Genomic DNA, 70,293 nt, shown 5'->3' on the forward strand with positions numbered 1-70,293 from the left:
TACCCACGTCGTTCGAACCGGGTGGATTGGATATGGTTTTGGTAGTGTTCATCGTTGCTGTCCGGGTGGCGGAGGATGGCGGCGATGTGGTGGCTGTGATGGTGGTAGCAGCGCCGGCGGTCTTGATGCTGTCGGTGGAGGTTCTGTGCAGGCTAGGGTTTCCCAGGGTTGGTAATTCTGGGCCTCAAGTTGGAGGCTAGGCCTTCCTTGTGTGGGCTTGGGCCTCCTTGGTTCCAATTGTGGAGTCTCTGGAAGCAGAGGGAGTGGTAGAAGGTGAGGCTTCACCTTCTACGGCTATTTTAATTTAATTTATTTTTGGGTCGCAAAAACCAATGCCTCAGTTGTTACCTTTTATGCCTGGAGGATGGTGTGTCATCCTCTGCTTCGAGGTGTCTGGTTTTTGTTAGAATAATGGTGCGTGGACTTCCTAAAAGGTGGGTGTACTCGGGATTATTTGGGATTTTATTCTTCTAGAATAGGGTGTCATGAGGTTCTAAGGAACGATTGCTTTCTATCGACCCCATAAGGGGTGTTTCGTTTTTGTACTGCTCGCTGAATCTAATGAAAGGGCTGACCTATTTTCGTTCAAAAAAAAGTATTCCTTTTAAAGTTTTGTGTATAATTTATAAATACATTTAAATTATTTTTTCTTCATTCAAATAATAATATAAATTAAGAACTATGTAAAATAGAGAGAACAGATGTAGATGTATTTAAAATTAGCTAGCCAAAATGACTATTTTTGCTCAAATGTAACTAAAAAATGGCTAGCATCGCAAAAGATGCTTTAAGGTAGTAGGCATGCCTACTTTCTTTCTATATTTTTTTTTCATTGGTTACTTATTCCAAATGTACGATATTTATTGATATTCATGGTTATGAGGTAAGTTGTTTTATGCTATGAGTTTCTTTGATATCATGTCAAGAGGTATATAATTTTAGACAATGTACTAACAATCACTAAGCGGTAGGAAATGGCCTAGCGCCTAATTACTTATGTGGGGATTAACAGGCGGCTAGGCACCTAGGCATTATATATTTTTTGTTTTAATTTTATTATATAACATAAAATATGGATTTTTTGTTCTAATTAAAACAAAAAATTATAATTAGCAATACTTGATTGAAAATATGGAGAAAAAAGTTGAGTATATAATGAGTACTTACAAATCAAAAGTTAGTTTTTTAAGTATATATATGTGATTCCCATCTTTCTCTCCTCGAGTAACCCTAAAACCCAAAGACCGGTCTTTTTCGATAAAAAATCACGCTCGTTAGGCGGTGCCCCGACGTTTGGGCTGGCCTCTGGTCTCACCGTCGTGTTGGGGTCTGTTGCGAGACGGGTGTTTGATCTGTAATTGTTCGAAGGAGCTCCTTGGGTGGGTGTTTGTGCTTGAGTACCAGACGTCTTTGGCTTCATTTTCTGGCAACATCTCCGATCAAGACTAGCGGCGTGGTCATGCAGATCAAGTTCGGCGACGTGGGTTCTAAATCAACGGTGATGCAGATAGTGAGGCACTGGACTGGTGTGATTCTACGAAGTGAGCTGTGGTAATGATTTGGGTCGAAGCGGCGTGAGGTCGTGGTGACGTGAATCGTTGAGGCACGGGTCGTGGCAGAACGAGTCGGACGGAGGCGCTGGGATTGCTATGTATGACATGGCATCCTGGAGATGTTGGGCTTGGACCAAGCCAGCTTGATGAGCTCTGAGTTGGAACCCTTCCCTTAGAGGCTCTGAGTTGGTTTTAAATACATCATTATAACAAGTGACTTTCAAGTTCTAAAACTTTAATGTGTACTGGTTTTTTAATTTTAACTCTTTTTATGTTGTGAGTTTCATTGGTTACATATTCCAAATGTATGATATTTAGTGATGTTCATGGATATGAGGTAGCTGGGTGGTTATATGTTATGAGTTTTTTTCCGATACCTTGTCAAGAGATGTATAGTCTTAGATACCTCATTGCTATTTATTATGTAATTTATTAGTTACCTATTCAAGAAGTATGTTATATAATGAGGTTATAAGTTATGTTCAATAGTATTTAATGTCATGACTAAGGTACGTATGTGTAATGTCATGGCTATAAGGTATGTTCAATGGTATTTAATGTCATGATTAAGGTATGTTTAACGTCATGACTATAAAGTAGTAGGCGTGATTTTCAAGTTTTTAAAATTTACTGCCTACTTTTATTTATTACTTTTTCTTATGTTATGAGTTTCATTTGTTACCTTTTTTTATATTTTTTTTTTATTTTTTTTTTACGAAAACGAGAGGAGGACTAACTCATCGTTCTCTCTCGGGAATTTATTGATAAACCAATAACAGTACAGGGGATGGAGGACGCTACCAAAGCCAACCCCAAAAAAGTACAAATAAGAGCTCATAAAGCAGGAACATTCTAGAAAGATCCTTGCAAAAGTAATACATGACATACCAAACAAATGCAAACTTTGCTTAAGAAAACCTATAAGATGGACGTGCAGAAAAATCATGTCCAAAGGAAGAGTGCAGAAACTGGGGTATCTCATCCCACCAAGCAAAATCATCATGCGAGGCTCCATAGTTCGCTAGCTTGTCAGCCACCGAGTTCCCCTCACGGAAGATATGAGAAATGTGAACGTTCATTTGACCTGCCATATGCAAACATGTTTTCCACTGTGTGCGAAGTCTCCAAGGGACGCTATTTGGTTCATTGAAGTATTTAAGCAAAATCAAAGAGTCAACTTCAATCCACAAGGACATCCACCCAGTTGATTTCGCAATACGTACTGCATCAATCACCGCCAGCACCTCCGCATCCAACGCACAAGAGACGTCAACTCTTTTAGCAAATGCCCCCAAAAATGAGGACTCACTACAACGGAAGATACCTCCATATCCTGCATGAAGACTATCATGGAAGGATCCATCCGTATTGACCTTTACCCAATGAGCAGGGGGAGGACTCCAAATTACCTGGACAACCTTTGGAGCCGCATGCCTTAATTGAGAGAGACCTAGAAAATCAAATATAGGCACTGACTGCTTGTTGGAGGAAGCACCAAAGACTAAACCTGCTGACTCCTTAATTGACAGAATGACCTTGTGCTTCAATTTGAAAAAGTCAAAGGCCCCTCCCACATGCTTCAATGCATTTCGCTCATTCCACACACACCATAGGATATTGCACACCGAAATGGACCAAAGAATCTGAGAGGAAGAGGACAAGGAAGTAAATAAATTATCATGGAGCAGATCACTAACCCCAAACGTTGGCGTGAATTGCATCTTGAATAAAGGAAAAAGCCAGCTCCAAATTCCAACAGAGGCCGCACAGCTCTAGAGGACGTGCTGGGCTGTTTCAGTTGCAATCCCGCACAGGTAACACCGTGAGCAGAGTGATCTGCCGCGCCGTTGCAAAAAATCCTCAGTTGAAATCCTTTGCAGCCATATTTTCCAGACAACCAGGCTCTTGCGCGGCTGAATTGAGCGATGCCAAATCCTTCTACACCACTGTAGCACAGGCTGCTGCGCAGAGAGAAACTGATACGCTGCCGCAGCATTGAGGGCTCCCGAGCTTTCAGACGCCCAGACCGGAGTGTCACAAACGTCAACAATGGGAAGCGAAACTCTGTGAATGGCGTCAGCTGCGGGTAGAGCTCTACGGAAACTCCAAGGTATTTTCCATTCTCTATTTTCAATGTAGTCACAAACCAAGTCATTAAGGAACGGGTGATATTGTTGATCATAATCTACAGACTTCACAAGCTCCTCACCCACCCATTTATCCTTCCAAAAACGAACCAATTTTCCATCACCAATAACCCACTGTATATTCTCCAGAACCGTAGGCCAAAGCTTCTTTAGGCCAAGCCAAATTGAGGATTTCTTATAGGAGTTGACACAATGCAGCCCCCCAACTAAAAATCTATCATGAAGCAAAGTAGCAGAAGGCGATAGACCCTTAACCACCTCCCAACAACGCTTTAGTAATAAAGATTTGTTAAGTGTGAGCAAATTTTTTAAGCCTAGCCCGCCTTGCAGCTTGGGGGTGCAACATGTTTTCCAGGCCACCAGAGCAGAACCATCCTTCAGAGGGTCCCCATTCCAGAAAAAATTCCTAGTCCAGCGCTGGATTTTCAAGAGAAGCTCTCTTGGCCAATCATAAATCTGGAAACTGTAGATGAGGTTACCTTGAATAACTGAAGCAATGAGCTGGAGCCGACCGACCTGTGATAACTGTTTACCCTTCCAAGTACTCAACTTGCACCTGATCTTATCAGCAATGGGGAGAAAATACTCACTTCTTGCTCTGCCAATAAAAATTAGGACCCCAAGGTAGGTAAAAGGAAAACTACCAATATTAATTCCCAAGATGCATTTGATGCGAATCTGTCTTGGGACCGCAGACTTTCCAAGAAAAAGGCTGCCTATTTCAAAAGTATAATATTTAGTGATATTTATGGTTACGAGGTAGGTTGTATTATGCTATGATGGGGGTAAGGGATGAACAAGTAGTACATCATGCACTGCAATCCCTGCCTAACAGTCATAGTCAGCTGAGAACTAGTTATAATGCTTAGAAATAAAACTGGACCCTAGATGAACTCATAGTCATCTATTTTGATGAAGAAGACAAAATTAATTAAAGAGAGAGAGCCTGCCACCGCCATAAACTTCATTGAGAAACCTAAGAAGAAGAATGCTCATAACAAGCTAAAGCCTGCCAAAACCATCACTAAGGGTTCAACATCTGCAATACCTAAAGAAAACATGTACTTCAGGTTCAAGTGCTACTTTTACAAAAGAGTAGGACACATGAAAAAGGATCGCACTGGTTATAAACACTAGTTGGCCAAAAATGGTAAGATGCTTTCTAATTCAGCTTTTTCTCTAAAAGCTAAACTTATTAATGTTGAACCACAATCTTGGTGGATAGACTCAGGCTCACCAATTCGTATTACTAATTCTTTACAAGGATTCATAAGGAGGAGAATCTCAAAAAGTGATGAAATGAACCTGTGTGTAGGCAATGGCATGAGTGTGGTAATCAAGGCTATTGGCACTTGGCAGCTTAAAGCTTGATCTAGGATTAGAAAAATTGTTAGTTTTGGATAATGTTTTTTATGTGCCTTCCATGAGAAGGAATTTGGTTTTAGTTTATCTTTTAATTAAATCTGGTTGTAGACTCATTATTGATAGTTCCAGAATTCTTATTTCTAAAAATTCTATTCAAATTGGTTCTGGTGTTATATTGAATGATTATTTGCAGCTTAATGGTTCTATGGCTCAACAAGAAATTTTACTTGTTGAAGAAAATAACACAAACAATACTAACATTTTAACAGGTGTTAAAAGAACCAAAAGTAATGAAAAGTCTGCATTTTTGTGGCATAGAAGACTTGGCCACGTTTCAAAAGAGAGATTGAAAATTTTTAGTGAAAAACAAAATTCTAAATCAACTTGATTTTTCTGATTAACAAATTGTGTACGTGGAATGCTTTATGGGAAAAATAACCAACTTAAGAAAGACGATTGCATACAGAAGCCAAAACCTTCTAGAACTCATACATACTGATATATGTGGTCTATTTAGACATCAAACTATTTGTGGGAATGTGTATTCATCATATTCATTGATGACTTTTCTAGATATAGATACATTCATCTATTCTCAGAAAAATCTCAAGCACTTAAAGCTTTGCAAATCTTTAAGACTGACGTAGAAAATCAACTAGAAGAGAAGATCAAAACAGTAAGGTCTGATAGAGGGGTTGAGTTTTATGGAAAATACACAGAATCTGGTCAACAGAAGGGTCCATTTGCCTTTTTTTTTAGGGCAATGGAATTAAAGCTCAATAGTCAATACACAACACCATATAACCCTCAACAAAATGGTGTTGCTGAGAGAAAGAACATAACCCTTCTAAACATGTTTAGATATATGATGTGTACAACAGGTTTGGTAAAATTCTTGTGGGGTGAGGCTTTATATTTGCAACAGAACACCTAGTAAAGCCATAGAAAAGATTTCTTTTGAACTTTGGTGTGGCAAGAAACTCAGTCTTCATCACTGTCATGTTTGGGGATGTCATGCATAAGCTTGAGTTTACAATCCAAACTTGAACAAGCTTGATCCTAAAATTGTAAGCTGTTATTAATAGGATATCCAGATAAGTCTAAAGGCTATAAGCTATACTCTCCTCATCATTCACCTAGAATTTTCGAAACTCATCAAGTTTCTAAGTGAAAAAGTACACAATACAAATTTTGAAGATTAGCCTTCTAAATTTGAAGAAATTGTGTCAACTGAAGACGTAGAAATAACATTGCCCTTAGAAACAGAATCACCAACAGCTATTAGTACTCCCGAAAATCAAATGCACAAGATCAAGTAATTGTTTAGGATATGCATTTTGATCAAGTTGAACCTGCAACTTTACTTGAACCAGCTCCTACTTTAAAACCTCAAACCATCCAGTACCACCACCTAATCTTGTAAACCCTGAGCCAAGAACATCACAGAGAGCAAGAAAACCAACTTAAGGGGGGGGGGGGGGGGAGGGGGGAGAGAGTGATTATATATATTGTCTATCTGCAAGAAGCAGAAATTGAAATGGATTGTGCATAAGATAATGATCCAATTATATTTAGCCAAGCCATTGAAAGTAGTGAATTAAAAGAGTGGCAGCAAGCAATGAAAGCAGAAATTGATTGCATGAGCCAAAATGCAGTTCATGAATTAGTTGAACTTGACCCCAAACAGTAACCTATATGTTGTAAATGGGTTTTCAAAACCAAAACAAATGCAAATGGAAATGTTGAGAGACATAAGGCAAGGCTAGTTGCCAAAGGGTTCGCACAGAAAGAGGGCAATAATTTTACTGAGAATTTTTCTCCAGTTTCTACAAAAGATTTATTTAGAATAATCATAACCTTAGTAACTTATTTTGATATGGAGCTACATCAGATGATGTAAAAACTGCATTCTTGAATGGTGAGCTAGATGAAGTGATTTACATAAGGCAACCAGAAGGGTTCATTGAAGCTGGAAGTAAAAACACAGTCTGCAAGTTAAGAAAATCTATTTATGACTTGAAACAAGCTTCTAGACAATGATACAAGAAATTTGATTCTATGATTTCTACTTTTGGATTTACGGAAAATCTTGTTCATGATTGTGTATATTTGAAAACAGTTGGGAACAAAATGTATTTTCTCATTCTCATTCTTACTGTCAACTCTTTTTTCTAATTAAGATTTCAGACATTAATTTTGATGTTTTTTTTTATCATTAGAAGGGTGATACTAATCTCCATTGTTTGTTCCAACAATAATAATATATTAGAATGAAAGTACAATAAGGCATCCTCCATTGCAGGGTAAAGCCTAAACCCAGCTCAAATTTAAAATACAAATAAAGTGTAAAAAAATCTTTAAAATACCAAATTAAAACCGCGGGAAACCGTACGTATATATAGTCTATAAATACACACTATAAATAGTCCAATACTTAAGCTCTCTCCACAACGGTCACCGGAAACCCACCTTTCATTTTTTTGGTGAGGTAGGCAAGCAACTCCGGCTCCTTTCCGTTCTCCCTCTTCTCTGGCACAACTTTAAACCTCTTCAAAACCTCACCCACCACCCTTTTCATCTGCAAAAACGCCATCTCCTTCCCCAAACAGATCCTCGGCCCAGCCTGAAACACCGGGTAGCTAAAGGAGTCCTTCGCCACGAACCTCCACTTCTCCGTCGCCACGTCACGCTCCAACTACCTCTCGGGGCGGAACTCGGCCCAATCCTTGCCCCATATCTGCTCCATCAGCCCCATCGCGTACACGTGGTACGTCACTGTCGTCCCATTCTTCACTTTAGTCCCGTTCGGAAAAACGTCGTCTTCTACCGCCTCTTTGTTGTCAGTCGGAACAGGCGGGTACAACCTCATGCTCTCACAGAGCGCCGCGTGTGTGTACACCATATCCTTCGCTTCATCATATCTGGCTCCGGTCTCCGTTTTCTCATTGATCTCCTTAAGAATATGGTTTGATATTAGCCAGAAGAACCAGGTCAAAGCCGCCGAGGTCGTGTCCCTTCCGGCAAGAGTGAAGCTGATGACGATGTCAGTGACAAATTTCTCGTCGGAGTGGCCTGAGCTCAAGAACCTAGACAACAGATCGTGAGACTCCAGAGTCTTCTTCTCGTCCATTTCATGCTTCTTTTGCTTGACGATGGTGTTCGCAAACTCTCGGACATCGGAGACCACATGGCGAAGATGGCTTTCTGATCAGATTCCGAGAGCTCGTTTGATCTTCCACACCGGGCGCATGGAACTGAACCTTTCGCTGCTGATCTGGACCGCATTGTCGAACGCCACCGCGAATTTAGTTTGCGGCAGAGAAGGAAGGAGATACTCCGGGTCGTACCCGAACCCGATCCGGCAAATGTTGTCGAAGGCGAACCGCTGGAGAATGTCTTGGAAATCGAGAACGGTTCGGTCGCTGGAAGATTTGGATAGAATGGGGATCAGCCGATCGTAGAGCTCAGTGTCCACCACGTCTTCCACAAATTTCCTGAGGGACTTTGTGTTGAATTCATGGCTGGAGAGTTGCCGCTGGAACTTCCAATTAATTGTCACCGTCGGCGTTAAAAATCCCGTCGCCAAGGAGGTCGTGGAGAGTTGTACGGAAGGACTCGCCCTTTTGGTAGATGTGGAACTTTGTCTTGAGGATGTGTTGGACCACGGCCGGGTTGGCGGTGACGACGAAGTGGCGGCCCAGAGAATGGTGCATAGTAATAGTAGATGTGGGCGAGTCTTGGAGAAGCTCAGTGAACCATGAGAGTCTATTGGCATAGTTCTTGTAGAGGGCTGGGAATGAACCAATTATTGGGTATGATTTGGGGAGCTTGCTGTTGCTGTTGGTTTTCGAGTTGCCGGAAAGCTTGAGGATGAAGAAAAGCAAGGGGAGGAGGCCGGAGAAGGGGGAAGAAGGCTAACAGCTCGAGAAACATGGCTAATCGATCAGTAGGCCGGCTTTCATTTGTTGATGAACATTGGAGAAGCTGAAGTCTGTGTGTTTGACTTGGATAAAGCTCTGTGTTTGTGAATGAGTGGGTGGCAATGGTGGTTCTATTTATAGATGGCCACTGCAATGGTGGTTCTATTCAAACGTCCTTCTCAGGCTGACCAGTGGATCATAATTAAGGACATGATATGGGCCATTATATATTAATCAATGATGTAATATACATCTAACCCCTGCAAACCCACGTCAATTTTCCAAAAACAAACCGGAAAGACTCATAGGATAGGCCACACTTGTAATAGAGAGAAAATTTAGGAGAATCCTCTCCCTGACTCCTACCTAGCTAGTATATCTAGAGCTATTTTATTTGATTGTTTAGTCTGGGTGCCCGGGAAGCACTTGTATTTAGCCTTCTTCTGTACGTTTCTTACTAAAAAAAATAAAAACGGAAAATGCTCATTTTCAATGTAAATTTTTAAAGACAAATAACGGGCTCTCTTTTCATACTTAACTTGGTTTGGCTTAATTTTTACATATGGTCTTAGATTTCGCGTGAATATGAAACATGCACATACTATCACCATAAGTGTAATTAATAAAAGGAGTCTCCCTATTTTACAATTCATACTCCATGTTTCATTTCTTGGTATCTTAAGTTTTGTCTTTTTGTAATATAGATTGTAAAAATGTGATGTTAAGATACTATAAAATGAAACATAGAGTATTGATTGTAAAATCAGAGTGTAAATAATAATTCTCATTAACAATTGAGAATAATATCAATATACATACCTGGTAATTAAAGCGTCTGGTTGTTTTATTTGTTAATTTTACTAAAATCGATTTGACGTCTTTAAACTCTCTAGTCCTCAACAAATAAGTAGCAAAATCATAAAATGATATCCACACCAAAGCAAAGTCGTCAGCAAATTTGGCTTGCTTCTAGTTGTTTTTCAGTTTTTCCAATTTAAATTTGATAGTTCTTCTCACATGATTTTTCCATAAAGATATAGGACCCATTATTCATACAACTACGCAAGCAAAACCGTCACCAAAAAGTTAATGTTGGTTGTTTTCAGCTGGTCAAGTCTTTTCTATATTTTCTCTCAAAAAAAAAAAAAAAAAGTCTTTTCTATATTGGATGAAGTTCATAGTTCCGTTTCTATGATGGGAAGGAGCTAGGAACAGTCTAGCAAACATTGTGCATCTCACTGCAAACGTCATCTCTTGTGCTAAACGTATACATCTCTTAGGAGTTAGGACCTTAATGAACAAGTAATGAATAATAAATAATTAAATATGCAATATTGCATTTCTGTACTAACAACTAGTCAATTTTACAGGATTATGAAGAGAGGGAGGAGTTTGGAAAAAGAAGAAGAAATATTTACTTGACATATAAGTTTCTGAAAAAAAAATCTATGATTAACAAAATATAAAGTTAAATTTTATTTTTCCTAACTAAATTTAAAGTACAACTTAATTCTTAAGCTAGTTTTTTAAATAGTTTTCGGCGCAGTTAATGGTGGAGAGAATTTCAAGAGAGTTTCTTTCCCAAGATCTATCAATGTTTGGGTATTTTTCCTTGCGTGAACGGAATGTGCTCTAACATTTTTTTTTTTTTTTAGCATCATTCTAATATTGGTTCTTCTACCCAATTTGAATTGTTAAGTGGATAAAGAAAGAAGGCTATCAGCTAGTCTCCTTATTATATGAAAGAGAAAACCAACAAGAAAAATGTTTTGCGGCGGAAGGTATTATCGTGGAAGAGATCCAGACTCTGTTAAGAGACCTCCAGATCTCTGTGGTTAAGCATACGCCGCGGGACAATAATAAGGCAGCCCATGCAATTGCAACCTTTGTAGCCCGAGAGAAAGGGCGAGTATTATGGTTAGAGGATGTGCCTTCTTTGCTCATGTCCATCACCGAGGGTGAGAGGCCTTTAACCGAGGTAGAAGAGAGGGAAATGAGTAGTATTTGTATCCCTACAGTGTTGGGTGATACAGAGGCTACACCGGGTCATTCCCGAATTATGTAATCGTGATTTTAGTTATTAAAGTTTTCTTAATTCTCAAAAAAAAAAAAAGAGAGAGAGAGAGAGAGACAGATTTACGTGATATATAAGTTTATAAGAAAAAAAAATTATAATTAACGAAATACATAGTTAAATTTTGTTTTTCCTTTCACTAAATTTAAAGTACAACTTAAAACTCAAAAAAAAAAATTGAAATAATTTTCGTTCCGGTTAATGGTGGAGAGATTTTGAAGAGCATTATTTAGAAAGATCTATCAATGTGTCAGTTTTTTCTCCTTGCGTGAACGGAATGTGCTGTTACATTTGTTCTTACGAAAATTCTACTATCCACCTAGGTGACCCTCACCTGGTGACGTGGCAGAACGACATGGTGACGTGGCAGAATGGCATAGGCTGAATTGATAGTTGTAGGGTCCGGTCTGACCCAATCTGACTCCCCCGTTATTACCGTCTTCTTACAAACCGCTCCCCTTAGTGTTGAGAAAACCTCTCTCTATGTCCGGCTGCGTTCCCTAACGGCGCCGTCGTAAGACAGTTCCTTTTCGACTCGGTTTGGGTCTGATGTGAGGCTTGAGTCTTCGGCGATTAGTGTGATTGGGACATGGCAGTGGCGGTGTGGGAGTTGAGGGAGGAGGAGATTCCGTCTGCCTTTGGTTCTTTCCTCGCTGGCCTGATTGGCGAATTGGTTGGGTGTCGCATGAACGGAGACTGCATGATGGGGACGAGATAGTGCCGGTGCGGCTTGGATCCGATCAATTTGATCTGGTTTGGGCTGGGTCGCATGAGTCTGATATGGGGAAGGGATGGGATGGAAAGGTTGTCGCTGCTCCATGGTTAAATGGTCGACGGCGCGATGGGAATGGCGGTGGGATGAAGGAGGCGATCCGGCGAAGGTGGCTGTGGGGCGCAGCGAGTGGTTCGTCTGAGGTGGTGGGGTACACGCGATGTTAATTGACGGCAGGTGAGGCTCACCTGGTGGATAGCAGAAGCTCCGTCTTATTGGCTTTTCAGTGAAAGCACCCAATTTGAATTAGAGTTTTTCCCATGAGACGGGTCAAAACTTTCATGAATCGGACAAAATGATACCTAACCTTTCAAAGTGACCAAAATGGTACCTAAACTTTCAAAATGTGATCAAATGGATACATCCGTTAATTTTTCGTCACTTTACTGTTATTTTCATACACGTGCCGCGCACATGACTTAAAATTGAGGGCTATTTTGTCTTTTAATTTATCTATCAGTAACCTAAAACGCTCGTCATTGTGATTAATCCCTTTACAACGCATTAGCCGCAAACAGAGAGTGAGATCAAAAAGGGTCCCAAGCCAAGGATTTTTTTATGAAAAAGCTTCAAAACCTGACTAGATTCGTTGTCTTTACTGAAAAGGAAGTAAATTCATCTTCAAAATTGTCAAGGATGGCGAATATGTGGAGGTTCTTTAGGGAATCTGGACCTAAAGAAAGGTATATGTTTGGCTGGAATATTTGGAGGGAAAATTAGAGGTAGACTATGAGAGAGGGTGGAAATATATCAAATCAATGATTTAAGGGTATTATGGTCTTTACCTTAATTTTGAGTCACATGCGCGGCACATGGGTTACACTAACGGTAAAGTGATGAAAATTTAACGGAGGTATCCATTTGATCACATTTTGAAAGTTCATGTACCATTTTGGTCACTTTGAAAGGTTGGGTATCATTCTGTCCGGTTTATGAAAGTTTTGACCCGTCCCATCGGAAAAACTCTTTGAATTATTAAGAGGATAAAGAAAGAAAGCTATCAACTAATCTCCTTATTATATCGTTGATGTGACGTAATACATACTAGTTTCATTGCAGACATGTAAGGGCAACCCTAAGTTTGGTGGCTTATGGCTATCTCTCAAATTATGGAAGTCACATGAGGGCCGTGTTAAAAAAGAGTTGTCAAGAGGCTTTGCTCCTCTTTGGTGAATTTGTTGTGTTTTTTTTTTAGGGTTTCTAAGCTGCTGACTTTACGCCGGCGACAATTGAAATTGGTGTCATCTTACACCTTTATTTGTGAAAGATATTCATGCATGCATTTGCATAAAAAAAAAGTGAAAATATTTTTTCACTTCTTCACCTCAATAGATACACTAGCAGTGGCGGACGCAGAAAAATTTGTCAATGGGGGCAGAAATATTTGGAGTCTTGGGCGATAGTTATTGGAAAAATTTGCATCTTTCTTACTGTAGAAGTGGTATTGAAATGATCGTAACATGTACATAAAGGGGTAGATCAGAAAGAAGAAGATGCAAATAAAAGTTTTGATTTTTCAATTGGGTCTATTTAATAACCCAAGCAACCCAAAACATCTTAGTATCAGGTTATCTGTAAGCATTTTTTTTATTATTTTTATTTTTTATGAATGATGTTCACCTTTATATGGCTTAAAATACAAGTTAAAAACCAACTGTGAAAAGCAAAAACCGACCGGTGTCTACTCAGGACACCCATAAGAGAGCGAAGGGCACCCAAATAGCCACCAAAGCCAGGCGTGCAGCTAGATAGTCTTTGTAACTTTTTGCTTTCACTCCTTGGACCCTTGGCAGAATTAAACAAAAATTGGGCTTTCAGATGCACAAAGACAAACCAAAGAGCAACAAGGACCAAAGCCACGCCCCAAACTCGCAAGCAGCTGCCATCCTTGCCCAACGTCGGAGGCCAGCAACGCAGCGCATCACTACACCTCCCAGGGCATCATGACAGGCTTGACAGCAACCCCTCCCATCTACACCTCACATATGCACCCAACGCAGCCCCCAGGCACCCTTTCGCCTCACTCCCTTGAACCTCAGAGGCCAACTTCACCATCTCCACCAACAAGTGGATATGATAAGGGCACCCACAAGGAAAGAAAGCAAGCTGAAAAGGAAACCATGCCATCCCAAATAAGCAATCCAACCATATGCATAACCCATTACCTGAACCTGTAGGAAGGAGGAGGAAGAAGGAGAACAAGTATTTGGATGTTGATTGTGGGGGCAAAATAGAGACCGGTTCAACAAAAATTAAACTTCACTGAGGGCAGCTGCCCCCACTCGTCCCTATGTGCGTCCGCCACTGTACACTAGTCCTACAAAATATGTTTTCAGCATATAAAAAATGCGCTTTTATTTTCTATATTTCAATGGGATAGATAGTTCATCGATCTTAGCTATCTAATCTTAATATACGTACATGTTCATAAAATTTCATTTTTCATTAAAAAAAAATAAATAAATAAATAAACGTTCAGATTTAATAATCAACTAAATGGCGGGAAGCTCAGATTTGAATAGTCTTAGCTCAACACACACAGAGTCAAATCCTTAAACCCTCTCCACAACGGTGACCGGAAACCCACCCTTCATTTTTGCGGTAAGGTAAGCAACAAACTCCGGCTCTAATCCATTCTCTCTCTTCTTCGGCACCACCTTAAACCTCTTCAAAACCCCAACAACCACCCTCTTCATCTGCAAGAACGCCATCTCCTTCCCCAAACAGATCCTCGGCCCCGCCTGAAACACCGGGTAGCTAAACGAGTCCTTCGCCACGAACCTCCACTTGTCCGCCGCCACGTCACGCTCCAACCATCTCTCTGGTCGGAACTCTGCCCAGTCCTTGCCCCATATCTGCTCCATCCTCCCCATCGCGTAAACATGGTACGACACTGCCATCCCCTTCTTCACTTTAGTCCCGTCCGGCAAAACGTCGTCGTTCACCGCCTCTTTGCTGTCGATCGGAACCGGCGGGTACAGCCTCATGCTCTCGCAGAGAGCCGCGTGTGTGTACACCATCTCCTTCGCTTCATCATATCCGGCTCCGTTCTCCGATTTCTCTTCTATCTCCTTGAGAATTTCGCTCTCGACGTTTGGGTGGTTTGAGATTAGCCAGAAGAACCAGGTCAGAGCCGCTGAGGTCGTGTCTCTTCCGGCGAGGGTGAAGCTGATGACGATGTCGGTGACGAACTTCTCGTCGGAGTGGCCGGAGCTCAAGAACCGAGACAGCAGATCGTGAGACTCCTGGGTCTTCATCTCGTCCATCTCTCTCTTCTTTTGCTTGACAATGGTGTTGGCGAACTCACGCACATCGGAGACCACTCTGCTGATACGGCTTTCCGAGCCGATTCCAAGAGCTCTTTTGATTTTCCACACCGGTCTCAGGAAGCCGAACCTCTCGCTGCTGATCTGCACCGCATCGTCAAATGCCACCGCGAATTTAGCTTGCGGCAGAGAAGGAAGGAGATACTCAGGGTCGTAGCCGAACCCGATTCGGCAAATGTTGTCGAAGGCAAACCTTTGGAGAATGTCTTGGAAATCAAGAATGGTTCGCTCGCTAGAAGATTTGGATAGAATGGGTATGAGCCGGTCGTAGAGTTCAATGTCAACCACGTCTTCAACGAATTTTCTCAGCGACTTGGTGTTGAATTCGTGGCTGGAGAGTTGCCTCTGGAACTTCCAGTTGTCACCGTCGGCGTTGAAAATGCCGTCGCCGAGGAGCTCCTGGAGAATTTGACGGGATGACTCGCCTTTTTGGTAGGTGGGGAAGTTTGTCTTGAGGATGTGCTGAACCACAGCGGGGTTGGCGGTGATGACGGAGTGTTGGCCGAAAGAGTGGTGAATAGAGATAGTGGCCGAGGGAGAGTTCTGGAGAATCTCAGTGAACCATGCGAGTCTGTTGGCATGGTTCTTGTAGAGGGCTGGGAATGAACCGATTATTGGGTATGATTTTGGGAGCTTGCTGTTGCCGGTTTCCGGGTTGCCGGAAAACTTGAGAATGAGGAAAAGCAAGGGGAGCAAGAAAAGGGCTAAGGCTAGTAGCTCGAGAAACATGGTTAATCACTAGGCCGGCTGTGGTGGAATTTGGGAAAGGTGAAGTTTTTGTGGCTCTATTGAATTTGAGTAATGCTTGTGTTTCTGAATGGAAATGATGTTGGCTTTTGGCACTATATATAACCCTATTTGAGTTCCAGATGAGTTTGGCATACAAGTCACCTTTTTCACCGACATACGTCTCTCTTTGTCTCTTTTCATTCATGTTTTGGCAGACTTAATCGACTTGGGAGAATAGTTTGACAAATAATTTTAATCTCACCGTACACGACAGCAGAGCCGTCCCTTGACCAAGGCAACCAAGGCAGTGGCCTTGGGCCTCAGTTTGGGGAAGGCCTCCATCTCAAAATGCCTATATATATATATATATATATATATATATGTTAAAAAAAAAAGATAGTAAAAGAAAAAAGACGCAGAACTGTAGTCTGTAGAAAACAACGTCGGTGCCGATGAAATCAAATCCGTGACTCCGTGAGGCCTCAAAATTTCCTCTTTTTCTTCTGTATTTGTAAGTTAAACACCCCAAACTTTCCTCTTTCTCCATCACTCTGGGATTAGAAAGAAGATAACTAAAAGTTTTGCTCTCATGACTTTCACCAATTTGGGCAAAAATGAAACGTTAGCTGCTGAAACATGAATTTTTGATTTCCATATGATTCTTTCAAAGACAAACAGTAACATTTCTTCCTTTTATGTTTATTTAATTCTGAATTTCATCATCTGTTCTAATTTCGTAATCAGAATTCAGATAGTTGATACAATTGTAACAAACCGTCAAGGCCTGAAGTCCAAAATTTTGTAATTAAAAAATCAGGTTCTATTGTTCTTTATTGACATTGTTACTTTTTATTTTATTTATATAATCTGCTATGTTTTAGTTTGAACTTAGCTTTGCTGACATTTTTTTTTTCAATGGAAAAAATTATTAGGAAGGTCTCTCTAAATTTTGCCTTAGACCTTACTTTGTCACGGGACGGCCTTGCACGACAGTAGCCAGAAACATGCATTAGATTTGTCTATTTAAAGAACATTATTCACTATTTAATGACATGTGCACAAATAGTCCTCAGAAGTGATGGGTTGCCTGGTCCTCCATGAGTTCCTTGTTCTTTTCTTTTGTTCTTTTAGTGTTTTGAGGGTCTCCTTCCTTGTCCTGTTCATGTCGAACCGGTTGGAGGGTTGATTTTTCCTCTCTTTTGTTGCAGTGTATTTGGTCTTTATTGGGTGTTTTATTGATGTGAATAGACTTCACCAAAAAAAAAATCAACTATTGTTGTGGTGGCTTAATTGGAGGAGGAGATCCCCATCAGTGCTTCCTTAATTGGAGGCTTGGAGCAGGAAATCCATGTGGTGGCTTACTACTGAGGAAAGCATTATTTGCTGCAGCTTTGGTGACCCACTCAATGCAAAGAAGGCTAGCTAGTTGCTTTATGAATAGCAAAGCTGGCGCACTAGAGTTGGAAAAGACCGAAAAGTAAGAAACAATCCCATAAACCCAGGTTGGTGGTGGCAGCCGACTTTAAAGATGGAGGAGACATGCCTAACTAAAAGCAAGCATTGAATCATGAAATAATGAGGAGGCTCGACTACTTAATTGAGAGAAAAATGCCTCAATTAAGTGAGAAGAGGTCCTCTTGAGAGATAGGGTGTGTTATCACTTTAGTGAAGTTTAGTCACTAAAGTGAGGTTGTTTCTTGTAATCCCATTATTGTACATAGTGGAAGAAAGTACAACTACTGTCCTGGGGACGTAGGTAAATTTTGCCGAACTCGTCAAATTCTGTGTCTCATTGTTTATCTGCTGCTATTTCCATTGATCACATGAGAAGTGGAAAAAGTTAAAAACTGGGATAACCAATTATTCACTGGCCCTTCTTTCCCAACAGTAATGAGTAATGACTATAGCCTGTACATTGCATTTCGATACTGTGGAGAAGTAGTAACCATGTCTCATATGGGTCTGCATAGTCTGATTTGCGTAAAGATGAAGCAAGAATTTTTTAGCTAAACCCTAAGTTTTGGACTGCTAAAGCATTAGGAACCAAAATGGGTGCTGTGTGTTGGATTGTCAAGCCTTTAATGGTACTTGGGTGCAAGATTGGCAGACTCTTAAGAATCATTCTAATGAGAATGCAGGAGCTGAACATATTCCTTTCATAGAGACATTCCAAGTCTTCTATACAAAACATTTGTAAAAACTCGGGAGTAAACTCTCTAAATATACTATAAGAGATCTACTTGAATTTACAATGGATGTGGCTTGGCTGTAATAGGAGGTAGACCTGAGAACAAGAAATTTGGACTACTTGGAAATGCCAACTTTACAATCTCGATAAGAACATCAATGAAGTTGACTTCAAAACCTACCAGCTCTCAAATCAAACAAAAATGAAAGAAAGAATAGACCCACAAGTGGAAAAGATGATGGAAAATTGTACTTCTAAGATGATACACTATGCCCTAGTATAGACCATTTTTTTCATTCCAACAGTTTTGGCAGGTACCTGTACATAAAATCATTTTGATTTTTCATGGTGTTTGGGTGACTGAAGGAACCATTTCTTGCACCCAACTGCTCGCCGATCAAGACTTCCCGTATGTGCCCTGATTTCTGCCTTTAACTTTAATTTCATCTGTGACAAATAATGGATGAATGGTCAACCAAATGTAGGAAAATTTAAGCAGATAGAAAAAGTTTTAAGTCCTTCATAACATGCTTACTATATATTTGAAGTCAGGGAGCAGAATATCATCTGAAACCCGTCCCTATCTTCCGCAACTCTTGCAGTTGATGAGCTATCTCTCGAACAAATTGTAGTCCTTCTGCTCCATTTTGAAGAGAGTAGAGCATGTGCTCAAGAAAATCATGATCAGTCTCAAGTGCCTCCAACCTATCATTAAGGTCTGAGATTTCATTTTCCAGAATAACCAAATCCATTTCTCCAGGATCCATGATATGTTTTTCCCCATGGGAATCAGCATTATTGTCTTCACATTCTAATTCATCACCGCCATCACAACCAGTTGGCCCTTCTTGAGCAGCAGAGCTACCGTTAGACATATGTAAATCTTTTTGCCCATGCAGAACATTCTCTTCAAGCTGGCCATTTAATAGACTCCTCTCTTTCCTAGGAGTCTCTTCTTGATTTTGTCCATCATTTAATAGACTCCTCTCTTTTCTAGGAGTCTCTGCTTGATTTTGTCCATCATCCATATGCTTTTGGGAATGCCCACCATTAAGCATTTTGGAGGAAGCCCCTCTGCTGGAAAGTTCAGAAAGCTTCCTCTCCAAGCTCTTCAAACAATTTGAAATGTACAATTTTTCATCTTCAAACTCTAAAAGAGTAGTTTCAGAAAAAGGAGGTTGGTTACTGCCTGTGGATACCTCCGTAGCCATTGAGTTGCAAGTAACATTGAGATCGTTTTTTACACCGGGCATAACAGTATTCTCCACCAGGTCAATCCCCCCCATCATATCACAACTTTTGTCAAGTGGATTCTCCATTATCGATTCATCTTGTAAGTCTAACTTAGAAAATTCTAGCTCTGCTTCCAAGTCCTGTATCTCTTTCTCCTTTTCAGCCAGGAGATCATTGGCTTTCTCCAGTGCCTCTACATCAAACTCAGCCTGCTCTTCCATCATTCTTAAGCAGTGAAGGGCCTCCATATGGAATGCAGCTTTCTCTTCTTGGAGCTTTGTGATCATGGCCATTGCCTGATTTGCAGCAATTGCAGCGGCACTCCTTTCTTCTTCCAATTCCTTATACAACTCCTTTATGCATTTCCTGTCATAATCAATCTGTCGTTTTAACTGATCAACTATACTTTCACCTTCAATTTCACTGACATACCCTCCATCCAGCGATTCAAGACCAGATTCTACTGATGCTGACGTGTGAAGCATTGGCTTTGCATTAGAGCTGGAGGCATCAGTTGTCTGTTTTTCACCCACGCAACCATCTACTGTCGAACTTGTATTCTTTGCTGACAAGTTAATCTCCCGAGCAGAAGAGTCCTGTGAAGCTAGCACTTCCATTTCCTCATCAACTCTATCGGGTTCCTTCACTGCTGGCTGTTCTTTAGAAACACCAGAAGAATCTCTTTCCTTAACACTTCTGTCTGACTGAGACAGAGGATTTACCTTCCTATGGTCTGGTTGTATAAGAGCTTCTGTAGTAATACCGGATGAAGCTCTTTCCTTAACATTTCCCTCTGACTGTGACACAACATTTACCTTATTATGGTCTGGTTTTATAAAAGCTTCAGTAGTAATACCAGATGAATCTCTTTCTCGAACACTTCCCTGTGACTTGGACACAGCATTTACATTACTAGGGTTTGGTTTCATAAGAGGAGCTTCTGTAGTAGTACCAGACGAATCTCTTGCCCTAACACTTACCTCTGACTCAGACACAGCATCTACCTTACTATGGTTTGGTTTTATAAGAGCTGGATCGTTTTTAACAGGTGCTCCGTCTGCTGCACATACAGACTTCAGAAGTTCAACATTCTTATTGATAGATGCATATCCAAAGTCCCCTGTCCCATTAATATCTGCTAAAGGCATTTCAAAAAAAAAAAAAAAAAAGGAGCAATGAAATAATTATTAATCTCATGCATAAGTGCAACGAGTGCTGGTTTGCAGGGATACAGAGACAAAAAAAGAGAGAAAAAAGATTTGTCTGATAATACTCTAACCAACGAGTGCCATCTACAGAGATACACTCATATAACACAGATGTATTGGAAATGAGAGAAAGTTGAGCTTACCCTTTTCTAGAACATTGGGTGACGAAAGGATGTCATCTAGTGAAATGAGCTCAGGTAATGCAGAAGGGTTGGACTTCCTATTGGATTGTTGACAGTTAAGCTTACTGAGGCCAGTCTCAAATTCGTTATCAGAACCCAAGGATTTTACATCATAGGCTTTCCTAAAAACAGGCCATGGTTCTGAAAGTGACCGCTTGGGTTTGGGGGGACGCTTGGTAGGCCTTCCTGACCTCAAACCATTTGGTGGTGCTTTAGGCCGATATCGTGAAGCACGTACTAAACCTTCCATCTTGGGCTCATGATTTACACTGGTTAAACCGCTACCATCATCCCCATCAGAAAACAGAAACTCTGAGTCAGTATCAGAGAAGAACTTCAATTCACTGTATCCTACATGAAACAAGGGATCAACTCCTACTTTTGCAGAACAACGACTAGTGGCTGACGCCGGAGACTTATCCCTGATCTTCTTTGAACTATCCCGGCTTCGATTGGAACGGCTACTGTTTGGCAAACGTGGCAAAGGAATATTAGGCTTGGCATGTTTTGTCCCAGATGATTTGAGTTTTAGTCCTTTAAACTTTCCTCTATGTCCCCAAAGACTACAGCAACAAGACCATTGCCCTACACCCACAGAACTGTGAACAGGACTATGAACACAACTTCTGCTTGGCACACGCCTCCGAGAACTATAACTTTCAACATCTGATACCGAATTACCAACTGAAAACATGTGCATTTCTCGGTTGGAGTTGTCCCTTGTGGTGAAAGGAAAGAGATAATCTTCATGCATTCCATTGCCATAAATTTGACTAGCTATCCAAGATGTGAGCTTCGATATGTGGTTGCTGCAAAGTAGATCCTCATAAAGTTGAGAACTTTCATTACCAGTAATATGTTCAAACCTTGAGCACAAGATGCAGGGCTTTTGCAAGTCGCAATAGACCGCAAACTTAGTCAGCAGATAGGATAACAGTGCATCGACAAACAGAAGAAATATCAAAAACCATTCACATGCTGCAGATGTTAGAATGGCTATAAACCTCTCAAAGTTCCTCTGCACTTGTACTGATGGCTTCCCCTTTGCTGCCATCTCCCCCGAAAACGCTCTACAATCTCATCATCTTCCAGTTGGGAAACTCAAGTACATCACTCCTATCCCCCTTACTTAGGCCTTCCATCTTCAACCCGGGAGGAGAAAAGAACCAATGAAGCAATTAGGAACATCAAAATAGCGAATCAATTTCAGTTAAGCTAGACAGAAACAGAAGAAGGAATTGAAAACAATAACCAAATTCAATGCCACACCACACCCAATTATGCATTATCAACAAGCACAGAAGCTAGTAACCATCCCAACTGTTTGATATAATACCAATCACCAACTGACACCAATAAACTTAAATGAAAACCTAACCTAATCAATGTAACAAACCAAACCCAGATTCAGTTCAAGCGCCCCCAATTACCTGTGATTCACGAACAAAGCAAGAAACTTGTTCCCAAATTCTAATTCTTCAAGCAAACAAACGATTGCCCTCATATCAATTTCTCCCCAGGATTTCAATAAAATGTAAAAGTTTGAAAATTGTTTATGATAGAACAACACAATGCAATGCAATGCATGTTGCCATTTCCGAATCAGATTAAAGATTGAAACTTTACATGTTGTATAGCTTTATTAGGTACAGATAATGATGACACAATGTTGGAGGAAAGAGAAAAATCGAATAGAAAAAGGGAAGAAGGAAAAAAAAAAAATGTGTGTACCTGGTGTGGAGCTTGATGATTGATGTTGATGGAGGAACGAACAAAAAAGCGGAGGGGGAGGAAGCAAATGCGATACTATGGATTAAAATGATTAATGGGAAAAATGGAAGGAGAAAATAAAAGGAAAGACGCGGAATTACGAGGAGATCCTTAAGCGAGTGTGTGGCCGTTGAAATCAACTGTCTTGGATTTGTTTGGAAGCAAATAAAGGCCAAGCTAGATGCCTCTGAGATCTTACTTTCAAGCTGCACGAATGACACGTAACAGGCTCGGTAGAAGCTTCTCGGTTTGAGTTCCAACAAAATTTTGTTGCTAATACAATTGCTAATTTGAGTCATAATACTAATGGAGGAATGCTAGCTACATTCCCCTTCTACCTTTCCCTTTCAACCTTCTCCACTCAACAAATGACATGTGGATTCCACTACCACTTTAAACTCAATATTTATTACATTGAATAACTAATTCTATTTTTTTCATGTCTACCCTTCTAATAAATGTCTCACATTTTTTCTTGAATAAAACCACAACCCAGATTGTCAAAATAACAATTAAAAAATACAAAATTAATTAAGAAAAAAGAAATGCAAAATAACTTAAATATCCTACAAAGTCAAAGTAAAATATAGAAAGAAAGAAAAAATGTGAGACATTTATTAGAATGGCAGACATGGAAAAAATAGAATTAGTTATTCAATGTAATAAATATTGAGTTTAAAGTGGTAGTGGAATCCACATGTCATTTGTTGAGTGGGGAAGGTTGAAAGGGAAAGGTAGAAGTCCCATTCCTCATACTAATGTAGATGCTTCTTGGAAAAATAGTGTTCCAATTGAGGCATGTAGTCTCTTATTATTATTATTTTTTTTGATCAAATAGTCTCTTATTATTTGATATTATAAATTTTGATTGTTACATAGGCTTTTACTTTTAATGTATTTTTCTTTTTAAAGAATAAAAAAAAAATTAGTTCGAACAAACTAAAAACTCATACACTTGAGACTTTTATAGTCTTTGCATGAACATTGATGATTTGTGATTGGAAGTGTTCAACTTATGTATAAACTCTATGCGATTGAGAACTTTGACGGCAATGGCAAAAAATTTACATATTTGTGTTATCACTATCTAAAACTAGTCACAAGATAAATTTATAAAATAGTGAGATAAAATGACTTTGAGGTATATTTTTAGATAAAATAAGAAAATTTTAGATAATCACGCAAAAGGAAAAAAAAAAAAAAAAAACCCAAAAATTCATTTTCGCTAACTGTCTTCATTCTTCTCTTTGGTCAGTTGGTGCATTGAAATATATTCATATGGTAGTTGGGGGGCACGACTGGTGCATCTGTCAAGAGTATGGATGTGCCAGCTGATCTTACCCATGGCAACGTGGACAATTTTAGTCTTTTTGCCAAAAACAAAAAATAAGAAGAAAAAAAGAGCAGCATGAATGCATGATTGTCCTTCCGACCATCATGATGAATAATACGACTATGAAAAGAAAGAACCAGACATAGCTTAAGGGACCTTTCTCGCTTCATGGCTCGATTTACATAATCAGGCATAGATTAAGAGCCTTGGAAATGATCACATAACATAACTCCACCCCTCAAAGGCTGAAAGATTCTCCGGGAAATTCTTTACATCAGATAAAAAGCCTTGACACATGACTACGCACAAAGATACGTGGAAGGCTTTGGGATCAAAGTATCATTAGCCTAGAAAGACAAATTATTGAATTTGAATCTTGGAACCTCAAACAAGGATTAAGATAGTACTGGCCAAAGAAAGAAGAATGTGGATCATGATCGTTACAATAGATATAAAAAATAAAGAATTCACAATTTAGCCAAAACAAGAAAGAAGTTACTAGTTTCTTAGAGCAAGTTCACCCGTTGAGGTTACTGGGTCAATACTGTTTACTATTTTTTACCGTTCATTTCCACCATCTAGGTTACTGGGTCAGATATTGTTCACAAAATGTGGCTGAATGTCAGTTTGTTGGTAAAAAAATTGACCGAGTGACCTTTTGTGAATAGTATCTGACCAAGTGACCTAGATGGTGGAAATGAAAGACAAAAAATAGTGAATAGTATTGACCCAGTGACATTAACGGGTGAACTTGCTCTAAACGAGGAAAATAGATTCTCCGGCAAACAGCAAACTCATTGCTCTAAAGTCATCCCGCCATCTTTGAAACATAGAATATATCACGGTATCACCATTGGGATGAACTGGGTCAGATATTGTTCACAAAATGTGGCTGAATGTCAGTTTGTTGGTAAAAAAATTGACCGAGTGACCTTTTGTGAATAGTATCTGACCAAGTGACTTAGATGGTGGAAATGAAAGACAAAAAATAGTGAATAGTATTGACCCAGTGACATTAACGGGTGAACTTGCTCTAAACGAGGAAAACAGATTCTCTGTCAAAGAGCAAACTCATTGCTCTAAAGTCATCCCGCCATCTTTGAAACATAGAATATATCACGGTATCACCATTGGGATGAATAGGGCCACTCGATTACAATTTTTTTACTTTTACCCCCCCCCCCCCCGAATGAAGTGAAAACTAAAAAGTAAAAGAAACAACAAAATTGAAGTATGTCTCAGTCGGCCTATTCGACCCCATTTCATTTCAATAGCCACGACGACACAACCGACTAGAAAGCTAAAACCCCAGAAACGAATAAACCCCACACAACATTTCGGACTCGGTTTCGTCGCCTGGAATTGATGAGGCAACTACTGAGGTCCTTCACGGTAAGTCCTTTTCTGTTTGTGGGTGAATCTAAATTAGTCTCCTTTTCACACTTCAGTTTTTGAAAGTAGCCTTCTTTGATTGATTGAACTCGCAGAGGCTCGGAGGTGTTAGGAGTTACAGCGCCGTAAAAAAGGACCTTCGGATTGAGGGTGTTAAGCATGCCATAGCTGTTGCTTCTGGTAAAGGCGGTGTGGGCAAGTCCACCACTGCAGGTATCATCTTGCCTTTCTTTGTCTAAATGTTTTTATACTGAAAAAGTGTTGAACTTTGCTGAGTTTTTGAGCATTTTAGCTTTCTGGGTGTGAAAAGATTAGTCCTTTTTGTGATTAAATTAAGTTTGTGAAGCCTGTTTTGCTTGATGATCATCAGCTATTTGTCTTATATAGGGGTGCTGATTTGCATCAATGTTAGATGGTCAAATTAGAAATGATAGTTTTGACATCAATTGAAGCATTGCAACTGAACTCTGATATTTCAATGCTTAGATCATGATTGTGCTGATTTACAATGACTTATGCATAGAGGTGGTAAATTGCAGTTAATCTGGCTGTTGCACTTGCTAACAAGTGTGGAATGAAGGTCGGCTTGCTTGATGCCGATGTATATGGACCAAATGTTCCGATCATGATGAAGCTCGAAGGAAAGCCAGAAGTGACCAAAGGTATTGATTTATTTTTGCTTCAGTTCATGTAAGAGGTGAAGCATTTATCCGCACAGTTTTCTGTTCTAAACTACTTAATACATGAGCACTAGACATATACATTTCTTACTATTTATTGAATCTCTAATTCACGCTGGAGAATATTGACATTACGATCTTCTTCTACCAGATAAAAAAATGATTCCAATAGAGAGCTATGGAATCAAGTGTATGTCGATTGGACTTCTTGTGGATAAGGATGCACCACTTGTTTGGAGAGGTCCTATGGTATAAGTGGTAACTAGTCTGAAAGTGATTTTCTTTCCTTGCAAATTGTGATGTTAACTAACTGATCAACACTGAGAGGGTTCAACTGTGGGTGTTATGTAATTTCTTGATACCTCAAGTTTCATCCCGTGATCCGACTCTAAACAACATCATTATTCATTGGACCTCAATATGTTTATACAGTTTATTAGTGATGACTTCCGGCAATATTAGTGTGATTTTTCTTTTCAGTGTTTCTTATTGATTTGAGTTAATTCTTGCAGGTATCAAGTGCTCTTGAAAAAATGACAAGGGGGGTTGACTGGGGAAATCTTGATATTCTTGTGGTAGACATGCCTCCTGGCACTGGTGATGCTCATATAACTGTATCCCAAAGGCTGCAATTATCTGGTACTTTAAGAAGTTAAGGTTAAAGTGTTTCTGTGATGGTTTCTTTTTTTCTCCGCTTAAAGCAATGATAAAAAATCTATTATTGATAAACATCCCCACACCTCTTCTGTTGAAGCACCCAATTAGAAATTCATTTTGACCTTTCTAATCTTAGCTTCGGTTCAGCAACAATCATTTGGTTTTTCATCACAACTTTTTGTTTCTTGTACAGGTGCATTGATTGTTTCAACACCTCAAGATGTTGCACTAATGGATGCTCGCAGAGGAATTAATATGTTCTCTAAAGTTGAAGTGCCGGTAAAATTATTCTTCAGTATTTTCATCTTTTGATATGTATGCTTTGCTATTTGTAAGTTTGGTTGATGTCATCAACAAAATAATTTGCTAAGACAGATTTTTCTGATTGATGTTTGCAGATTTTGGGGATTGTTGAGAACATGAGCTGTTTTAAGTGTCCAAACTGTGCTGAACGATGGTTCATCTTTGGGGAAGGAGGATCTCGTAAGACGGCAGCAGAGATGGGAATAGAAGTTGCTGGTGAGGTAGGTCATTTCTTATTTTGTTTGATCTGTTTTATGAGTACTTACTGTAATAACTTTGCATACTTCCTTTTGAAGTTGATTCTGTTCCTTTTGGGTCTAGATGCTTCTCTTATCTCTCTATCTCTCTCAATTTCATTTTTAAGGAAAGTCTTCAGTTATTTGATTTTGAGTATAAAGGACAAGAAGTTTTAGATCTTAATAGTAAACCTATTGAGTGGAGGAATCACTCTTGGATGGTCTGTTGTGAGTTTCTATATCTCTGTGTTGAACTCATTTTGATTAGGTTTTGCTGCAAACAAGATTTCTATTTTTGGAGTCATACCTGGAAGGCTTGAATGCAAATCTGTATTATATTTACACCTCATGTCAGTTCTTTGCTGACAAGTAAAGTACATTGAGAGAAGCTTTAATGATCATATATGTTTCATATTGTTTTTGATTATATAACTGAATTATTGCACTTGTGGATAACTTTAGCCATCCCCAAGTAGTTGACAGTAATCACCTTCTTAGATGAGTTGCACCTATGTTCATTAATCTTTCTCTAATCATAGATGCACAATGTTTCAGATACCATTAGAACTGGGGATCAGAAAAGGCTCTGATGACGGTGTCCCAATAGTAATATCAGCTCCTGATTCTGATGTCTCGAAAGCATATATTGAGGTGGCTCAGAAAGTTGTCAGCAGACTTGAGGAATTATCAAAGGAACAACATTCACGTCCTGAGATTTCCCTTTGATTTTCGCGGTGTTCCTGTCTTTAATCTACAACTGATGTTTTTATGCTGTTCAGTGAAGTAGAATTTATTCATAGCATAAGAATAGTTTGCCTGACAAATTATTCAACTGTCAATATTCTGCATTATCCCATACCAATCTTAACCTTCTTGATTTGAATTATTAAATCATTCTCAGTGTGCACCCACTCAAAAGTATAGAAGGTCCCGGAAATAAGGGGTGAGAAAGGAGGGTATCCACTTCGTAACTTTGACACATGACAGAACAAGGCTCTTTATCTTTTTCAGGTCAATGACAGAACATGGTTCATATTCCAAATTGAAAGGGTAGTGTCAACTGTCAAGGAACATTTCAGAATATGCATCATGCAAATGAACCTCTACTATTGGACTTATCTTTCAGATCTTTATCAAAGCCAACACAACTTGTCAACCAACTTTTATGCACCCTATGGAAAATGTAGAGCTATAATTTTTTGAATCAACGAGTTAGCTTTATAGTATGAACATAGTTATCCTGTTCTGTTTTTGACAAAGAATTAGTAATATTGTTCAGCTCATTAGATGATACATTCATGTATCACAAAGAGCGTTTTAAGAATTTACTCATTTGATCTAACATCCAAACTAAGAGCATCTCCAACAGTGATAGCTATCTTCATAGCTAAAAGTAACTAAAATTAGAATATAGCTAGTTGAATATTGAGTTATGCTCCAGCAGGATTAAGTTAAATTTCTCTTTTCTCTAGCTAAATATAGCTAGGTCTTTTAGCTAAAGCTAAATTTAGCTAGTCTGCTGGAGATCAAACTTAGCCTAAAATTAGTTAAATTTCAAATTTTTTTTGAAATAAGTATTCTGTTGGAAATGCTCTAATCACTTAAGAAAATGCGATTATAATGTTTCAAATAGATCAATCGGTCGTAGTATTATAGAAACTAATCGGTTTCAGTAAAGAATATCTTGAATAGAGCGACTTTATCACGTGACATGTGCGTCTACCTAAGATTTCAAAATCTCATCCTTATATTGATACTGTTATTAGGCGCAATATCAAAAATACCTTAAATCGCCTGACCATCATACTGAAGATCTTCTTCTCAATGCAGTAGTTTTTTTTTTCTCAATAATTTAAAAAAGGAGTCAAAAAAAAGAAGAAGAAGTGGAGAGATAACAACCGGTGGTGGTGTGGTGGGAGCAAACAACTGAAACTTGCAGAGCGTCCAAGTGGAGAAACCCAACCCGTTATTCCTTCACATTCCCATCCCCCATTTCTTCTTCTTCATTTCCTTGTCTCTCTCTCTCTCTGTGTATGTGAGCCTGGTCTGAATGCACACCATAACCCTCAAAACCCCAATCCCCTACCATGTACCCTCCCTTAAGTCCCACTCCATCTTCCCCCAAAACCCTAGACTAACCCGACCCCACCTCATTTTCCCGCCAGTTCACCACCGCCCCCACTCTCACTCCTCCGTCACCAAAGGCCTCGGCATCTCCGCCCCCGGCGCTCTCAACGGCTCCCTCCACTCCGAAAACCTCGCCGTTAAAGACATCGACGTCGCAACTCTCGGCAATCTCTGCGTCGATATCGTCCTCAACGTCCCCCAGTTGCCGCCGCCCGATGCCGACCGCCGCAAAGCTTACATGGACCGCCTATCCGCCTCGCCGCCCGATAAGGTAAAAAATCAATCTCTGCATTTGTCACCATTGAAATTAACCCCCTTTTTGATTCGATAGGTAATAGAGTTAGAGTTTGAATGTTTGTTGTGTGGAACCTTGAATAGTGTTTATATGTATGTGTTGGTAAATTTGTTGTCTTTGATCGTATGGATTTCATTTAGAAATACTGGGAAGCTGGTGGCAACTGCAATATGGCTATAGCAGCTGCCAGGCTGGGGCTTCGCTGCAATGCAATTGGCCATGTGGGTAATGAAGTGTATGGGCGGTTCTTATTAGATGTTCTTCGTGATGAAGGAATCCGTATGGTTGGGATGAATGAGGATACTGATGCTGACAGTTCACGTGCTTCTTCGTATGAGACGCTTTTGTGCTGGGTTCTTGTGGATCAGTTGCAAAGACATGGTTTTTGTAGGTACAAGTTTCCACATTTTTTTCGTGTCTTTCGGGTTTGTAGTTCAGTTCAGTCGGGTTACTATTCATTATTGTCTGCTATGTGGAGAATGCTGATCTGAATTTAACGTGTTTTGTTTGTCAGTCGAGCTGATTTCAGTAAGGAGCCTGCATTCAGTTGGTTGACCAAATTATCTGTACAAGTAAAGACGGCGATAAAACAGTCAAAGATCCTGTTCTGTAATGGTTATGGCTTTGACGAGCTCTCTCCTGCTGTAATAGCCTCAGCTGTAGAGTATGCTGTTGAAGTTGGAACAGCAATTTTTTTCGACCCTGGACCCCGCGGAAAGAGCCTCTCTGCTGGTACACCTGAGGAACAAGGAGCACTTAACCTGTTGTTGAGGATGAGTGACGTTCTTCTTCTAACTTCAGATGAGGTAAGTGCTTTTTATCTGCTGTGAATTGTTTTATGACTCGGAACATAGTTGCCAAATTGTTGATTTGTGATCTCTAGTGACACATGCCATGGTTCTGCATTGTTCATTGTTAATGGTCTCCAATTCCTTAGAAAAGTGTTAGATGGCAGATGTATGATCATTCTGTATGACTCTGTCAAAGTTGTGCATTTCATATTAACACGTAAATGACATATAAATCAAGATTGTGAACTGTTCTCTCTAGAAAAGAAATAGTGGGACAATGAAACATAAAAGAATTTTCCAATGGCACGAGTATACCTTTGATGCTGTTGGTGTAGGGTCCTTGCTAACCCCCGCTCCACCACTCACCCCTCTTCCTTGAAAGGAAAAGAAAGAACAAATTTTTTGTTTTAATATTGAAATCCTATCTTAAATTATGCTGCATACTCTTTAGTTATCTTGCTGCTCTGCTAACCCATTTACTGGTATTAATCATTTTTCAGGCTGAGTCATTGACTGGCATTAAAAACCCGATATTGGCAGGGCAGCAGTTGCTCAAGCAAGGGGTGCAAACAAAATGGGTGATTGTTAAAATGGGGCCAAAGGGTTCAATTCTCATAACCAAGTCTGGCATCTCTTGTGCACCAGCATTCAAAGTATCACTTTCTTACTTAACATTCTCTTATGACGTTGCCTTACTTTTTTACTAGCTGTTTTATGATATGGAACTGATACTGTGTTTCTAGATTTAAATCATATTTTTAGAATGGATTGATGGAAGGAGAATAGGACTTGAATTTGATAGCAGAGCTAGATGAGTTTAAAAAGACTATAAAACATCAAATAGAATGTACTATATACTACATACAATACAAATTTGAATGGATTTGGAATGACTGTAACATAGAATCATTTGAAATTTTTGTGTCCTTTATCTTTTGGATTCAGATATAGGTGTACTCTAGTAGATGATGTGCAACAGTCTAATCAAGCAATTTAATTATAATATTAAGAAATCCATATCATCCTTCCAAATGGACCCTATATGTATTTCTTTTTGTTCGATCACCATGGATCATGGAAGCCCTGTCATGCCGAATTCATGTTTTATAGTCAACAGCAGTTATATGCATGCTTGGGTAGGCGTATTTGCTATCTGTGTGAGTGTGTTTATGTGTATCTTGACCTTCCTGTTAATAATATTACTGGACCAGAATTTTGGCTGTAGATATTTAAGAGGTAGCAAATATGCATATCCTGTTGTTCTATCTGGTCTGAATCGTTCCAGCTTTCTTTATTGTCTGATGCAAGACTAAAACCTAAGTTTGTGCCCTGAAATGTGACAGGTAAAGGTCATGGACACTGTTGGATGCGGAGATAGTTTTGTAGCTGCCATTGCATATGGTTTCATCCACAATATGCCAATGGTAAATACATTAGCAATTGCAAATGCAGTGGGTGCTGCAACCGCCATGGGTTGTGGTGCTGGTAGGAATGTGGCGACATTGGATAAAGTACTTGAAATTGTGAAAGCTTCGAATCTTAATGAGGATGACGAATTTTGGAATGAAATATTTGATGAAAATTTGGGTGTTCAGGAAATTACTGCTCTCTCAAAATTGGTCATTAATGGAAGTGACAGTCAGCTGAATAGCGTCCCTTTGCAGAAGGTTGTATCTGAATTGCTTCCTAAGCTCAAATCTGCAGAGCTAGAGAGAAAAGTGCCATGTTGACAAATCATAACCCACATCACTGGGTCTTAGCAATGAACTTTGTTCTGTTGGAGCTATTTCATTCTCCAAGTCTGATTATACTGTTGCAGTTTCTACTTCCATGACATGAGGGCTGCCCTATACACAGTGAAACCACGCTGGGTTCATTGCAGAAGAAATGCTTGAAATTAGTGAGCTTTCATAGGTCGAAGTTTATCCTTTGAATTAGTAGGCGACGGTTTTGATCTGGTAAATCTAGGATGCTTTGGCACGACATAGGTTTGCACTTTTGCAGTTTGTCACTCCTGCACAGATGTTCCATTCTTTGCACCATTTCGACACAATGCCTATGTGGCTGGTGCCTTATTTTTCTTCTTGTATGTATTGAATTTTGTTTTGGTTAACTGTATGTATTGAATGTTCCGGTAAAGTATCTGCTTTTTGGCCCGATCATCAGTTCCTCTTATTTCTCAGACACCCGTCCTCTTCTGTTCTACAAACACATTTACAATATAACATCACAGGAACTGCTGTTTCAGCTGTTCGATTTGGTTTTGGCCTCTGAGTTCTATCTCAGTTCTATGTGGTCAATGCTAGTAAAGAGTTTTTCAGAAAGAGAAACAAGGAGGGAGGGCCTGGTTTTGATGTCAATTCGCAACAAAGCCGAGAAAGTGGTGGCGGAAGTACAAGAGTGCCCTTTCTCCGTCGCAATTTATAAATGCCCCTGTTGGTCGTAGCCCTCACCTTCTAAGAAACAACGAGCGTACCATCGCAGCATTTGCTGTCTTCCTTTAATGCCCTCCCCCCCCCCCTTCTCATTGGTTCTCACATCTCGTGATAGCAATGAGTGATCCTAAAAGATGATGGAGACAACTAACCTAACAAAGATAAAGGCTTCTATTTAATCTAAATAGAACCATAGTAAAGTTAACGGATCAGATTGTACACAATTATCCGATACATAAAGAAGAAGATGAAGATAATAGTAAAATAAGGGCACCAACTATCTAGCATAATATATAATAATATTTAAAGAGTGATTCGTTACTTTATTCATATATTTTTATTCAGACTCTGATATTTGTAACATAACTTGCAATTCTAAATTCGACTCCATTCATATCTCACAAGTAATTTTTTTAATTAACATGCAAAGTTATATGTATTTTTTCTTTTCATAATTATTATATCGATCTTTAAGGAGAAAAAAAAAAAGGAGATTTAAAAATCAAGAAAATATATAGTTTATTTTCATTGTAATCTCCAAAAGTAGAATCAAAAGCGGAGAAGGTGAGGGGGCCAATATCGGAATTTCGAAAAAAATAGAGGAGAAGAAGAACTAGGATGACATAAATACCCTGGAAATTGGGTAACCCTAGAATCTCCGAAGTCCATTGCGCTGCCCCTGCAAAATTTCTGTTCCATCTTCTCTACCCTTCCTTGTTTCAGGTTTGTTTTCCCTCTCACCCACCCGCCCAAACACACTCACTCTCTCTCTCTTTTTTCCTTTGAATTCAATTTATTATTTTTCCATTAATACCCTTCTTGCTCATACTTTGTTGGCTTTGATTTTGCAGGTTCACTCTTTGAGCTTCAGCTTCTTCTTCTTCTTCTTCTTCTTCTTCTTCTTGTTGGTTCTGGGCAGACTTAATTCTGTGAGTTCTAACCCACTTTTTGCTTAATTGCCTAGAAACTCTGTAAAGTTTGATTCTTTATGTTCCTCAACTCAATTACAGTGAACCCAATTGGTTTCTGGGTTCAAACTTGATTTCAATTTCGGTTCGTTTGTTTGCGATTTCTCGCAAACCCATTAGAGTATAGCATAGCATATTGAGTTTCATACTTGAGTTGAATAGAAAACCAGTCAGAATATCATGAATTGTTTAATCTGCCCTGTTCATGTTTCTGTTTGTAGTCAAAGAGTTCAGTTTTCCTCTCTTGGGTTTTCAGCTTATTGATTTAGTAATTCAATCATTCAATAGAGGATACTAAATGTACTGATCTCGATCTAGTTGGACTAATTTCACTGATTCCCTAAGACATTTAGATTTAGGTGATGTACTGTAGTTGTACTATAGTTTGGAATATATAGATAGTATCTCATTGTTCAGTGTCCTTGGTGAAAAGAATATTAATTTGATTCAAAACGCATTGTTTGTGACACAGGTCTACTTCAGAACAGTGACACATAGTAGGCAGAACCTTTTTCAGCTGTAGGCCAAACATTTGATTGAATTGGAAGGGTTTGGTTCTGCTAATCTTGGGGCTTGTAATGGCAAATGATAATCTAATCATTGGGCAGAGTCGTGATTTTCCGTTGAGTCAGAATCCACAGCTGGGACTGGGGCATGATCACAGTATGATTATGGGCCAAAGTCATAATTTTGCACTGGGACAAACCCATGATCAGGATTTGGAAGTAGGGCATGGTACTAATGATGATAAGCAGGGTCTTAGAGATGCCCATGAGCATGGATTAGCTTATGACCAGACAAACGAACATGTGATAGCTCTACAAGATATACAGAATCTTGAAGAAGAAGAAGCTTTGGGGTTGGATCAGGATAATGATCTTGAACCCGATCAAGAGAATATTGATGTTAACAGCCATGATAGTGATCTTGGTCTTAGCGTGGTGAATCACGAGTTGGGTTTGATGGATAGTCATGAATTGGCTGTTGCGGAGAACCATGATCTTTCTGAAAATTTAGATTTAGAGATGGATCAAAATCAGCACATGAGTATTCTACCTGTCTCAGGCATGTCATTGGAGCAGTCTGAGAGTATGGATAGTCCTCCTGTTCTTCAGTGTCGAGCGCTAGCTAATTCTAATCACCAGCTGGCTGTTGGGCAAGAGTTTCCTGATGTCCAGAGCTGTCGAAGGGCACTTAGAGATGCAGCTATTGCGCTTCACTTTGAGATACAGACAGTCAAGTCTGATAAAACTCGTTTCACTGCCAAATGTGCAAGTGAAGGATGCTCTTGGCGAATTCATGCTGCAAAGCTTCCAGGTGTACCTACCTTCTCAATAAGGACCATTCATGAAGAACACACTTGTCGTGGAATCACCCATCTTGGTCATCAGCAAGCCTCCGTCCAGTGGGTGGCAAATACTGTGGAACAACGCTTGAGGGAAAATCCTAATTGCAAGCCAAAAGAGATACTAGAAGAGATCCACCGCGTTCATGGGATTGCGTTAACATATAAGCAGGCATGGAGGGGGAAGGAACGGCTCATGGCTGCTGTTCGTGGATCTTTTGAAGAAGATTATCGCCTCCTTCCTCAATATTGTGAACAGATCAGAAGGACCAATCCAGGAAGTATTGCCCAGGTTTATGGGAATCCTGATGATAACTCCTTCCAACGTCTATTTGTATCATTACATGCATCAATATATGGATTTTTGAATGCATGTCGGCCTCTTCTTGGACTTGATAGAGTTCCTCTGAAAAGCAAGTATCTTGGGACTTTGCTTTTTGCCACTGGATTTGATGGAGAGGGAGCTTTATTTCCATTGGCATTTGGAGTGGTGGATGAAGAGAACGATGAGAATTGGATGTGGTTCCTCTCCGAGATTCGGGTCCTACTAGAAAATTATGCAGAGTACATGCCAAGGCTTACAATTTTGTCTGATAGGCGGCAGGGTATTGTTGATGGAGTGGAAGCAAACTTCCCAACTGCTTTTCATGGGTTTTGTTTGCAGCATTTAAGCGACAGTTTACGGAAGGAATTTAATAGTACTCCGCTTGTTAATCTTCTATGGGAGGCTGCTTATGCTCTTACTCACTTTGAATGTGAACAAAAAATTATGGAAATTGAAGAGATCTCTCCGGAAGCAGCCCAATGGATTAGACAAATTGCACCAACGTTGTGGGCAACAGCATATTTTGAGGGTACAAGGTTTGGACAGTTGACGGCTAATTGGGCCGAATCTTTAAATTCTTGGATAGCAGAGGCATCTGGGCTTCCAATAATTCAGTTGATGGAGTGTATCCGACGGCATCTGATGACTTGGTTCAATGAGCGTCGTGAAATGAGCATGCAGTGGACAAACATACTTGTTCCTTCTGCTGAAAGCTCTGTGACAAAGGCAGTTGAGCTTTCTCACCCATTCAATGCTTTCCGTGGAAATGATGCTGATTTCGAAGTTAGGTTCCCTGAAGGATCACATATAGTGGATATTCGTAACCGTAGATGTACATGTAATGGATGGCAGTTCTGTGGGTTGCCATGTTCTCATGCCGTGGCAGCTCTCCGCTCTTGTGGGCAGAATGTGTTTCGGTTCACTGAAAGTTGTTTCACTGTGACAAATTATCGCAAAGCCTACTCGGAGACAATACATCCTATTCCAGACAGAACTCTTTGGAAGGAGATGGCTGGATTTGAAGATGAAGCCAATGGAAGTTTATGGGTCACGATTAACCCACCAAAGTCGCTTCGGCCACCTAGCCGACCAAGGAAAAGGCGAATTCGCGCAGAAGATGCTGGTCGTGCTAAACGAGTGGTGCATTGCAGCCGCTGCAATCAGACTGGACATTTTCGAACAACTTGTTCAGCTCCCATATAGTTCCTCGATACTGTGCAAAGAAGATATACACTTTTCTAATTTAAATTTCTTTTTCTTTTTCTTTTTCATTTTCTTTTTTGGATTTTCTCTCTTGATTTGTATTCTTTTCTGTGTTCATAGAGTTAAATCAGAGATCTTAGGCATTTGACATTCGCATTATCATTGTTCAGTAAGACAGTAACTTTGTTTCAGGTCTTAAAGATAAGGTTTTAGTTCAATTTTTGTCCTGGATTAATTTTTGCACCTCGATCCCCAGATGGCTCTTTTGACTTGTATAACATCAAGCCACTAGTTTTTCTTTGTATTTGCTTCAAGGATGTGAAAATGCTTGTAAGTTTCCAATAATCATAGCAGACATGAAGAAAGTCCCTAATCAGAAGTTCAAGCAAGAAGTCAACAGAAAAAAAAAGTCCGAAACTTTTGAGGAAGTTGAATATATGCAAGTCAAATATCACAGCCGTGTCAGACATGGGATTGTTTTTAATACAGATTGCTAGAAGGTTAACTAGGTCCAGTTTACTTGTGATACTGATTGTCAATATTTTAAGGCGGGCGATGGAGAGGGGCTAAGACTTAGATGTTTAGGCGGATTTTAATTTTAATCTAATTTTATTATGCAACTAATAGTGCATGCTTAAAACAAAAATATACTTTTACTGTTGAAGCATAAATATGCAAAACAGAATGATTATATAACATACTGTAATTGATTAAAAACATAGAGAAAATCCTTTGTCTGCCCTTTTAGGCAATCTTAATTCCTTATTCGATTCTTTTGCGATTTTCAATTAACCGAGACATATAGCCAGCAATTAGCGTCTAGGCAGGGCCTAAGCAACCGCCCACGAGGATTTTTAGAACGCTGCTGATTGTACAAGTTTTAAGCTGAAAATTAGGGAGAACATGCTTCAAATGTGGGAATATAGTGCTACTTGGAAAAGCGTTTTGACTTGTGCTTGGAGCATATGATGATCTTTGATATGCATGAAGGTAATGATTCCATCAGATTCTGGTTCCTCATTAAAATTTGATTGAGTCTGCTACTTTTGGTAGTAACATATACATATACTTGATTAGGCCACCAATTTCAAACAAATATATTAAAAAGCTCATTTCGATTTCATTCCCTATAAGGACTAATTTGTTTATTTCACTTTTGCATTATGTATCGCCTCATAATATTTATGTTGTGGTTTTCTACTCATTTTTCTTAATTATTAAGGACCACTTAACCGGAGAGTTAGAGACATATTTATTGCGATTTTACCTACATGGACAAACTAAGAGCACAAAACTCTATATGGATTGGCTTCGTTCACACACCAATCACTTTATAAACCTCCGTCAATCGATACGATTCATTTTATTGTAAGAGTAAATACACTAAATTCTTGGATCGATGAGTAGGGTTCGATTTTTCTTATGTGAAATGGATGTCAACATACTAAGAGGATTGATACACAAAACCAATTCATGTGAGACATTCTAAAGGACCAACGTAATCACCAGATTATGACATATGTGGAAAAACTGGAATACTAAAAGGTGGATCAAGACAAAACATTAGCTGGTGCATATTATGCATAATGACTTTACATCCCACCTTTGTTTCTGTCCCTTTGGCTTTTCTTTACCTTTAAATTAATTCTTTGGTTGTGTTACTAATGGCTTTAACGTACAGGCTAGGCCAATGTGTGTTAAGCTTGGGATTTAAGCTTGGCATCACATTTTCTGCTATTTGCTGCGTACATTATGCATGCCATCATTGATGTTGAAGGTTCTCTTCTCCACCTGCTCTCACCGTCCCTTTACTCTAGTGGCAAGCAAAAGACATATCCTTTGCTTGAGACTTGCAATAAACCAATTAAGGTCAAGATCCTTCAAGGTTCAAACTAATTTTGAACTGTATCATGGTTTATGATTTGTTTATGTTTTTTGCCATATATACATGGCATTAGTCCAAGATTGATTAGCTTTGATGTTAAAAGCAGCTTAAAGACTAGATTGTATACAATTTGGGTTGACCTTTCTCTCACAATTCACAATTAGATGCATGAGGAGAAAAATTAAATAACCTTTGAGGTCAGTTTCATAATTATAGGGCAATGTTATTCACACTTCATATTTTTACGAATGGTTAAATATAACCTGCATATAAAGTCCTCAGATTTGGCTATGTGAATGTATGAAAAGCAAGGTTAGGCAGGGGTGTAGAAAGTGGACTCCATGTCCACGACATGTGACTGGGGAAATTAAGAATCTCGTTATTTTCATCCTTACATTACGTATATATAAGGACCCCATGAAATATATACAATGCATGGCCATATCAAATCCACCTCTCTCTCTCTCTCTCTAGATGTCATCTCTCTCTTTCTCTCCCTAACAGTTGAGGTGAATGTCGTCTGGTTCGAAATCTTTCTGTGAGCTTAAACATGATCTATCAGGAAGATTTCGGACCAGGCTTCATTCCCCTCAAACTAGGAGAAATACACACACCTCATGCACTGATGAAGACCTCCTAGCTAGCGGTATATGTTCTGTGTTCTGAAGAACATAACAGGTTAGCTGTTATGCAGAAGCAGAGATCTTCATTGATAAAGTAGAGATCGAGTAGCTCGAATTGGCAACCGGAGCAAGCAAACATCAGGTAATTTGTACGAGGCAGCTTTCTTTTCCATCTCTTCCATGCTTAGCTCAACCTAATCTGTTGACAAAGATGTAAAGTGCCGATGTGTGAAGTGTGAACAGATGAAGTAAGGAATGAAATTCTGGCTTGATTGCAATTCCTTCTATCTCTTAATATATGAAGGTTGTTTTTGAGAAATAGGGAAAAGATAGACTAATTAATGACAGTAAAATCTCAGAAACATTCCAGGCTCATCTGCAAACATGCATATGACTTCTTCATGAGCTGAGCTTTAAGTTTATATTTATATATATGCCAAACCACACCTGCAAGATGGAGCAGGTCAACCCCATATAGGGGGGAGTTAAAAAAAATGAAAATAATGAATTCCATGGTGGCTCAGATTCACATGTGATGCTCAGAAATTCAGGTGGGTCAATCTCCTTGGACATTAGCTTCTCAATTGCTGCTAGATGTGATCTTGTTTTGTCCGGATTGTAAAGGAAAAAACATGCACAAGCGCTCAGTAGTAGTGTATCCACAAAGAGAGATCACAAGTGCAAAATTGAGATATGTATACTTGTAAAGTATGATGAGTTATAATGTGGTTCTGATTTTCATGTTGAAAGTAAGGTTTGGAATCCAAGTACTTGTTTGTGGGGTTTGTTAGGACTCAAGAGGGATGAAAATTGGGGATGAAAAGATCAGAGTGAGAAAAAGCAAGGGGTGCCAACCAATACCACCTTGTCTGCTTATGTCTATTTACTCATGCATGCTATGAAAAGCTGTTTCATGAATAGTGCTACCAAAATCATAGCAATGAGACTAAGCTATAAGAATCTACTCTATGTACTAGTTTTATGATGGAGTTCATACTGGTCCTCCTGGCAGTGAAGTTCTTGATGACTCTGCTCTCAGTCCTTTCTCAACCTTCAAAATTGCACTCGATCAGACCAAAAAAAAAAAAAAAAAAATTCAAAATTGCACAATCAGAATAATAACTCTGTTGCAAAAGCTAACATTCATAGAGTAAGCATTATAAATTTTACCCCAATTTTTTGTACTTGGCAGGGGAAACAAGGACTTTCAAAATGAACAACAGGAGGAAACAAATGATTTGGCAGGGGAAAGAGGCCAAACTAAGTACCTAACATAGATCTTCACAAGGTTAAAGTTGGGTTGTGAACATATGATATAATCGATTACTTTATTGACTTACCAACTAATGATACTAAAAAGCAGACAACAACAAACATAGAAATCTATTCAAAGGACGCGTCTTTATGGACTAGTCTTCCCTGAATGACCTACACACCTTTAATGGGGTTCAAATCATCAACAAGATTGATTAAGCTCTTATCTCCACAATCATTTAGGTCTCACCATCCAAGTAGAATGTAAAAGATAAGAGGTAGTAGCTTTTACCATCTAAACTATGAGCCCTCACAATCTGCTGGTCTTCTATATGCTCTAAGGAAACCTTCATTACAGCAACAGCCTACCTTAATGACCCATCAACATAAAGGAAAACTTTGTTTAGTGGATTGCGCACCAAAGATCAGCGAAATGGGACCCTTAAGTTATCATTTCAACTACTTTAATTGCTGAATGACAGTGAAAAATTTTCTGAATGACTCCGGCAATGTCTAAGTTTGATTGGAGAGAGAGTGAGAGAGGTTGAGGGAGATCTGATAACATGGGTAATTGGTAAAGTAGATTAGGCTTAAATCCTTTGGGAGAGTCTTTCCGGTCTCAGCATTGTTGTTTCCTTCAAAAATGGAAACTACTTGTATTCATGTGGGTGTGATCATTGTTCATGTTGGACGATGAATCTCGAGCATGGTGAAAAAAAATATTCACTTTTATTAGTTAGAGTTTTTCTAGTTCCCCATCTAAAGTTTTTTAGTTCCCCATCAACCAGGCATAGCAAAAGACGAGTAAGAAGCTAACCAGGCATAGCAAAAGACGAGTAAGAAGCTAATGTTAAGCTTAGGGCAAAGCAGTAAGGTCAGCTGAGAAAGGGGATACCTCTAAGTCTGTAATCTATGAATACGCCAAGTATACTCGTATATAGACACATGCACTATAATACCCTACTACATTTCACCCATCTTACCCCAATTAGATAGGCCAAGACTCTCAAACCATTTCATCCTGCGTCTTTTTGATGGTCAGGACTTGGGTTAAACATTTTCTTTTTCTGCAACGAAATGGATTGGAGATTTTGCCAGCCTGCAATCATAAACAGGGAATACTTTGTGCTCATCAAGAAAAGAAATCACACAAAAGGCTAGGGAAGGACTTGCAGCAGAGAATATATTGTAAAATTCCAATTCTTATTAAATGCTCATCAAGAATAAAAATCCATGTACAATGAATGCAATGGAAAGAAGTTAGAACCTGTATTACAACATTATCAAGTAGAATATGGGATGGACTGGTTACTACAACTTCGCAGATCACAACATTGAAATGAAGTCTATAGAACAATGTAGGTAAGCATTTCTTCTAGTAACACCAGAACAATGTAGGTAAGCATTTTTTCTAGTAACACCATTTCACAGTAGAAGAGACTAGGAGAAAAATGAAATTCTGATATGTATAGCCCGAGCATCATATCTTGTTTCTTGCAACCTTGATTTATGCGAGTCACACGCAGACTGCAGTCACTAATGAATGCAAGTTCAAATCCATCACACTTGACCATCAATCTGATCTTCCCTCTAAGATTCCACTGCTACAGTTTTTTGTACATAATACAATAAACAATTAGCAAACGAGACAATGGCAAATGCAACTTCACCGTTTCTAATTTCTGGCTAAATGTGTGAGCAACTGCGCAACCAGAATTAGAAGAACTCCATATAAGGAGTAATAACTGAAGATCATGCAAGTGACTTGAAATTTGTCACCTCAGCTTTCAATTAGCTACTGGCAGGAAATGTTGGAAGCCAGTCCAAACATTTCCGATAGCTTTCATCCTTTGAGAGCAAGTCTATGACAATGGAGGTTGTAGAGTTATCTGGTGACAGATTTCTTTCCGACATCTTATGAAGAAGTTCAACAACCTTTTCCAAGTTATTAGTTTGGCAGAAACCACGCATAAGGGTATTATAAGTGACGATGTTTGGAGCACAACCCTTTTCTTCCATTTCCAAAAACAAACCATTTGCCTTTTCGAGTTGCCCTTCTATACAGAGCCCATGAATCATCATGCTATATGTTATAACATCTGGTACCAGGCCTTTTTTTGACATTTTGTGATATAGGTCCCAAGCAATTTCGAGCTTCCGTGCCTTACAATACCCATTAATAAGTGAATTAAAAATTTCTACACTAAGTTCACAGCTGCTGCTATTTTCTAAAGTATGAAATATTTCCATTGCCTCTGGTATGCAATCATTTTTGCAAAGCCTGTCCAACAATATTTTATATGTAGATGAACTAGGTAGCACGTTCTGAGTTTGCATCTCAGCAAACAGCTTCTGTGCATCCTGAACTCTTCCCAACTTAAACAGACCAGTTAATAAGGCATTATAAGTTACTACAGTTGGCCTAACTCCTCTGCGGACCATTTCCTCGTAAACATTGACAGCTTCATGTATCTTCCAATTCTTGCAGTATCCATTGATCAACACATTGTAGCTAACAGCATCAGGTTGACACCCTCTACTTGAAATAGTATGAAACAGCTCTCTCGCTTCATTAAGGCAACCCACCAAACAGAAGCCATCTATCAAAGTGTTGTATGTAAATAAATCAGGACTAATGCCTCTGTGTACCATAAGCTTTAGCAAATCACTGCTCTCTTTCACATTTCCCCTTCTGCAAAGTGCCGCTATTAGCACATTGAACGTCACGAGATTAGGCTTGATACCGCAATGCACCATCTCATGTAACAGAGCTTTACCCGCTTCCCACTTTTCATAATAGTACAAACCATGTATCAGAGCACTATACACAACCACATCAGGAAGAATCCCTCTATCTTTCATTTCTAAGAAAAGCTCTTTTGCCTCATCTATCATGCCATCCTTACAAAGCCTATCGATAATAATCCCATAAGTCACCACATTTGGCTTACAATAAACACCAAATCCGCCATTCCCCTTAGCCATATCTTCATGTAACCTAAGTGCCACGCTAGTCTTTCCTGCCCTGCACAACCCATTAATCAAAGTACCACAAGTCATCACAGTAGGCTGACACTGAAACTTAATCATTTTCTCCAACAACCTCACTGCCTCATCAATCCTATCCTCCATACAAAACCCTTTAACCAAAGAAGTAAAAGTAACAGCACTTGGTTTATAACCCCTCCTAATCATACTTCCCAGAGCCACCAAAGCATCACAAACCCGTTTCACATTACAAAAGCAATTCAGCAAAATATTAAGCGTAATGAAATCAGGCAATAACCCAGAAGATGTTGACTTGATGCAAAATGAGAAAACATGAGAGTAGTGCTTACTCTTGGCAAGTCCACCTAATAAACGATTGAACGAGGCCATTGGAGGAACAGGTTGCATAAGAATCATGCGGTCAAAATAGTGAAGTGCTTCATTGAGAGTGAAATTACCTGACTTGAAGTTTGTGTGGAGGAAATTTTCAAGTGGGGTTTGGATTGGAACACTGGGAATTGGTGTTTCTGTTGTGGTTGTGGGATATGAAGAAGTGGATCTAGCTGTAACTTGGTTTGCGAAGAATAAAGATGAAAGCTTGGTTGAATTTGAAGAAGTGGGTCTTTCTGGGTTCGTGAATAAAGATGAAAGCTTGCCTTTTGAACATGACATCTCGTAGCAGAAACACTAGTTGCAGAGCTTCAAGCCTTCAAGTCTCCAACTGATCACCAACCTGTTTTGTTACTTTTTTTAAAAACCCGAAAAAGAAAACCGACGGCCCAAATTAATTCCTAGCCCACATGACGCAAATAAATAAATAAATAAATAAATAAATAAATAAATAATTATAAATAAGCGGCTTGCCTGCGTGTTAACGCGCTTTGTGTTTCCGCGTGGTTTTCAAGTTTCCCAATCCAAGTAGGATGAGGAAAGATAATCGAATCGTCTATAAGGGTGTGTCCTATAACGTTTTATGAAATTATTTTTGTAATACTGGATTGTAGAATGAAAATGGGGAATTAAACTACAAGTTTTTAAGATGTAAATACATGTTCGGTACAAGTATTTCAAAACTTGAAATATCAAAAACATATCTATCATTTTTAAAAAAAAAACATATCTATAGCACTCTGTTTAGTTTTTCCTCAGTAACCATGAAAAATTGACTATTTTGTTTGTATTGATTATGAATCCTTTATTGGTTGTTATGAGAAAATAAACAGAGTATTGTGAAAGAGATTGAACAAGAAGAATCAAATCCCTCAAATTTGTTTATAAAATATATCATATGAAGTTGCAAGCTCTTGAATGTTTAGTTCAAAAAGATAATTCAATCAAATGTCTCAACCTTAGTTGTTAATTCCTCTTACCCATGAGATAATCCAATTATATTGAAGCATAAAATACCGAAGCTTTCACCCTAAATCATCCGTATAAATTAGATCTGACACGTGAAAGAGGGATTTTCTAAATCCTTCATTCTTCTCTACTGCATAATTCTGCAAGTTTCAATTGATTGAAAAAAACGGGGAAGAAGAAAGTTCAAACAACATATAAAGTAGATGAGATCATGAGAAGAGATGATAAGTCTCAATGGAAATTGTGGGAAAGAAAGAGAGAAAGATCAAAAGTGAGGAGAAGAGTTTGTGGATCTATGTGCTTAAAAGTAAAAAAAATTAATCACTTTCTCTAATTGTAGGGCAAGTTGTTTTCAGGAAACAATGAAAACGTCAAAAAGTCATTTCCCATATTTATTCATAGTTCCTGAATTGTTTCCTAAAATTTATTTTCCTTGTTTTTCAAATTTAATGCACCGAACGCAAATTCATAAATTTTTGAATTCATAAAACAAAAAACAGTATCGCAAAATGATACCGAACGGGCCCTAAGTATCCCCATTTCCCTCAGAGTGTGTTTGGATGAGGGAAAAAAATGATGGAATTTAATTAAAAATGAGGATTTCATAATTCTTAAAGGCCAATTCCCTTGTTTGGCTTGGAAATTTTAAATTTCTCTATGGAAAAAAACGAAGGAATTCGTTATTTAAATTCCTCACTTCAATTTCCACCAAAATATGTGTCATTTACGAATTCTTTTGTAGTATTCAATTTTTATTTCCAAAACAAGACTTTTTTCTATTTTATCTTTTTATTTGTTTTAAACTTTCTTAATTTATTACACATTTCAAATTCTAAATAGATACAACCAAACAATAGAAATTGCAATTAATGGAATGTTAGATTGATGGAGTTAAAGATTCCATCATTTATAAATTCCTACGGATTTTATAATTTTCTCATCCAAACGCACCGTCACTGAAAAATCTTCCCCAATTCTATTTTCCCGTATCGAATTAGGGTTTTCTTTCCCGGCCATTCTATTCACCATCGATCGATCAGTTTCAAAAGCCACCCAATATCGTAACTTTCGATTGCAGATCGCCACTGTGCAATCAATCGATCTTATCCTACTCGTTTATCTCATAAATTTCGCCACCTGCGCCGATCTCATTCAAATGGCCATGTATATCGGGTTTGATGATTTTAGACCAGTGAGACCAGAAGAAGAAGAAGCAAAGGTCGATACTCATGATCCAAAAAAAGAAGCGAAGCGTTCTCGAATCTGTAAAGCGGATGTGTTCTGGAAGGGGGACGAGTACAAGACTTGTAATATTTGTTCTGAGGAGCACTTAATGGGTTCTGTCTGCCCTTACCGGGACTGTGTCCCGCCGGGCGCAACTGTCGGCCCTCAATATCATGTAATTTGTCGGGGATGTGGTCGTATGATTCTCGATTGGTCTGAGACTTGGGTTTGCAATTACTGTTTTTCAGAACAAGCAAGGGTTTCTGAAAAGTCATGTAACATTTGCGACACCTTTTATATGCACAATAGCACAGATCGCCCAGTCGACAAGGATAGAGCTGCCAGGTTCAAAAAGCTTCTCATAGCTTGTCGAGCTATGTGAACACGACGACCCGAGACTTAACGTTTGATTCCCTGCACCCCTCCAACCGCCGGGTACCACCGCTGATTATGGAAGAAGCCAGCCAAGACAACTTCTGTGTCTCTTTCTCGTTTTAATTATATTCTTACTTGATAGGATTTGGTTACTGTAACTTTGTGATCAAAGATTAATTGAAGATGACCTCTTTTGTTTTATTTTTTTCGATCTAATTAATTGTATGAAAGATTTAATTTGGTCCAATAACATTTTTCGTTCAAATGCTTTGTCTTACAAGTGCATACATGCAATCTCTTTCTTTTCTTTCCTATGATTAAGAGTGTGTTTGGATGAGAGAAAAAAATGATGGAATTTAATTGAAAATGAGGATTTCATAATTCTTAAAAGCCAATTCTCTCGTTTGGCATTATCAGATTGGAAATTTTAAATTTCTCTGTGGAAAAAAACGAAGGAATTCGTTTTTTAAATTCCTCACTTCAATTTCCACCAAAATATGTGTCATTTACGAATTCCTTTGCAGTATTCAATTTTTATTTCCAAAACAAGACTTTTTTCTATTTTATCTTTTTATTTGTTTTAAACTTTCTTAATTTATTACACATTTCAAATTCTAAATAGATACAACCAAACAATAGAAATTGCAATTAATGGAATGTTAGATTGATGGAGTTAAAGATTCCATCATTTATAAATTCCTACGGATTTTATAATTTTCTCATCCAAACGCAAAATTACAAGCCATAAACTACGAGTTCAACCAAAAGAAAATTTAAACCAAATGCTCTGCTAACAGATAGAATACAACCTTGCTTTAGTACTCTAATGAGGCCCTTATGCTTGTACCTATTCTGCAATTGTTCACCAAACAAGATCTGTACTCTACGAAGTGAGAACGAAACCAAGAGGAATTCATAAGCCCAAGGGTTGGTTTTCACGTTTCAATAAAGAGTCAAAAAAGAAAGAAAGAAATACTCATACCAGTTTGACAATCACACTGATACACCAAATGACAATTTTTACTTTTTTAGGGGTTAATCTAATTGCAGAAAAGATGTATCCGTGATTAGAAGTATGTCTACACCGCACCAACAGCCACACAAAAAGAAAAACTCCTACACATAATAAGCTAGCAGAACCAAAAGTATAACTAGATATAAGCGATCAAGTTCAGCTGCGGGGCGGCCAATGGATTTCACTCTCTCAATACAAGATTGTAACCGGTTTCTTTGTCTTTCGGTCTCTTACATATAGTATTTTGTAAGACATACTACTCAACCCTGCTATTAAAGCCTTCAGCTACTGCACCACAAACCGATATATAAATAGCAATTACGACATTTCACAGTATATCCAATGGTATGCACGTTCTCCTCAAACATATTTCAATTTATCATTCTTCAAACATCAGCATATATCAGATAAACTAGAGAAAAGTGAGGTATTCAATGAAAACAAATTCCACTTAAGTATCTTGATTATTCTTATTCTTCTTAGTATACCTCAGTGATAAAATTGACAGTTGTAGAATTAACCAAAATGAATTATTCTCACATGTGATATGTCAATTAGAGTAATGCGTTAGAGGGAAAACTATGAAGTAAACATGACAGCTCATACCTCATTCAATTCGACTCTTCCTGTATAGTGGTTAACAAGGTCTTGTAAGGAAATTGCTTGTTCTTTCTCAAAAACAGCCCTGATTTCTTCCTTACTGATAGGACTAGCAGATGCAGGCTCTTCTTTTATGGAAGGTTTTTTTATCCTAATTCTTCCACAATATAAATGAATATGATCAGTAGTGAGCATGGTAGTTCCAAGGTTGTCCAAACAAAAAGCTGAATGAGAAAAAAAAAATTATTAATAGACGTACATTTTCGGTCTTCAACTGCTTGGGAAGTGCACAGCTAAATGTCTCGGCATCATCATCATATCATTTTCTCTTCCCTTTGGATGGCTTGGAGGTAGATGGGGTAGTCTGAGCCGATCCAGAATGATTGTTCTCTCTGTAATATTAATCTGGACAAAGCATAAAGAAATGAGTAATCAGGGCCGGCCTTGCCCATGGGCATTATTGGCGACAGCCCAGGGCCCAGGATATTGGGGGGCACCAGATTTCAGCAATAAGATTTAATATATATTTAATTATATATAATTATATATGTATAGAGTGTAACGTGTAAAAAAAAAAAAAAGTTCAGATTTCCAGACGCATAATCGCGTCTTTACTTCTCCTCTTTCTTCTTCTTCTTCCAACGCGTCTTTACTTCTCCTCCTTCTTCTTCTTCTTCCAACGCGCAACGGCAGGAAGAAAATTGATTATCCAAGCATCTCTTGCTCTCTCCCAAGTCCCAAACCTTGAAACCCTGCAAAATTTTTCTTTAAATTAGTTTCAATGGTTACTCAATTCTTCAATTCATTCTCATCCATCACCCAATCTTTCTCCTCTCTATGTTTATGTTATTCTACGGTGATCGTACGAATTTTTCAGCTTTCCATCGATGTAGGTTGAGGTACAAATCAAAATAGGTATTGGGTGTTCTTCAATTTTGATATCTAATTTTGATTTGTATTGGGTGTTCTTCAATTTTGATTTCGAACAATCTGGACATTCATTGGTTTTCAATTTTCAATATTAGGTGCAATTGGAAGTTGCAGTTGCAAGTCAATCTCGATCAGAAGAGAAAGAACAAGAATTTAGATTATGACATTTTGTAATAATCATTACATTTATATTTAGGCTAGTTGGGCACACACAAAAAATTTCGCCCAAGGCATCAAAACGCTCAGGACCGGCCCTGTGAGTAATTGGGGGAGAAAGGTCCTAGTCCATGCATTATATACCAAAGCTAGTAGCTTATCAACATAGATTCCCCAGGTCACTTTGTAGAATACAGTTGACCAAAAATAAATCATTTAGGCAATTATACAGTTCTTAACTAATGGCTAAAGTGATAGAATTAATGCTTTTCTGCTCCATCCGCGAATGTTCGCTAAAGTGCGTTCGCAAGATGAGTGCGTTCGCGAGATAAAGTCACCGCTGAGACAAGTTCGGAAGTGAGTTCGCTGCGAATGTTCGCTAAAAGTGCGTTTGCGAGATGACGTCACTGCGGGGAAAAGTAGGAAGCGAGTTCGCTAAGAAGTAGTGTTCGCGAATAATAATTCGCTGAATAACTAAGTCTGTTCGCTAAAGGTTGAGTTCGTTAGCTGTGGTGAAAGTCTTAGCTGCGGTGAAAGATATTTTACAGTCACTTGCATTACTGTTTGCTCCACTCAAATTAAGCTAGATATTTTGTATCTAAAGTACTTTTAATCTAGTTTAATATGCTTTCATCTTAGATATTTTGTAGGTTAATCTTGTACCCTATATAAGGGAAGTGTTGGTTGATGTAAAAGGGTGAAAAAGTTCAGAAACTCAAGTACACTAGTTTACTGGGTTAAGTTGATATGTTCATGCTTCATTTGCTACTGCAAATTAATCAAATCAACAAGTTGTGGTTTCGATTATATTTTGTTCAAATACAAAGTAGAACCCAATCAAAATTTTACAAATATATTCAACATAAAGCAGGAATAAACTAAAATTTGACACCCCTAAGAATAAGAAAATAACCTACATCCTCAGTTTCGTCGCCATCCTGTGTATCTGACTCAGTGAGGTGCTCAAGTAGCTTCTTCAACTCTTTTCCGGATTCACTGAGTCCACCCTCCTCTTCATTATTATCATCTCGGCCTCATCATCCTTCAAAAACCAACAAATACTCAGAAATAGCAACAAAAGGATAAAATGCTCATAAAAACTAAAAACCTGTCATTGAAGAAAATCTCTTCCAAAAGGATATAAGTATGCCAAAATACTGAATACAAGATCGAAGACACAAAGCAACTTAACACATATATACCAAAGAAATTAACCTCATATTAAACAAACATGTCAAATGCTTAAGTTCTGGTGGAACTGGATCCTCGATTGCAAAGTCTTCTGTTTCCTCTGTATTATTTATCATCATCATCGCTGAAAATCTCCTCAAGCTCCCAGTCATCATCTACAACAAATACAGAAATATATAATGATGTGAATATATAGTATACTGTGATTATATTCTCATTACATAACAAGTGAAGTATGAACAAGAAAAATGCTTACCCTTCTCACTATCATCATCATTATCAAAGTCATCATCACCACCTCTTCTCTCGAGTCCGAGTCTGTTTTTCCTTGCTACACTGTCTTCCTCATCACCGTTATCTGAGATGTTTCCTTCATCATCACCACCTCTTCTCTTGAGTCTGACTCTATTATTCCTTGCTCCCTCTTGTTCCTCATCACCATTATCTGAGCTGTTTCCTTCATCATCATCATCATCATAAAAAAAAACTTATTTTTGTTTGCTATCCTTGCCACCAAATTTGTCACTTTTCCAAATGCAACAGTTCCATTAGTTGCAACTTTCATAATCCTACTTGTTTTGTTCTTTTTGAGAAACCCGAAATTTGACAAATAAATTACCTCTAAGTGTTCCACCAACATATCGGCTGTTTAGTGTAGAACGTACCAAATCCTTATATGTTTTCTCTGCTGCTACATCTGTTTTCATATTGATATCTACTTTCTGCCTGTTATAAATTTAAAAGTATCGTATTAAGTTATTTTATTTCTTTATTCTTAACTAAGCTTTTGTTTTAACACGTATCCATCAAAACCCACTTCTAGTACGTGTCAGTAACCTTATCCAGCTCCATATTGAGTATCTTCTAGTCTCTGCACACTTGCACGTGCATCCGGTACCCAGGATAGCAGGCTTGCTCACCTAAGGGACAGTTTTAAGGGACTGTGAGGGACAAATGTATCTCAACCACTATACTAGCAGAAATTATAACAATTTAAAACTGTGCATTTATTTTCAGCCGTCAGATTCACTTGTCTCTCACAGTCCCTTAAAAACTGTCCCTTAGGTGAGCAGGCCTTCTCAGGATAGTGCATACTTCTACATAGAGCAAAATTTAAATCATAACTATTTGAACCTCTAATGAAAGCAATTAATATAAGAATTGTGAATCATCTGTTCATGAGAGTGCCATCCCAAAATGTAAATAGTAGTCATATGCTCGTTGTTAATTAGGCCTAGGAAAGCTTTGAAAATATGTAGACATATAATCACATATTTTTTTGAAGCAATATAATCACATATTAAGTCAAACTCGCTTCTCTTTAGGCGTGTTTCAAGGGGGATTTCAAGCATTTTTCTCTCAACAAATGCCAACATTTGATCAATCCTCTTCTTAGATCCACATAAGGTTGCGTAAATTTCATTTCCTACTTTTACGCAATTCAGTTCATTACACTTACCAAGGTCTCATATTCCTTATTAGAACCTGTAGGTGAAACGTATGGAAACAATTAATTTATTACGTAAAATATTTATAAAAAAATGATGGCATTCATATAAATCATTAATAAAAAAATCATAAAATATTAGAATATCATCAACATCAATTTACCAAACAAAGAACATCAAATATTTGTAGTAAGAAATTGAAGTACATCATTTATAAACCATATGTAGTGGCATTGATTTTTTTTCTTTTCTTTTGGCAAGAAATAAAACAAATAAATAAAATCTTATCTATTTTCCGATTGGTCCTATGTAATACCCGGTTGTTTTCTTTAATCAAAGCAAAAACATAATTATGGCATTGCTTTACTTTTCATGATTGCACTGCTTTACCTTTCATGATTATGTTTAATTAGTAGGGCTGCTTGAGATTGTTTAATCATCAGCCGACACTCTCGCTCGACCGAAAACACAGAAAAAAAGAGCAAAGGCTCTCTCTCTCTCTCTCTCTCTCGTCCGAAAACACAGAAAAACAGAGCAACGCTCTCCGTTCTCTCCCTTCCTCCACCGGCCATCAATCGAAGCCGGACAACCTTCAGTGGCTTCGTCTCAGCCTTGCGAAGCTACCTGCTGCGGTCTTGGGTCACGTCACAGCCGGAAGAGGAGGCGAAGAGACCGGGTTCGTCCAGCCCCGATTTGGTTCCAAGCTTGGTAGCTCGAGCTACCGGTCACAAAACCTTCCCAAACTCCATCCTCAGGTTCGTATCAACCTTCTGAAACTCCCAGAAGCACCCTTGCACGGAGGCGCTGTCTCTGGAGGCAGCTGGAGTTCAACCCCGATCGGATCAAAACGGAGCAAAGGATCCAAATATCTCGAACTACAGGACGTCTTTTTGAGTGTTTCTTGGACTGGTGAACTCAGAGTGAGGAGCTGAACAACTTTCCAGAAGGGATCGAGGCCTGAGATTGAAGTTTTTACGCCGAAACTCAAGCTCGCCGGATTCTGGAATTTTTCCGGCCACCGAGACTTTTGATCAAGATATCTCGAGCTGTAGAGCATCGTTTTGATTTATTCTTGAACCAGTGAGTTCGCCTTAATATTATTAACAACTATCCAGAAGGGATCGAGGCCTGATATTGAAGTTTTTACGTCGAAATCATAGCTCGCCGGTTTCTGCAATTCTCGCCGGTTTCTGGAACATTTCCGGCCAAGTTCAACTGTTCTAGGTAATTTTCGACCACTTCCGTTCATTTTCAGACTTCATGCTAGTTAGGAAAGTGGTTGGGCTTGATGAGATGAAGAGGAGCAGCCTGTCCCCGACACCATCGGCGGTGGTCGGCGGCGGCTCTGCCCCTAACTCCGGCGGCCATTTCCGGCCACCTCCGGGGGTCAAAAATGTGATTTCCTTACATTTTTAGATTCTACATTTCAATACGATCATTTCGATATATTATATTCAATTTTTGTATATCGTATGATTAAGTTATGAATTTTACGATTTCGATCGATTTCAATCGTTCGATTTGTGATCTGTGAAGATCGGACCGTCCGATGGACTTGTAGTTTGATATGTTGATCTTATGATTGTCCCAGTGGCTTTGTGTGGTCATGGGCGAAGATCCGACCGTTGGATCTTCGTATAATTGCTAAACAGTGATTAGGGAGGCGATTCATGAGAATCCGTCCGTCGGATTTTCGTATAAATTGGTGAAGATGTTAGTAAGGACGATTCAGGAAGATCAGACCGTTGGATCTTCGTGATGATTTTTGGAGGATGATCCTAAAGGCGATCCGTGAGGATCCGACCGTTGGATCACCATTTAATTTCGATCCGACCGTTGGATTGTCGTTTGAGTATGTTTTTGAGTTATTGGCTAAGTTAAGGTCATGTTTGATTAGGTGATTGACGGTCTTCCTTGGGTGAGCGGTTTCAGTGTGTATTGTGTTAAATTGAAGACGCAGCGGGAATATCGAGGTGAGTAAACCTCACATGGTTCATACTACGAACCGAATATAATTAATTGATTTTTTGTCGTAATTGTGTGGAAATTGTTTATGAAATAAAGATTTGTTTGAAATAATATGAACTTGATCAACTACGGTTCATAGGGCTGCGGCTCACAGGTAAGAAAATGAATTTAAGTATAAAATGAATTTATTGTTTTAATTCGTGTGAACTATAGTTGGTATTAATAGGCATTCCTGTGCGAATGTCTATGTATATATATTATTTACGTGAAATAATATGTATTGTTTGAGTTGTGAAATATTATGTATTGTTGGAGTTGTGAAATAATATGTATCGTTAGAGATTGTGTTGAGTTTATTGTTGAAAAGCAACATATTGTGAGAGGTGTTGAGTTTATTGTTGAGAAACAATATATTGAGAGATGTGTTGAGTTTTATTGTTGAGGAACAATAAATTGTTGTGATCTGTGATGATCAGTAGGTCACGGGGTGACCATGGCATACTATCAGTGAACCACGCTCTCGTACCGGGCTGGTGGTTACTAATAGCATTAAAATTGTGAACCACGCTCTCGCGCCGGGCTGGTGGTTACGATCAGTTAGAGCTCTAGTCTGTCTGTCAAATGTTGAGTGATCTTATGAGGGAAATTGAGAGTAACTCATAAGTGTCTATATATATATATATATATATGAGAGTGAGAAAGTGACGTGGTTTTGTGGTGGTCGTTGTGATTGTGATGTTTCTACATTTCTATACTTGAGTTAAAGGAAATGTATTTTAATAAATCAACAGTTCATTCTTGTTTACTCATACGAGCTGTCAAAAGCTTACCGGGTTTTGTGTTGTTGCAATCCCGGTACACTATTCAAACTGTGTAGCGGGTACTACTACAGGTCAGGAGAATCAGGAAGGTGATCGAGCTGCGTAAAGTAGCTGCAAGTGTGTTATTCTAATTTTCTATTGTGAGGTTTGTTATGCTCATTTAGAGCTTTACAATTTTACTTGTGAGAGTGAATTTGTAATAATAAACTCGAGGTCTTCGAGATTTTATATTTGAGTGGCGAGTGGTGTGTTTGTTCTAAGAAAAAAAATTCAGAACGTTTATTTGATTAAGTTGTTAAATTCATGTTTCGGATTTGAATTTGTTATTCAAAATTCGGGGCGTGACATCCTACATCATAAAACTTCCTTAATGAGACATTACCATTCTTATGCCTATTAAGAGAAACCTAATATTTCCTCTCACATCATATTCAATTACCATCCTTTTTTAAACGAAACACAAATTTTATTAATAAAGTGAATCATACAAGTGAGGTGCATGAGATATCCACTCAAACAATATATGTAATAAACACTAATTGGCTCCCCACTCAACATAGCCTAACACCAAAAAGATTTATCAAAATATGTACAAGCTAGGATGCCAAAAGAGAACGTAAACTTGACTCTATCGCGGAGCAACTCCACATCCTCACCTTTTAAGAAGGTCCAACTGATTTCCAAACACAAGATCAAGGACCACTTACCCCCAACGCAATAGCTGTCTTCTCATGTAAGAGAACTAATCCGCCAACTAATTTGAATTACATCAAAAATAAAAAATAAACTCAGAACAAAGCCCATATCTTGTCTTTTGGATGCACAATGGAAAAGTTGTTTCTCTAGTGGTTTACTTTTTGATATTAAGAGCTCATTTACCTTATTTATCCAGACATAAGAATGATAAAATGAAGTTCAAAGTTGTGAGCAAAGAAATCATGTACTGCAAAAATACAACAACAACAAAACAACAAGGGGAGAACTTTGAACGATAATTTATGTGATCTAGCAGGCCATACGCTAACCGATCCCGAATCGCAACCCAGACAAATGCTTCCACGAGTTGAACCACAGAAATGCATGTTCCGGTTGGTGAATCTTTTCCACCTCTCCGTTGCATTCTGCCCTAATTCACACTAGTGTAACTGTGATGTCAATGGTGCAGGCTAGGCTCAATACTGTTAACATCAAAACTTATTCCTCCCCCAACCACTCTCCCCTCTTCCCAGAAAAGAAAAGCTGAAAAGAAGCAAATTATTTATTCAACTATAAACCGAAGAAATAATGATATTATTATAATTTTCTCAAATATAAAAATGGTTCGACTAGAGAGCTATAGAGTCAATTGCAAACTTGTTTTTATTTTTTGACTCCTAAGAGTTCAATTCTGATGAGCCACAAGAGATGAGTCCGTTTCAAGCCAAATATGAGTCCACCGCTTTGTCCAAGCAATCAGCATTGCTTCAATAACTGCCAACACCTCCGCCAAATATGATTACCGAATCCTTAAATGTTTTCTCCACTGCTACATCTGTTTTCATATTGATATCTACTTTCTGCCTGTTATAAATTTGAAAGTATTATATTAATTTGTTTTATTTCTTTGTTATTCTTAACTAAATTTTTGTTTTCAAACGTACCCATCAAAGCCCACTTCTAGTACATGTTTGTAACCCGATCCAACTCCATATTGAATATCTTCTAGTCTCTGCACACTCACACAAGCATCCGGTATCTAGGATAGTGCATAATTCTACATATAGCAAAATATAAATCATAACTATTGGAACATCTAATGAAAGCAATTAATATAAGAATTGTGAATCATCTGTTCATGAGAGTGTCATCCCAAAATGTAAATAGTAGTCACATACTCATTGTTAGACCTAAGAAAGCTTTGAAAATATGTAGACATATAATCACATATTAAGTCAAACTCGCTCATCCTTGGGCGTGTTTCAAGAGAGACTTCAAGCATTTTACTCTCAACAAATGCCAACATTTGATCAATCCTCTTCTTAGATCCACATAAGGTTGCATAAATTTCATTTCCAACTTTTATGCACTTTAGTTCTTTATCACTTACTAAGGTCTCATATCCCTTATTAGAACATGTAGGTGAAACGTGTGGAAACAATTAATTTATTACATAAAAATATATTTAAAAAATGATGGCATTCATATAAATCATTAATCAAAATAAATCATAAAAAAATCATAATAATATCGACATCAAATTACCAAACAAAGAACATCAAATACTTATAGTAAGAAATTGAAGTATATCGTTTGTAAACCATACGTAGCAGTTGATTTTTTTCTTTTCTTTTGGCAAGCAATAGAACAAATAAATAAAGATCTTACCTATTTTCCGATTGTTCCTACATCATGAAACTTTCTTAATAAAACATTATCATTCTTATGCCTATTAAGAGAAACCTAATATTTCTCTGACATGAAATTCAGTTACCATTCTTTTTGAAATGAAACACAAATTTTATCAATAAAGTGAATTATACAAGTGAGGTGAATAAGATATCGACTCAAACCATGTATGTAATAAACACTAATTGTCTCCCTACTCAATAAAGCCTAACACCAAAATGATTTATCAAAATATTTACATAGAGTGTCAAAAGAGAATGTAAATTTGACTCTATCACAGAGCAACTCCACCTCCTCACCTTCTAAGAAGGTCCAACTAATTTCCAAACACAAGATAAAGACCACATACCCCCAACACAATAATTGACAGTTGACTAATAGCTATGATTGATTATATCTAAGAGTATAAGGGCACATTTTATCATATTAGAAGTTTGAAGGCAGAAACGATTTTAGGCGTAAACCTTGAAGGAAGTAAAATGAATAGAGAAAATGCATGCACACAACTTTGCATTCTAGGAGATTATGTAAATAAGGAACCTTCAAGTGATTAATAACAAAGTTGGCTTTAGTATCATATCTCCGGAGAAATTATGTTAGCAACTAAAAACAAAACTCAAAGACACCCATAAATATTACAATAGCAAAACGAAAGAGTTCCTACCTTTATTTGACCGATCATATACTTTGTACTATAGACATGCATACTTTAGCTCATAGTCATACATATTTATTATAAGATTTGAGTTACTAGTCATCCTTCCTCCAAAAAGATAATTTTTTTTAATTCTTATAAAGCAGACAACATTGTTTCATTTCAGGATTGGATATTATTACCTCTATGACAAACACTCGTTTTTATCCTAGAGACAATATATTCTTATAATCATGCTTTGAAATTGATCGCGTTCTTTCAACAGTCGATTGTCCGCCGCTAGTTGGTTTTAGGAAAAATGTGTCAGCACCAAAAACAAAACTCAAATACACCTAAAAATATTACCATAACAAAACAAAAGAGTTCCCTATAGAGATATTTTTAGGTCTTGTTTGGCTCCAAAACCAGTTGGCTTGCAAACTGTCTCTTTTGAGCGAGTGATTGCGCAGGCGTGCCAGCACCGCGGGGTGCAGTCGTTGGGGTAGTCCCTTGACCTGACTTCTTCTTCAAGCGCTGTGGACGAGGAGAGCACCAACCTCGTCACAGGGTTCTTCTCTAGCCTTACGGATAAGGACTTTCTGCCTTACGGATAAGGACTTTGGGTGTGATCTCTTCGCGTCACCGAATCGATACTTAGTGTTGTAGACTAAGCAGAGCAATCACTGGGAAGTTTGGGAGAAAGCACGGGCTTGTGCTAAAGCGTGACTTTAGCTTCGCTGGGTTGCGAGGGCGTTACCCTTGCTTCGCTGGAAGTAACGGTGGCGGTTGCGCTCGCAGTCGGCTCCTGGGGAGACTGGGACTGGAAGTACGGTCGCCGGGTTGATTTGGTGATGCTGACAGTCGGCTCTTGGAGAGACTAGGACTGGCGGGCGGTCACCGGGTTTCAACAAGGTTGAAGGTTTGCTCCGGGGAGGCTTTGTAATCGCTAGGATTGATTGATATGAGAGAGGTCCCTTCCTGTATCGTCTTTAGCCTCTATATATAGGCTGCTGCAGATTCACTTTCCAAATATGAATGAAATACTATAATTTAGGCCACAGTTATTGGCCTTGAATCAAATCAAAACTCTTTATAGTTTTGATATCTATCGTAAGCAATAAGAGATTGACTCTGTCGTAGCAATCTTCTAGGCAAGGTTAATTACCTTTTAGAGTCCTGGACGTAATCTTCCTCTTGGTCGCGAGCTGTTGGATATGTACGTATATATGTTCATATATATCTTTGCGAGCACTTGTCGCAGGGATTCGTATCTTCATGCAATAGACTTTAATTGCATGCATATATATATCTCATATGTTAGCCACGTATTGGCTTTTTTTCCATGCAATAAAGGAGTTCACCTTAATTGACCCTCTGCCATGCAATGAACAATTATATATGTACCACAAGATTACATATATTATATAATAATCCTTGATGATTGCAAGCAAGGGTCTTGCATGTCTCTGACCAAAAGATTGTACGTCCACCATGCCTCTTAATTGCCATATATGTAGGCAAACTTAATTGCTTGCATTCCGCTGGTAGCGAAGGATGATGACCCACCTTGGTACTCCTTCCTTAATTAAACCATACATATATCATATACATATATATTCCTCTTTGACCAACATCAAGCATGACTGCATGTTTCCCCTTGTTTCACGTCCTCCTTAATTGCATGGTTCTTGGCCATGATCCCTTCCTTCCTGCTCAATCGTGGTAAGCAAACCAACTAAACCACCATTAATTACTAAATATATGATAATTAATAGTGAATCGATGAATATCCAGTTTCGCCTCAAGATTGCTTGGTCTCCAAGTAGGCTTTATTTTAGCCTCTAAACGATATTTTCCGAACTTGTCGAAAATAAATAGGTTGGGCCACGGATATTGGCCCGGTTTTCTTCGAGTCCCCCTTGTCAGGAAAAAATGTTATTTTGGGTTCAAACAGGTCTAATATTTACTTAGTTTGTTGTGGCTTTCTTTTTTGTTTGAGAAGTTTTGTTCAAAATCCCTATGTTTTTGCTTCTAGTGTTCATCTGGTATTCTTCTTGGAAGCACATCTACAAGTACAACGCATGATGCCACAGTTTGACTTAACACACATAAGAACTTGCTTGTGCGGTGCCAAGTTCCTTTGAACAAAGGCCAGCCAATCTTCATATTCTTCCTTGAGACTCCTTTATGTGTTTCTCTTGCCCATTAGACCTTTTAGACATTTTTCCATGCTTGTTAGTTACCAACGAAAGCTACTCACGCTTGAGTCTCACATGTTATGACACTTCCCTATGTCATGGTTGTCTTCCAAGACACTAGCTCAATTAATAGGCTTTCATGTCATCCTGACTTGTGTCAGTCCATTGTTGACCAGTATGCGACCCGCTTATAGGTAGCAAGTAGCATAACAGTGCATCAAGACCTAATTGGCCTTCGACTTCCCTTATTAAGTCTTTCCTTAGTAGCTGCTGGCATTGTTCTCTTCTTGATGGCTATAATGGCCCTAAGAACTTGTTCTCACTCATAGGCCGATTTTAAAGTAAAGCACATTGTCTTGCTTGCCAGCATGTCACTCGAGTGAGCAACTCATAATCGGTGGCCCTCTTTAGCTTCCTTTAGTTTAGTATAATGTTGACTCTCTCGTGCTTACTGGCATCACTTTGCTTCGGGCAAGGTTGAACCCAAATCAATGCCCTTACAAAGTGACCAAAGCTTCACGAGGTCCCGACATATCTTTCGTAAACCCATTATCAAGACACTGCTGACATAAGGATTACTAACATACAAACATCGTCTGCGACGATGATGTGCAATATCGACTTTTTCTTAAGTCGATCTGCCCACGAGACTTCCTGACTCGTGGAAAAATATGGCTAGACACCAGGTTTCCCCTATAGAGCATATATGGTAAATTCTCACTTGACTGGAGGAAACATCAAAATATTCGAGGAGCATAATTGTCCATAACTAATTCATAAGAAATCTGAATGACAGTCCGTCAAGTATGTTGAACTCGTCTCGACATTCTTGACAATTCTCGTGTTTTGAGTTTTCCCAAATTTCAAGCCAAAATATCTCGAAAAACCACGAAATTACACTTATTGACAATAATGCCACTCATCTTCGTTTAGCTCTAAGCTCGTCATTGGGTCTCTAATGCTGGCTACTCATGGACATCTCCTTCATTAAATGTCACGATAGCACTAATCTTAAGTGCAGCTCGTGACACATGACTAACTGCTCCGATCTTCATGAATTTACGCATCTTCCCTTTTACCCTGCATACAACTAGCTTTAACGATGAACATGCAACTAAAATGTGTTCTCGATTGATAAAACTGTGTATTTCTCATTTCTAATTGAAATCAAACAAGTTAAAAGAAGCATTCTTCTTCTCGTCTCTATCTTTTGGAATTTAAGCCTTACAGAACAAGTCAACAACATACTAAAAGCCTTTTGATATTGCTCTCTTCCATTTCATGGCTATGCGGTTATCAATGTATCATTCCTTGATCAGCTCACATCTCTCAATGTTCTTTCGATCACAATGCCACCTCCACACAACCCTTGTATATGTGTCCCACCGAGGGAAACTGTCGGCCCTCAATATCACGTAATTTGTCGGGATGTGGTCCTATGATTATCGATTGCTCTAAGAGTTGGGTTTGCAATTACTGTTTTTCGGAACAATGAAGGATTTCTGAAAAGTCATGTACCATTTGTGACACCTTTTATAGGCACAATAGCACAGCTTGCCCAGTCGACAAGGATAGAGCTGCGAAGTTGAAAAACCTTCTCATAGCTTGTAGAGCTATGTGAGCCCGACTGCGACACTTAACGTTCGATTCCTTGCACCTACTGCTGATTAACAACTTCATGTCTCTTTCTCGTTTTAATTATATGATTAAGCTTTTAACTCAATATGTTTATGTTGCATCTTTGAGATAAAGAGACTGCTTGCACTTCTTCTTCTTTTTTGATCTGAAGAGGCTGCTTGTACTTGTTACGATTTCGTTACTGACTTTGTGAGCAAAGATTAATTGAAGATGCCCTCTTTTGTTTTACTTTTTTGATCTAATTGTATAAAGGATTTAATTTGGCCCAATAACGTTTTTGTTTCATAAGCTTTGTCTTACAAGGGCATGCATGTACTCTCTTTCTTGTTGGGTTCAACTAACTAAGGTGAAATGGTTTTCCTTTTATAATAGGTACGCATTTTTTAATCTTTCCTATGATTAAAAGAAAGTTACAAGCCATGAACTATGAGTTCAACCAAAAGAAAATTTAAACCAAATGCTCTGCTAACAGAATACAACCTTGCTTTAGTAGACTCCAAAGCATTTTTATGCTTGTACCTATTCTGCAATTTTTTACCAAACACGATCTGTACTCTACGAAGTGAGAACTAATCCGAGAGGAATTCATAAACCCAAGGGTTGGTTTTCAATAAAAAAAAAAGAGTCAAAAAAGAAAGAAATAAATACTCGTACCAGTTTAACAATCACGCTAATACACCAAATGACAATTTTTAGGGGTTAATCTAATGACATATCAGTGATCAGAAGTAAATTTGGAAAATCTATGTCTACACTGCACCAAGAGCCACACAAAAAGAAAAACTCCTTCACATAATAAGCGGAACCATGACTATAACTAGATATAAGCGATCAAGTTCAGCTGCGAGGAGGTCAATCATTTCACACTCTCAATACAAAATTGCAACCGGTTTCATCATCTTTGGGTCTCTTATATATAGTATTTTGTAAGACATACTCCTCAACCTTGCTATTAAAGTCTTCTTCTCCTGCACCACAAACCGAAAAATAAATAACAATTACGACATTTCATAGTATATCCAATGGTATGCATGTTCCCCTCAAACATATTTCAATTCATCATTCATCAAATATCAGCATATATCAGATAAACTAGAGAAAAGGGAGGTATTCAATAAAAACTAATTCCACTGAAGTATCTTGATTATTCTTATTCTTCTTAGTATACCTCAGTGATAAAATTGACAGTTGTAGAATTAACCAAAATGAATTATTCTCACATGTGATATGTCAATTAGAGTAATGCGTTAGAGGGAAAACTATGAAGTAAACATGCCAGATCATACCTCATTCGATTCGACTCTTCCTGGATAGTGGTCAACAAGGTCTTGTAAGGAAATTGCTAGTTCTTTCTCAAGAACGGCCCTGATTTCTTCCTCACTCATAGGACTAGCAGATGCAGGCTCTTCTTTTATGGAAGGTTTTTGATCCTGATTCTTCCACAATATAAATGAATATGATCAGTAGTGAGCATGGTGGTTCCAAGGTTGTCCAAACACAAAGCTGAATAAGAAAGAAAAAAAAAGTTATTAACAGACGTACATTTTCAGTCTTCAACTTCTGGGGAGGTGCACAGCTAAATGCCTCGACATCATCATCATCATATTGTTTTCTCATCCCTTTGGATGGCTTGGAGGGAGATGGGGTAGTCTGAGCCGATCTAGAATGACTGTTCTCTATAATATTAGTCTGGACAAAGCATAAAGAATTGAGCAATTGGGGGAGAAAGGTCCTAGTCCATGCATTATATACCAAAGCTAGTAGCTTATCAACATAGATTCCCCAGGTCACTTTGTAGAATGCAGTTGACCAAAAATAAATCATTTAGGCAATTACAGTTCTTAACTAATGGCAAAAGCAGGAATAAACTAAAATTTGACACCCCTAAGAATAAGAAAATAACCTACATCCTCAGTTTCGTTGTCATCCTGTGTATCTGACTCAGTGAGGTGCCCAAGTAGCCTCTTCAACTCTTTTCCGGATTCACTGAGTCCACCCTCCTCTTCATTATTATCATCTTCCTCATCATCCTTCAAAAACCAACAAATACTCAGAAATAGCAACAAAAGGATAAAATGCTCATAAAAACTAAAAAAATGTCTGAAGAAAATCTCTTCCAAAAGGATATAAGTATGCCAAAATACTAAAATACAATGATCGAAGACACAAAGAAACTTAACACATATATACCAAAGAAACCTCATATTAAACAAACATGTCAAATGAGTAAGTTCTGGTGGAACTGGAACCTCGGTTGCAAAGTCTTCTATTTCCTTGGTATTATTTTCATCATCATCGCTGAAAATCTCCTCAAGCTTCCAGTCATCATCTACAACAAATACGGAAATATATAATGATGTGAACAGTACACTGATTATATTCTCATTACATAACAATTGAAGCATGAACAAGAAAAATGTTTACCCTTCTCACTATCATCATTATCAAAGTCATCATCTCCACTTGTACCTTCATCATCGCCACCTGTTCTCTCGAGTTCAAGTTTGTTTTTCCTTGCTACATCTTCTTCCTCATCACTATTATCTGAGATGTTTCCTTCATCATCACCACCTCTTCTCTTGAGTCCAAGTCTATTTTTTCTTGTTCCCTCTTGTTCCTCATCATCATTATCTGAGATGTTCCCTTCATCATCATCATCATCATTAAAACAAGTTTTTTGTTTGCTATCCTTGCCCCCAAATTTGTTCACTTTTCCAAATGCAACAGCTCCATTAGTTGCAGCTTTCATAAGCCTTCTTTGATATAAATCTTGCATCTTTTTCTTATTGATCATCTTTACTTCTGCTTCCTCCAAAGTAAGTTGCTTATTATACTGTGCAACTTTGTCAAAGTTGAACCTGGGAGAGATTCTGAAAAGAAAGTTTGATCGATAAGTAAATGCACAATTAAACCAGTTACAATCATATTTGGAAACATTAAAACAAGAGTAATGAGCTGTAAATGAAAAGCAATGCTAACAATAGTAAGTCAGGAAACTACATACCAGGAACCAGCGGGAACAACAGAAATCTCCTCTCCTTCTTGCATTAGTAGGTAGTAATTAAGTTGAAAACAATTCTTGAAGATGGCCCTGGTACTCGGACCGTCCAGTCTCATCCTCCAAGACCCACGGCTTATCCTGATCAATGAAAATAAGGTTCTAATAAGAACAAGTAGTAAATGCAAAGAATGGGGTTTGTTCAGTTGCAGCCTACGAGTAGTAAAAGCAAAGAAGAACAAGATTCTAAGTAATTGCCTTGTTTTTACAGAGAGACTTGTTCTTGGAGAAGTTGGGCAGTCCTGTCGAGAATCTACTGATGAAGTAGTTCTTGTCATCATTGTGTGCACGCACAACGTCATACTCCTATTACAACAACAACATGAACCAATCAATGTTTGATTCCAAAATCAGAAATTCAAAACAGAGAGAGGCCAATCAGAAATTGAAAAACGGCGGTGAGCGGTGATCTATTGGCATGGTAAGTTATAATTCCAACATTATAAAGGTCATGGGTTCGATGGATTCGATGCTCACTGAAATATCTAAAGACATATCTAATGGATTCGATGGTCACTGAAATATCTAAAGACATATCTAAAAGTGAGGCGGGCAAACGGGGTTTTTTTTTTTTATAAAAATAAAAATAAAAAAATAAAATAAAAATCAGAAATTGAAAACAGAGAGACAGGGACGTACTCGAATCAAGCAGGTGAGAACAGCACCACAATGAGAGCACTTGGCTTTCTGCTGAGTCATTGATCTGCCACATGACAAGCAGAGAGTCAAGTGCTTGCAGCCGCTTCCATACAAGTCGGAGGATGAACCGCAACCGATACATGAAAGCTTGAGCACCAAATCCATTGTCATTGTCCTCTTCACTCTTTCCATTGTCATTGTCATTGTCATTGTCAGACAAAGAAGAAGAAGAAGAAGAAGAAGAAGGAGAAGAGTCTTCCTACTGTCTCCTCTGTGCTTACAATGGAAAACATATTCTGCGAAAAAGTTAAGCGTCGTCTGTTTGTCAGTTTAAACTCTTAAGTTGTTTTGGCTTTTTCCTTGGCGCAAACTCTTATTCTCGTCTTTTTACAGTTTTACAGTTTTACTATTGAGATGGGTCTAAGTAAAAGCCACTCTTGGCTGTATGGTATTATTCCACACCTCCCATTTCTCCCAATTTTCTTCAGATCACAACTGCAGCAATGGTGCCACCTTCACACAGCCCTAAAGACTTTCCACCGCCATCATCATCACCCTTGCACTGCAGTATCGCCTTTGAAAGATTAAAGAGCTATGAGTTCTATGCAATATGGATTTAGTCGACTGTCTAGAAACTTTCTCTAATGAGTACATTCTCTTCAACCTTGGTTTCATTCTTCACATGCTCTGTCTTACAAGTACATGCACTGTCTTTCTTGTTGGGTTCAACTAACTAACATGGTTTTATTAGTATACAACTATATGCTCTTCTTCCCCAACATTCAGGGACATTTAGCAAAAGATACATCACGAGTGATCTATTACTTTCGATTATCATAGAAATCAAAGACCAAGGAACTCATATAGAATTTGACAAGAGGCGCTATTACCGGTTCTGCATACTGCAAAGCAACTAAGTATCTTAAATATGATAACAGCAAATACTAGTATTATTCTGTCAGTACATATGGACATGATAACATTCACACGTATTCATAGCCTCATAGGTATACACTATACAGTTTTCCCAAGCTGCCCAGACTCAAATTTGCCAGCCTGCACATCAGTTGAGAAATATTTGTGCCCATCATGAAAAAGGAATCCAACAAAAGGCTTGAGAAGACCTTGCAGCAGAGAAATTTAGCACATAAATTTTCAATTCCAACATGAATATATCACCAAAAAAAAAAAAGTGAAGCAGAACAGGAGATTGGCTGGTAATTACCCACAGCTCATGTTCACTCATCAACTTTTTGAGGTGAGCCTCTCTTCTATGCAACACCATGGCTATGAGAAAACAAGATATCTGCAAAATACGCTGCACTAGATCTTGTTTCTTTGCAACCTTGATTCAGAGGAGTCACACGGACTGTAGCTGGCAGCTGCTACTTGAATGCAAGTTCAATCCATGAGCATACAGTGATCTCATCTTCACACAGAGCCCAGTCACTCCACCACAATAGTTTCTTGCTTTGAATACAATAACTATTAGCCATTGAAACCATGGCAATGCGCCTTCACATTTTGTATCTGCAGTTCGAATGACTGAATATTATGCTAGCGACTTGAAACTTGTCATGGCATCCTTCAATTGGCTAGTGGCAGGAACTGTTGGAGGCAAGTCCAAACATGTACAAGATTTATCATCCTTTAAGACCTACTCAATGACAAGGGAGACTGTAGAGTCCTCTGGTGGGAAAGAGATGCACAATAGTCACTGCCACAGTGCACGATCGTCTAGAAAGGAAAAGAATCAAAGAAAATTAAAACCCCATTATCCATTAGTCCAACCGAAATGAAGGAAAACCAATGATCTGGAAACCTTATACAACGTTGGTTTAGTGGACTGTCAAAAAAATCAGCCTAAGTAGGCCTTCAGTACAAGCAGAACCTTCAGTTTCATAGGTATACAACTTTACTCTCTTATTACCATCAAACAGGACCATTTAGCGAAAGACATCAAGGACTTATTATACTGAAGAGTAAGTAGCTAATATGTTTATGCTTAGTAAAGCACCTAGGTATATTAAATGTGGCAACTGTAAATACTAAGTATTCTATAAGTGCATAAGCACCCAGCTGTATGTACCCACATTCATATACTCCAGATTTTACCCATGCTGGCCAGACTCTCAAATTCACTAACCTGCACATCAGCTGGGAAATAATTTATGCTTGTCAAGTAAATAAATTAAACAAAGGCTGAAGAGGGCCTTGCAGCGGAGAATTTGACAACATTAAATAATGATTAACTGCTAAATATCTTTCACGGAAAAAAAAAATTCAGTCTAGTTCAATAGAAAGAAGCTTAATACCTGTTTTACAACAGGAAGTGAAACAGGACATTGAATGGTTACAATGCTTCATGAGGAATCAACAAAAGAGTAATATTGAGGAGAAATTCCACAGAACATTAACCTTTTCAGGTGAGCCTCTCTTCCATGAAGCACCATGTGATGAGAGCCAGACACATCAGTAGTACATTGCACCAGATCTTGTTTCTTTGCAACGTTGATTCAGGGGGGTCAAACACGGACTGCAGCCGCTAGTGAATGCAAGTACTATCCATGATCTCCTCTGCTCTGACAAATCCCCACTATTCAAGTTTTTACTTTGAATACAATATATTGGCCCTTAAGACCATGGCAATGCACCTTCACATTTTGTAACTTCTGTTAAAATGTGTGAGCAAACAGAATCAGAAGTATTTCGGGTTAGGAGGAATGACCGAACATCATGCTAGTGACTTGAAACTTATCATGGCATCCTCAATTGGCTGGTAGCAGGAAATGTGGGTAGCAAGTCCAGACATTTACGTAACCTTTCATCCTTTGACAGCAAGTCTACGACAATGGAGATTGTAGAGTCATCTGGTGACAGATTTCTTTCTGACATCTTATGCAGCAGTTCAACAACCTTTGTCGAGTCATCATTTAGGCAGAAACCCCGCATAAGGGTATTGTAAGTGATGACATTTGGAAGACAACCTTTTCCTTCCATTTCTAAAAGCAAACCATTTGCCTTTTCCAGTTGGCCTTCCATACAGAGGCCATGAATCATTATGGAGTATGTTATAACATTTGGTAGCAAGCCTTTACTTGACATTTTGTGAAATAGGTCCCAAGCAATTTCAAGCTTCCCTGATTTACAGAACCCATCCATAAGACAATTAAAAATTTCAACACTAAATCTAAAATTGGAATTTTCTAAAGAATGAAAAATATCCATTGCTTCTGGTTTGCAATCATGTTTGCAAAGGCCATCCAATAATATTAAATATGTAGCTGAATCCGGTAGCACATTCTGAGTGTGCATCTCATGAAACAGTTTCTGTGCATCCTGAACTTTGCCCATCTGAAAAATACCAGTTAATAAGGCATTATATGTTATTACAGTTGGCTTAACTCCTTTGAAAATCATTTCCTCATAAAGATTGATGGCTTCCTGTATCTTCCTATACTTGCAGTAACCGTTGATTAACACAGAGTAGCTGATTGCACCAGGTTCACACCCCCTAGTTGAGATAGAATGAAATAGCTCTCTTGCTTCATCAAGATTACCCACCAAACATAAGCCATCCATCAAAGTATTGTAAGTAAAAATATTGGGATTCATGCCTCTTCGAATCATCAACTTTAGCAAGTCACGGCTATCTTTCACATTTCCCCTTCTGCAAAGTGCCCCTATTAACACATTGAATGTTACCAAATCAGGCTGGATACCGCTATCTATCATCTCATGTAACAAAGCTTTACCGGCTTCCCATTTTTCATTATAGAACAAACCATGTATTAGAATACTATATACAACCACATCTGGAAAAATCCCTCTATTTTTCATTTCTAGGAAAAGCTCTGTTGCCTTATCTATCATCCCATCTTTACAAAGCCGATCAATAATAATCCCGTAAGTAACTGAATTCGGCTTACAATCAACACCATATCCACCATTCTCATTAGCCATTTCTTCATGTAAACTAAGTGCAACATCTGTCTTGCCTGTTCTGCAGAACCCATTAATCAAAGTACCATACGTAATCACGCTAGGATGACACCGCAACTTCTTCATTTTCTCAAACAAACTGGTTGCCTCATCTATCCTATCCTCCACACACAAACCCTGGATCAAAGATGTAAAAGTCACAGTATTCGGCCTAAACCTAACACCATTCCCACTATTCATTTCTTCATGTAACTTAAGTGCAACATCTGTCTTGCCCATTCGGCACAACCCATTAATCAAAGTACCATAACAAATCACACTAGGCTGACACCTGAACTTGATCATTTTCTCAAACAACCTGTTTGCCTCATCAATCCTATTCTCCATACACAGCCCTTTAACCAAAGAAGTAAAAGTCACAGTAGTTGGTCTATAACCCTTCCTAATCATACTTCCCATGACCACAAAACCATCACAAACCCGGTTCATATTACAAAGGCAGTTAACCAAAATATTAAGTGTAATCAAATTGGGCAATAAACCAGAAGATGTCAACTTATTACAAAATGAGAAAACATGAGAGTAATGCTTACTCTTGACAAGTCCACCTAATAAACGATTGAATGATGACATTGGAGGAGGAGGTTGCATATAAATCATGTGGTCAAAATAGTGAAGTGCTTCATTGAGAGTGATGTCACCTGACTTACAGTTTGCTTGGAGGAACTTGTCAAGTGGGGTTTGGATTAGAACTCTAGGAATTGGGTTTTTTGGTGAAGTTTTGGGATTTGAAGAAGTGGGTATAGCGGTATTACTACTAGCTTGGTTTGTGAAGAAAGATGAAAGCTTGGTTGAGCTGTGGGAATTTGAAGATGTGGGTCTTTCTGGGTTTGTGGATAAAGGTGGTAACTTGCATTTTGAAACAGCAGTTCTTGCAGAGGATGACATGGTACAAGGACCAAACTCAGTTTTTGCCTGTTTATGCCGCTACGACTTTTCCTTTTGGTTTCAGTGGGTTGTTGTGGTCATCGTTTCAATTTCAATAATTTTCTTCTTTTTTTTTTTTAAATCTGATTAAATCATATTACTGTTTTTATTCAACTGTCATTTTTTATTTTTTTTATGTGTAGAATTATCGAATTTTATACCCAACATAATACGTGTTTATGTAAAGTTATATACTTTTACCAAAGTCCAACCATATCCTCACACGTGTAGAAGTGTAGCAGAATTCAAGCTACATATGGAGACAACTTATACATGTGACGTGTTAAGCATATAGATAACTTAAATTACAAAAGTTGTACAAATAATCAATTAGCAATACATGAAGAGACTCTTTTTTTTTTTTTTCAGTTACACATGAAGAAACTCTATTTCATTTCACGTAAACACTAAGTAAATT

At 38.4% G+C, this 70,293-nt stretch overlaps 7 protein-coding genes, 1 long non-coding RNA gene and 2 pseudogenes across 16 annotated transcripts; 3 read left to right on the forward strand and 7 right to left on the reverse strand.

Moving 5' to 3' along the window:
* Positions 1 to 7,304: 7,304 nt before the first annotated feature.
* On the reverse strand, positions 7,305 to 9,370 carry LOC133738783 (cytochrome P450 94A1-like; annotated as a pseudogene).
* Positions 9,371 to 14,146: 4,776 nt separating this feature from the next.
* On the reverse strand, positions 14,147 to 15,987 carry LOC133739954 (cytochrome P450 94A2-like). The gene has a single exon (XM_062167778.1). It carries the CDS (start codon positions 15,884 to 15,886, stop codon positions 14,384 to 14,386), a length of 1,503 nt encoding a protein of 500 aa, XP_062023762.1. The 5' UTR covers positions 15,887 to 15,987; the 3' UTR covers positions 14,147 to 14,383.
* A 2,107-nt stretch (positions 15,988 to 18,094) lies between these two features.
* LOC133738928 (myosin-binding protein 3-like) lies at positions 18,095 to 22,605 on the reverse strand. Of its 5 annotated transcripts, none has more exons than XM_062166611.1 (4): positions 22,429 to 22,605; positions 20,659 to 21,839; positions 18,610 to 20,445; positions 18,095 to 18,521 (listed from the first exon to the last, which is right to left on the reverse strand). In XM_062166611.1, exons 2-3 carry the CDS (start codon positions 21,749 to 21,751, stop codon positions 18,638 to 18,640), a joined length of 2,901 nt encoding a protein of 966 aa, XP_062022595.1. In that variant the 5' UTR covers positions 21,752 to 21,839; positions 22,429 to 22,605; the 3' UTR covers positions 18,095 to 18,521; positions 18,610 to 18,637. The 5 variants fall into 5 exon arrangements, with proteins under 5 accessions (XP_062022595.1, XP_062022598.1, XP_062022597.1 ...); XM_062166614.1 differs by lacking the exon at positions 22,429 to 22,605 and adding an exon at positions 22,128 to 22,378 and having other exon boundaries at positions 18,610 to 20,364; XM_062166613.1 differs by lacking the exon at positions 22,429 to 22,605 and adding an exon at positions 22,128 to 22,378 and having other exon boundaries at positions 18,610 to 20,367.
* A 2,450-nt stretch (positions 22,606 to 25,055) lies between these two features.
* Positions 25,056 to 28,318, forward strand: LOC133738346 (iron-sulfur protein required for NADH dehydrogenase, mitochondrial). Its single transcript, XM_062165870.1, has 8 exons — positions 25,056 to 25,192; positions 25,288 to 25,405; positions 25,732 to 25,854; positions 26,024 to 26,121; positions 26,385 to 26,511; positions 26,723 to 26,808; positions 26,928 to 27,053; positions 27,624 to 28,318. Exons 1-8 carry the CDS (start codon positions 25,166 to 25,168, stop codon positions 27,792 to 27,794), a joined length of 876 nt encoding a protein of 291 aa, XP_062021854.1. The 5' UTR covers positions 25,056 to 25,165; the 3' UTR covers positions 27,795 to 28,318.
* Positions 28,319 to 28,906: 588 nt separating this feature from the next.
* LOC133738345 (fructokinase-1) lies at positions 28,907 to 32,443 on the forward strand. Its single transcript, XM_062165869.1, has 5 exons — positions 28,907 to 29,466; positions 29,631 to 29,881; positions 30,005 to 30,296; positions 30,782 to 30,934; positions 31,625 to 32,443. The coding sequence occupies exons 1-5, from the start codon at positions 29,119 to 29,121 to the stop codon at positions 32,009 to 32,011; spliced, it is 1,431 nt and encodes a 476-aa protein (XP_062021853.1). The 5' UTR covers positions 28,907 to 29,118; the 3' UTR covers positions 32,012 to 32,443.
* Positions 32,444 to 33,339: 896 nt separating this feature from the next.
* On the forward strand, positions 33,340 to 36,775 carry LOC133738169 (uncharacterized). Its single transcript, XM_062165624.1, has 3 exons — positions 33,340 to 33,439; positions 33,568 to 33,645; positions 34,157 to 36,775. Exon 3 carries the CDS (start codon positions 34,263 to 34,265, stop codon positions 36,555 to 36,557), a length of 2,295 nt encoding a protein of 764 aa, XP_062021608.1. The 5' UTR covers positions 33,340 to 33,439; positions 33,568 to 33,645; positions 34,157 to 34,262; the 3' UTR covers positions 36,558 to 36,775.
* A 1,973-nt stretch (positions 36,776 to 38,748) lies between these two features.
* LOC133736243 (uncharacterized) lies at positions 38,749 to 41,296 on the reverse strand. The gene is made up of 3 exons (XR_009859467.1): positions 40,236 to 41,296; positions 40,063 to 40,116; positions 38,749 to 39,264 (listed from the first exon to the last, which is right to left on the reverse strand). It is a non-coding gene; the product is annotated as an uncharacterized LOC133736243 (long non-coding RNA).
* A 205-nt stretch (positions 41,297 to 41,501) lies between these two features.
* On the reverse strand, positions 41,502 to 44,051 carry LOC133736240 (pentatricopeptide repeat-containing protein At3g22470, mitochondrial-like). Its single transcript, XM_062163682.1, has one exon. It carries the CDS (start codon positions 43,977 to 43,979, stop codon positions 42,111 to 42,113), a length of 1,869 nt encoding a protein of 622 aa, XP_062019666.1. The 5' UTR covers positions 43,980 to 44,051; the 3' UTR covers positions 41,502 to 42,110.
* Positions 44,052 to 62,092: 18,041 nt separating this feature from the next.
* LOC133736241 (transcription initiation factor IIF subunit alpha-like) lies at positions 62,093 to 65,117 on the reverse strand (annotated as a pseudogene).
* A 758-nt stretch (positions 65,118 to 65,875) lies between these two features.
* On the reverse strand, positions 65,876 to 69,912 carry LOC133736239 (pentatricopeptide repeat-containing protein At3g22470, mitochondrial-like). 5 transcript variants are annotated; one of them, XM_062163681.1, is made up of 4 exons: positions 67,262 to 69,912; positions 67,040 to 67,092; positions 66,172 to 66,683; positions 65,876 to 66,070 (listed from the first exon to the last, which is right to left on the reverse strand). In XM_062163681.1, the coding sequence occupies exon 1, from the start codon at positions 69,834 to 69,836 to the stop codon at positions 67,704 to 67,706; it is 2,133 nt and encodes a 710-aa protein (XP_062019665.1). In that variant the 5' UTR covers positions 69,837 to 69,912; the 3' UTR covers positions 65,876 to 66,070; positions 66,172 to 66,683; positions 67,040 to 67,092; positions 67,262 to 67,703. The 5 variants fall into 5 exon arrangements, with proteins under 5 accessions (XP_062019665.1, XP_062019664.1, XP_062019663.1 ...); XM_062163680.1 differs by lacking the exon at positions 67,040 to 67,092 and having other exon boundaries at positions 67,365 to 69,912; XM_062163679.1 differs by lacking the exon at positions 67,040 to 67,092.
* Positions 69,913 to 70,293: the final 381 nt, after the last annotated feature.

Source organism: Rosa rugosa, chromosome 3, assembly GCF_958449725.1.
Source record: "Rosa rugosa chromosome 3, drRosRugo1.1, whole genome shotgun sequence".
Taxonomy (NCBI): Eukaryota; Viridiplantae; Streptophyta; class Magnoliopsida; order Rosales; family Rosaceae; genus Rosa; species Rosa rugosa.

Coding starts and splice junctions, on each gene's coding strand:
- LOC133738346 (XM_062165870.1), top strand. CDS start 25,166: ATGAGGCAACTACTGAGGTCCTTCACG. Junction 25,855..26,023: donor AAAGCCAGAAGTGACCAAAG/GTATTGATTTAT, acceptor TTCTTCTACCAG/ATAAAAAAATGATTCCAATA. Junction 26,809..26,927: donor TCTCTAAAGTTGAAGTGCCG/GTAAAATTATTC, acceptor TGATGTTTGCAG/ATTTTGGGGATTGTTGAGAA.
- LOC133736240 (XM_062163682.1), bottom strand. CDS start 43,979: ATGTCATGTTCAAAAGGCAAGCTTTCATCTTTATTCACGAACCCAGAA.
- LOC133739954 (XM_062167778.1), bottom strand. CDS start 15,886: ATGTTTCTCGAGCTACTAGCCTTAGCCCTTTTCTTGCTCCCCTTGCTT.
- LOC133738345 (XM_062165869.1), top strand. CDS start 29,119: ATGCACACCATAACCCTCAAAACCCCAATCCCCTACCATGTACCCTCC. Junction 29,467..29,630: donor CCGCCTCGCCGCCCGATAAG/GTAAAAAATCAA, acceptor GATTTCATTTAG/AAATACTGGGAAGCTGGTGG. Junction 29,882..30,004: donor CAAAGACATGGTTTTTGTAG/GTACAAGTTTCC, acceptor TTTGTTTGTCAG/TCGAGCTGATTTCAGTAAGG.
- LOC133736239 (XM_062163680.1), bottom strand. CDS start 69,836: ATGTCATCCTCTGCAAGAACTGCTGTTTCAAAATGCAAGTTACCACCT.
- LOC133738169 (XM_062165624.1), top strand. CDS start 34,263: ATGGCAAATGATAATCTAATCATTGGGCAGAGTCGTGATTTTCCGTTG.
- LOC133738928 (XM_062166611.1), bottom strand. CDS start 21,751: ATGGCAGCAAAGGGGAAGCCATCAGTACAAGTGCAGAGGAACTTTGAG. Junction 20,446..20,658: donor ACCCAATGTTCTAGAAAAGG/GTAAGCTCAACT, acceptor AAATGCCTTTAG/CAGATATTAATGGGACAGGG.